We start from the raw sequence: 69359 nt of genomic DNA on the forward strand, positions 1-69359 counted from the left end.
TTCTAAGGTCCTTCTAGCTCTGACATTCTCTGTTCTAAGGTCCTTCTAGCTCTGACATTCTCTGTTCTAAGGTCCTTCTAGCTCTGACATTCACAGTTCTAAGGTCCTTCTAGCTCTGACATTCTCTGTTCTAAGGTCCTTCTAGCTCTGATATTCTCTGTTCTAAGGTCCTTCTAGCTCTGACATTCTCTGTTCTAAGGTCCTTCTAGCTCTGACATTCTCTGTTCTAAGGTCCTTCTAGCTCTGACATTCTCTGTTCTAAGGTCCTTCTAGCTCTGATATTCACAGTTCTAAGGTCCTTCTAGCTCTGACATTCTCTGTTCTAAGGTCCTTCTAGCTCTGACATTCTCTGTTCTAAGGTCCTTCTAGCTCTGACATTCTCTGTTCTAAGGTCCTTCTAGCTCTGATATTCACAGTTCTAAGGTCCTTCTAGCTCTGACATTCTCTGTTCTAAGGTCCTTCTAGCTCTGACATTCTCTGTTCTAAGGTCCTTCTAGCTCTGATATTCACAGTTCTAAGGTCCTTCTAGCTCTGACATTCTCTGTTCTAAGGTCCTTCTAGCTCTGACATTCTCTGTTCTAAGGTCCTTCTAGCTCTGACATTCACAGTTCTAAGGTCCTTCTAGCTCTGACATTCTGTTCTAAGGTCCTTCTAGCTCTGATATTCTCTGTTCTAAGGTCCTTCTAGCTCTGATATTCACAGTTCTAAGGTCCTTCTAGCTCTGATATTCTCTGTTCTAAGCCTTCTCCCGGCTCTGACATTCTGAGGGTCTCCCCGGCTCGGCCAGTGGCCCCCACCCCATTCACTCCTCGAAGGTTCTGGGCCTGCCCCTCTCGAGCTACACTGAGGGATGACAGAGAAGTAATGACTTGAATCTTCCCCAACGGGCGCCTTTCGAAAGTGAAAAATAAGTGGTCTTGAGAGGGGTTGGGGGGGGGGGGGTTCAGTCAAAACCGAGAGAGAAACAGAGAAAAGTGAGATAGCAAAAGAGAGAGAGAGAAAAAGCGAGCGGGCACAGGGTGGACGGAGACCGAGACACGGTGAGACTCGCGGCGAGTGGCAGGGACTCAGAGGAAGCAAGGGAGAAAGAAAGAAAAATCCTCCAAGTCAGACTGAGAACCGAGACTGAGAAGACGGGTGAGAAGGCTGAGCCGGAGGAAAAGGCGACCTCTGACTTCCATGAAAGAAACCCGAGCAGCCAACGGCCCCATGACTAAGCCCAGCGCAGGGAGGCCGCCCTGCCCCCTTCCCCTTCCCCTCCCCTCCCCCTTTCCCTTCCCCTCCCCCCTCTGCTCGGGCTCCTTGGGAACTTCAACTGACACTAGGTCCTCTGATCCTTCCCTCCACCTGCACTTGTGATTTGTCCTTCGTTCTCAAAGAGGTCCGTGACCTCAGGGAGGAACCGCCAAGACACACAAACGAGTTGGATTTGGGGGGATGGGAGGGGTGGCTGTGCAAAGTCCCCTGCCTCACTTTCCCCTCCAGAGCCATCTGGGTCCGGGGGCCAGATAGAGCTGCCCGGGTGCAGTGGGAGGTCTCAGTCTGCCTGAGCCCCTCTCCCCTGGCCGCCCCTCCCCTGGCCGCCCCTCCTCTGGCACCCTCTCCCCTGGCACCCTCTCCCCTGGTCGCCCCTCCTCTGGCACCCTCTCCCCTGGCAGCTCCTCCCCCAGCAGCCCCTCCCCCGGCAGCCCCTCCCCCAGCAGCCCCTGCTGAGACTCCAAGGGGAGGCTGAGACCGTGAGGATGCAGCTCAGGACTCACGCCTCTCCTCTACCCTTTCAGTTTCCCCTTTATGGCCCTTCTAGATATTATCTGTGCTTCTTGCTGTGGTTCGGTCCAACTGAACAGAACCCCATTTGGGGTTTTCTTGGCAGAGACACTGTGGAGTGGTTTTCCTTTTCCTTCTCTAATTCATTTTACAGAAAAGGAAACTGAGGCAGCCCAGAAATTAAGAAGAGAACTTGAACTCAGGTCTTCTTGACTCCAGACCTTGAGCGCCATCTAGTAGCAACAACCACGGGTTACAAATCTTTTATTGGATCCTTACAACAAACTGGAGAGGTAGGTGCGATTGTCATCCCCACCTCACAGTTGGGGAAACTGAGGCAGACAGAGAGATGAAGTGCCGGGGTCACACAGCGGGCAAGGATCTGAGGATGGACTTGAATACAAGCCTCCGTTCTGTCCTTTGTGCTGGCTGGCTGTCTCAAAGGATGTCATCCAGGAAAATCCGCCTTCATGGAGAAGGAAATGGCAGACTACTAGGAGTCTGGTAGAAAAGGAGGAGAGAGGTCATGTGTGGCCAGCTTGGAGGAGTCGGTTCCTCCCTGGGGCGGTCCACACCAGCTCCACGTCAGCATCTGATAAAACTGCAGAAAGAGTGAACTGAGGACCATAGAGAGCTTCCCACTCCCGGAAACTAGTCATCCCTTATCCCTGAAACTAATCTCATCCCTCTCCTTCCCCGAACCTCAATGTGTTCATCTGTGAAATGGACCCAATGCAGCTACACTGATCCTTTCCTCTCCCATCATAATGGATCATTGCCGTTCACTGGTGTCCAATTCTTCGTGATCCCCTGGATCATAGCACTCCAATGCTGTCTGTGGGGTTTTCTCAGAAAAGATCCTGGAGTGACATGTCATTTCCGGCTCCTAAGACAAACAGGTTAAGTGATGAGCCCTGGTTCATACAGTTAAAAGGGCTCTCTTGGAATTTAGGTGTCTCTAACTCCAGAGCCAGTGTTCTGCCCACTGAGCCACCCAGCTGCTTCTTAGCCAGATCAGAGCCAGAGTGCTCTGAATCAGAACTCCACTTGGCAAAATATAAGCTCCCACAGGACAAAATTTAACTCCCTAAGCAGAACCTCTTTGGGTTTTATCTCCCCTGTATCCTATTGCTATTTCACACACAAGGTAGCCTTTAATTAAGGGGGCTTGAATTGAATTAAATTCAGTAAAGCTGTGGTCTAAGTAATTCTTTTCAATTTGACAAATTCAAACCAACATTTATAAGGTGCCTACTATGTGCTAGGCTCTGGGGGAGGGGCGGTACAAGAAAAGACCTTAGACGTTCAGCTTTCTCATTTTGCCAATGAGGCCCTTAAGGAGATCATCTTTTGCAAGGAGTCTGACCCATGACAGCCCCATCCTGAGTGATATATGCAGCTGGCTCTATGTGACTCCATCACCCACTCCATCAATCAGCCAACATTGAGTGCCTATTATGGATCCGGTACTGTGCTAAGCACTGGGGTTATCAAAAAAGGCAAAAAGCCAGTTTCTCAAGCCTGTTTCTGGAAGTTTCTGATCTTGTGGGATGAAGAAGGACCTTTGAATTAGCTGCTGAGTGGGAAATTAATGTTTGTAAAGGGCCCTAGCTATTTGATCTTAATCTTTCTTCTTGATTTATGACGTGCTTCCTATGTACTCTAATAGATCAGTGCCAGGCCTGGAAGCAGGAAGACCTGAGTTCAAACCCAACTGTGTGATCCTGGACAAATCACCGTATTCTCTTTGTCTCAGTTTCCTCATCTGTCAAATGAGCTAGAGAGGGAAATTACAAACAGCTCTTGGATCTTTGCTGAGAAAACCCCAAACAGTCGCCAGGAGTGACTTAAATGATTAAAGTGACTGAACAACAAAAATGTTCCAGTTGCTAAATGCTGAAACTAAGCAAAAAGAGATGGAGAACCCCTGCCTTCGTGGAGCTTACATTCTAAAGGGGAGAAGGAGAGAAGATAACACCTAAAAGGAAGCTAAAAAGTTTTTTTGGGGGGGTAGTAGATGGAGTAGAGATGGAGCCTGTCAATGTGCTCCTTCTTGAAATGAACATGCTGAGAGGAACTGAATTTTCTGATAGAAAGGATAGAAAATGGTAAATTACCATTGAAAGTGAGAAGGCTTGGGGCAGCTAGGTGGCACAGTGGATAGAGCACCAGCCCTGAATTCAGGAGGACCAGAGTTCAAATCTGGTCTCAGACACTTAACACTTCCTAGCTGTGTGACCTTGGGCAAGTCACTTAACGGGGGGGGGGGGGGGGGAAGGAAGTGAGAAGGCTTCTGGGATGTTACAGAAAAAGGAAACCTAGAGCAGAACCAGGAAGGGAGTGAAATAAAAATACATCCATCCTTTTCCACTTCCTATGATAAGTTACTGCTGCTCAATAAATCTACCACAAGAAGGAAATTATAGAGATAAAAACATATTCTTACTTTGTTTAAGCACAGGCTCAGGAAATTTAAAGAAAAACAAAAACCTTGGACAAAGATCTGGATTCTAATAGGGCTTTTAAAAATTACTTTGAAGAGACAGATAAATAATATTTGACATAAAGCAATCTAGTACATCCAATAGGCCATAAAAGTTGAACAAATTTAGTTAGACAGAATCACTATCTCATACATTCCCCTGCTTCTTTGCAACTTCTCTTTTCAAGCTGCTAAAGCTTAAAACTACACCAAAATTTTTAGAATTTTTTCCTTCGATAGTATTTTATTACATACATAGTTTCTAATATTCATTTTTGTGAGATTTTGTGTTCCAAAATTTTCTTCCTCCTTTACCTTTCCCTCCCCAAAAGACAGCAAAAAAATCTAAAATAGAAAGGAAGGAAGGAAGGGAGGAAGGAAGAATGAAGGAGGGAAAGAGGAAGGGAAGAAAAAAGGGAGGGAGGGAGGAAGGAAAAAACCAAAGATAAAATAAAAACTTTGTTGTCTCATGATTTTTATATCCCAAGCACTTCTTTATATATTTCTTCCTCGCTCTACTCCTAATCCTCCCTTGCGACAAAGAAAAACTGATCAATCTAGCATCTTTATTGGTTCAATAGTTTTGATTGCTGTAACTTCAAAAAATATTTTGAGGTTTGCTGGCTAGGAGTAGGCCTTAAAAGCAAATCACTCTGGTTCTCATTGAATGGCCAATAGTGGCTCCCAGGCCAAACCCCACTTGGTCATTGTTTGGGCCCCAATTAGCTTAAAGTGGATGTAAATAGTGATTATTTCTGTTTTGGCTAAAACCCCTTTTCAAAACTGATTTTTTTTAACTAGGTAAAAGAGGTCATTCTCTGCCTCATTTGTTACCTATCCTTGATCACTGGGTGTGGCCTCTGTCAGAGGTGTGTGGGCAGCAAGCCCTAACTCAAAATGACTACTCAGAGATTTCTCAAAGTGAAGAACAGAACCTTTATTAGAAATCTCATGAGAATCGGGCAGTCCAATCACTGCCCCCCAAAGACAGGAGGCCAATTTCACAAAAATTAAGGGTGATTATATAGTCCTGAACCACAAGAATCCATGATCCCTTCTCCTTATCCAGTTAATTTTCACTACCTTGCTCAATGCTTGATCAAATGGAAGTAGCACAGGTTTGCTAAATTCTAGTCAAGCCAATATAATTGATTTACTTCAGATGTGTTTACCTAAGTTTATGGTGGTCAGTTTTGCAAGGTTTACAAATGCTCACAAAGGCTTTACAAATACTAGCTTGAGCTAGTATGAGCATTCTATTATAAGGGTTGTACAAAGAATTTCATTTTCCCAAACCCATCAGACCGTTCATAAACTCAAATTTAGGTTATAGGTTCAATCTACCTTAGTTAATAATTTTATGAGAAACCACATAATCCCTCACAATAAGGAGATTTGTTTAGAGGTAAGTAATCCATTAAGCCAGAGGAGTTAGGTGGTTTCTAGAATAATCAAAGAAACTTAGTTTACCTCAGGCTTCCTCAATCAACAGAGATAGCTAGTTTGGATATCTTGAATGTCTCCAGGCCATTAAATAATTAGTCATGTTCTTCTCTAAGCAGTTAAGAGAAGGTCCAGGAGGTTATCTGGTATTTCTGCTAGAAGAGCAAGTCTTTTGCTCTTCTTCCCAGAGCCTTAATGATTAACAGATTCTTGGTGCTGAGTCTTGAATTTCCTGCAGTTATTATTCTGAGAAGTCCTCAATTTCCCATTTTACTCAGACCTCAGCTTAAAAATGCCAAGGACTCCCGCCACATCCAGGACATCTCCAATTTACTAATCTGTATTTGGCCACTATACCCAGATAGCTCTGGAGGGGAAAGGGACTTGACTTTGCCCAGCCCTCCCCCACTTAAGTCCAGTTCATTTGCATATTGTAGTTTCCCTGATTTTATAGTCCTTTTCTGGAAAGAAGGACAAATAACATAGTGCTCATCAGATGTCTAGATTTGTTATTGGTCATTGCATTGATTCTGAGTCTGTTTGCCTTTGTTCTTACTTTGCTCTGTATCAGTTCATACAAGTATTTCTCAGATTCTCTATTCCTTTCATTTATTGTTCTTCAACACACTTCAGTCACTCTTGACTCTCCTCCCAGACTTTATGTCCCAGAAAATTTTTCACCTTCGAAGCTTGCACTAGCCCTAGACTTCACAAATTGGAAATGCGGACTTTGTCTGCTTCCATCTAGAATCTCCATTTCAAGGGAACTGTCCAAGCTACCCATGTTTTTACTCTTCTGCAGGTTGTACTGCTGACTCTCCTTCTGGATTTTCTCTACAATGGCTTTCCATAGGATATATTCTAGACTTCTTCCCAGCTCCCTTTTATGTGTTGTCTTCCTCCATTTGAATGTAAGCTCCTTGAGGGCAGAAACTATCTTTCTGATTGTATTTACAGAGCTTAACACAGTACCCAGAAAATGCTTATTGACTATATTTCTTTTAATTTTTGTATTTTTTCAATTACACATAAAAAGGATTTTTAACTTTTTTTTTTATTTTGAGTTTCAAATTCTTTCCCTTCCTCCCTTCTCTCCCTCATTGAGAAGGAAAGCAATTTAATATATATTATACATATCATATGTAATATATGTGCAGACATGCAAAACATTTTCATATTAGCTATGTTACTAAAGAAAACATATACTGAAAAAAAGTTGGTTTTAAAACTATGTTTTTGAGAAGGAAAGCAATTTGATATATATTATACACATGCAGTCATGCAAAACATATTTCTATATTAGTCATGTTGCTAAAGAAAACATATACTGAAAAAAAAGATGATTTTTAAAAATATGCTTTCATCTGCTTTTGGACTCCATCAGTTCTTTCTCTGAAGGTGGATAGAATTTTCCATCCTAAGACCTCTGGATCATTGTATTGCTGAAAATAAGCTAAGTCATTCACAGTTAATCATCCCATGATGTTTCTGTTCCTGTGTACCATGTTCTGATTCCACTCACTTCACTTTTCCTCAGTTCAAATAAGCTTATCCATATTTTTAAAAATCATTCTGTTCATCATTTCTTATAGCACAATTTCATCACAATCATATATCATAACTTATTCAGCCAATTGAAAGGCATTCCCTTCAATTCCCAATTTTTTATCATAATAAAAAGAGCTGCTAGAAATATTTTTGTATATATAGATTCTTTTCTTTTTTTTTCCTTTGGGATACAGACCTAGTAATTGTATTACTGGATCAAAGGCTATAAACAGTTTTCTAGCCCTTTTGGCATAGTTCCAAATTGCTCTCCAAAATGGTTGGATTAGTTCACAATTCCATCAACAATGCATTCGTGTCCCAATTTTTCTGTATCCCTTTTAACATTTGTTATTTTACTTTTCTGTGATATTAGCTAATCTCATAGGTGTGAGGTGGTATTTCAGAGTTGTTTTAATTTGCATTTCTCCAATCAATTATGATTTAGAGCATTTTTTCATGTACTATAGATAGCTGTGATTTCTTCTGAAAACTATCAATTCATATTCTTTGACCATTTAGAAATTGGAAAATGACTCATAAGCTAATAAATCTGACTCAGTTCTTTATATAGTTGAGAAATAAGGTCTCTATCAAAAATTAAAAAAACTTGCAATAAAAAAATTCCCCCAGTTTTCTACTTTCTTTGTAAACGTGGCTGCTTTGGATTTGCTTGTGGAAAACCTTTTTAATTTAATATGATCAAAATTATCCATTTTACTTCCCATAATGCTCTATTGCTTGTTTCATCATAAATTCTTCCCTTATCCATAGATCTGACTGGTAAACTATTCCACCCTCTTTGTCTAAATCATGTACACATTTTGACCTTATCTTGGTATGTGGTGTAAGATATTAGTCTATGTCTAGTTTTTGTGAAACTGCTTCACAATTTTCCCAGCAATTTTTGTCAGATAGTGAGTTCCTGTCCCCAAAGCTTAAATCTTTGGGTTTATCAAACACTAAATTACTATGTCATTTTCCTACTATGTATTGTATACTTAATCTATTCCACTGATCCATTACTCTTATTTCTTAGTGGGTACCAGATTGTTTTGAGGATTATCATTTTGTATAGTTTGAGACATGGTACTAGGTCATGATTTCCTTTATATTTTTCTTTGTTTATTCCTTTGATATTCTTAATCTGTTGATCTTCCAGATGAATGCTATTATTTTTTTTCTAGCTCTGTATGTTAATTTTTGGTAGCTTTACTGGTATTGCCTGAATAAGTAAATTAATTATATTAGCTTGGTTTATCCATGAGCAATTAATATTTCTCCAGTTGTTTAGAACTGACATTATTTGCTAGAAAAGTGTTTTGTAATTATGGTATTTAAAATGGAATTTTTCTCTCTACCTCTTGCTGCTAGACTTTGTTAGCAATATTTCGAAATACTGATGATTTATGTGGGTTTATCTTATATCCTGCAACTTTTTTGAAGTTGCCAATTAATCAACTAGTCTTTTAGCTGATTCTCTAGGATTTTCTAAGTAAACCACTATATTATTTCCAAAGAGTAATAGTGTTTTTTCATTGCTTCTTCTAATTCCTTTAATTTCTTTTTTCTGTTATTATAACTTTTACTTATATATGCTGTTATAAATAACAGCATTTTTGATGCAATATAGAACGCAGCAACAGAATTATGATACTGGACATCCTTGCTTTACTCCTGGTCTTTTTGGGGAGTTTTCTAGCTAATCCTCACTATAAATAATGCTTTCTGACAGTTTAAGATACTACTTATTATTTTAATTATTTTAGATATTACTTATTTTAAGGAAAGTTCAGTGTTTTTATGTTTTCCACTGGATTTTTTAAAAATAGAGTGTTGTATTTTGTCAAAAGCATTTTCTGCATCTATTGAGATAATCATAAGATTTCTGTTGGTTTTATTATGATACAGTCAATTATTCTGACAGTTTTCCTAATACTGAACCAGCACTGTGTTCTTGGCATAAATTTCACCTGATCTTAGTGTGGGATATTTATGATATATTGCTATAGTCTCTTTGCTGGTGTTTTATTTAAAATTTTTTTGCATCAGTATTCATTAGAAAAATTGGGCTATAGTTTTTTAGTCTGTTTTTGTTCTTCCTGGCTTAGATGTCAGTACCACATTTTTGTTGTAAAAGAAATTTGGTAGGATTTCTTCTTTGGCCTATTTTTCCAACTAGTTTGCACAGTATTGGAATTAAATATTCTTTAAATATTTGGTGGAATTCAATCCATTTGATCCTGGGAATTTTTTCTTTAGGAGCTCACTGCTGGCTTGTTCAATTTCTTTTTTTAAGATAGAATTATTTAAGTATTCTATTTTCTCTTCTGTCAATATGGGCAGTTTATATTTTTGTAAATATTCTTTTGAATTATCAGACTTAGCAATGTGTAATTGGGCCAAATAGCTCCTAATAATTTCTTCATCAGTGGTGTATTCACTTTTTTCATTTTTATATTAGGAATTAGGTTTCTGTCTTCAGAGCTAGCTCTAATGATCTGTAAGTTTTTGATTCTGCCAAGGTGCTATGATCTGAGAAGGGTGGTCACTTCTCTCCTGGCCTGTGGTCTGGTCTGTGAATGACCACAAGCACTTTTCTCCATCCTGGACCTGTGATCATGGCCTCTGCACCCCTGCAGCTGCAAAAGCTTCTTTTAGCTCTGCGACTGCAAAAGGTCCCCTGTAGTCATCTTCTGACTAGTTGTCCAACCCATTTGCCATCTGTAGGGTAAGAGCTCCTGAAGCTGATGCTGTGACTGATAAAATGGCTCCAAAGCCTGATGCTGTCGCCTTGGTACAGCACCACACTATTTGCTCTGGGATCCAGGTCCAATCATCACCTTTCTTAGGCAGACCTTTCCTGACTATCTCCTAAATTATCTTTGGCTGGAAATTTGTTTCAAGAGTTCTTGAGCTTCATGACTGGCGTCTTAAAATCAACTCATATGTGGCCCTGCCCAGCCCCAGGAACAGGTGTTATAATTATTGTTCCAATCATCAGTGTATCCAATTATTAGCGGACCAGAACTGAACAGGCCCTTAAGAGATCAGCCAGTTCAAGCTTCTCATTAGAGAGATAAGGAAACCAGTAGACTCAAGTGACACATGATTGGTCACTGGAAGAGCTATGATGTAAACCCATGTCAGTAACAAATTTGTGACAATTTGGGAAGAAAAATGAAAAGAACTATGGTTTGTGGACAGGATGTCCTATTACTGAGGAAGAAGAGATGATGAAATGACAGGTTACCTGATATGTGGAAAGAGCCCTGGCTCTACAATCAGAAGGCCAAGTCAAATCCTATATGTGACCATCATGTAACCTCTCTAGATCTTAATTCTTTATGTGTATGCATACAAACAACACGTACATGTGCATGCATACATGTACAATATACATAATATATACCTGTTGTCACTCTCATAAGAGGTAAATTTCAAGAAAATAAGAATTCTTTCATTTGTGGTTCTTGTGTCACTAGCACCTGACACACAATGGGCACTTTACCAAATGTTTGATACATGAGAAAAAAAAAAGGGATTGGACCTGGTGATCTCTGGGAGGTGTATCTGGAAGCCTTTTCCAGGTGATCTTATGAATATGAGGTTTTCAGAGAAATATAGGAAGATTGGTACAAATTGATTCAGAGCAAAATACACAGAATGAACAGAATGTAATAAACATAACTACAACAATGTAAGTGAAAAGGTCATGAAAAGAAAGTTAAACTCTGAATAAAGGGAAAAAATAAAGGCAAATGAAAAAAATAATCCTGTTAGTGGCAACTAAGTGTTCAAAGTGGATAGAATTTTTAACATTTGTAAAGCACAGCAGATAGGATGCTGGAAGTCAGGAAAACCTGAATTCAAATCCAGCCTCACATATTACTAGCTCTGTGACTCACTTTTGCCTCAGTTTCTGTAAAATGACCTGGAGAAGGAAATGGCAAATTACTGCTGTTTCTTTGCCAAGAAAACTCCACATAGGATCATAGTCATTGAACAATAACAAAATGGCAAGGGACCTCTATCAAAATATTGTATGCATGTTCATGTGTAGTCAGTGCACTGGATATTTTAATTGTCTTTGTTTTTCAAAGAAAAGGTCCAGCCTGGAGTACAGAAGAATTTCCCCAGAAATAACCATGATTCAGAGATAAATGGGATGAATTAAGAGAGCTTGAAAAAAAGTTAAATCCATGTTAGTCCACATTGTTTTCATTTAACTTTAATCCATTCATTCCTTTTCAGATATGGACACAGATATGTGGATTACATTTTACACAGCTCCTTTTCATTCCATCCAGAAATTTTGGTTCAGTGGCAAAATTGCTGTATTAGGAGTCAAAGGAGGTGTTTCAAACCCCAGATTTATTCCCAACTACCTATATGATCATATACAATTTCACTCACTTTCCTTATCTGCACAATGAGGCTGTTGGACCCGATGATTTCAGATTCCTTCCCAGTCTAAATCTATGATCCTGTGACCCTGGGTCTTGTAGTCAATCAACAATCACTTAGTAAATGCCTTTAGATGAGCCAGACATTGTGCCAAGTGCTGGGGATACAGTTAGAGTAAAAGTGGGTCCCTGCCTTAAAGGAGCTCATAGTCTAATGGGGAGGTGATATGTCAACGAGGGACATGTTTAAGATGAATAGGATGTAATCAACAGAGCAGAACAGACTAGCGTGAACAGAAAGTTATACCTTTTTCACAAGAATTGGACACCAGGCTAGGTTTCAGTGGGGTTTTCCAATTCCAGAGCTCTCAAAAACAATTCCTAAGAACCCCTCCTAGGCTGGGGATTAGCAGAAAGGCAGACAATTCAAGAATCCTCCATCTTCGTTCAATGACTAGTTGAGGATGGACATTTTCTTTCACAAAAGCCTACCACTAAGCTAGGGAGCTAGAAGCCAAGACTTATGTCTCACAGGCAGCAAGGTGACAACAAAGATAGAAGAGTGGACCTAGAGCCATTAAAACTTGAGTTCAAATTCTGATTTAGACATTTAAGTAGGCAAGTCAATAGCTTCTCAGCCTCAGTTTCCCCATCCGTAAAACAACACTTCAAGAAATGAACTTTTTTGTAAAATTCTTCATTTACCTTAAAGTGATAAACACTGGCTATAATTAGCTTTGTAATTTCTTCAGGGCTTCTTTACCAAGCAATGGGCCTCACAAATAGTGAGAAATGGAGGGCGAAGGGGAAGTCAGAGTTTCCCTCGAACCATCAGCCGGATGACAACTGTTGCTACTCATAAAAGATGGGGTTGCTTTTATCAGTCCTATCAATGATGGGGTCAACCACAAGGGATATCTCCGTTGGCCACTCTCCATTCCTTCCCAGAACAGGTAGCAGCATCTCATCTCACTTAATCCCAGAAGGACTCCCATTTCCCTCTAGGTTGGATGGGACTTTAGGTACGGGTCACATTCCCAGCTCTCCTTGTCTGGATTTCCCCTCAGCTGTCTTCCTGGTCACAAACTTTTTTTAATTATACAAGCCTCTTAGATCAACCACAGTTAGGGGCCAGTTTTCCCATGGGAAAAAATAAATTTCGGTGGCTGATTAATAGCATTACTTTCTTTTTCATTTTTTTTTTTTTTTCTTGTTCAAACTTTGATTTCATCCAGGATTTTCTTAGGCAGAGATACTGGAATAATTTGCCATTTGCTTTTCCAGTTCATTTTAAAGATGAGGAAACTGAGGCAAGCCAGGTGAGAGACTTCCCCAGGGTCACACAGCTAGGGAGAATCTGAAGCCTTATTTAACAACAGAAAGTTAAGTCCTCCTGACTCCAGACCCAGAACTTTATGCAAGATGGCGCCACCTAGCTGCCTCCTTTTTTATATCATCTACTAAAATCTCACCTGGATGTTATTGCCATCTCCATTTACTCTGAACCACTGGAGGAATGGGAGGTAGAAGGGAAGTTCTTTTATACCCAACTATTAAAGGCCTCTTTCCTCATTTCTTCCCAATTCTTCAGGAATGACACATCCTAGAAAGATGGCAAAATGCGCTTATTTCCTGGGGAACAGCTTAAACAAAATGGAACATTACCGTTGTAAGAAATGGTGATTATGAAGGATTCAGAGAAACATGAAGTCTTAGATGAAGCAATGCAGAATGAATGAAGTAGAACCAGGAAAACAATATCCAGGATGACCAAAATGGTCAAATTAAAAGCACAAAGGCAAACTCCAGACTGAGTGCCATATAATTGTAATGACCAAGCCTGGCCTCAGAAAAAAAAAAAAAAAAAAAAAGTTGAGAAAAGGAACTGTCCTACATATTTTATAGAGGTGGGGACTTTGGTGGTTGTTTAAAAAAAAAAAATTGCTTAGTCTGTCAGAGACAGTTGATACATTGGGTGGTTGTTCTGAACTGTTTCCCCTCTGCCCTTTTCTTCTCCTTTTTCTTCTTTCTTCATTCTCCTCCTTCACAGCAGATGAAAATTAAAAAAAAAAAAAAACCACCAATGGATGGTTTATTATTTATTGGGGAATGGCTAAACAAGTTATGGTAGGTGAACAAAATAGAACCTTATTGTCCTCTATGAAGCAATTAAAAGAGGTTTTGTAAAACTTGAAAAGACATGTGAATTAGCACAGAGAAAGTAAACAAACCCAGAATAATTTACATTATATCAACACCCCAAAGACAAAAATTTTAAAGGATTTCACAATTCTAGTCAATTCGGTGATGAGTCATGATTCCAGAGGATTTATGATTAAACTCATTACCTACCTCCGGATAGAAAGGGGATGGATTCAGGATGCAGAATGAGACATTCCTTTTTTGGACATGGCCAATGTGGGAATTTGTTTTAGTTGACTATTCATATTAGTGACATTTTATTTTTCTTTTCTATTTTTAACTGAAGTGGAAAAGTTGGGGGGAAAAAATTTCATTAGTTGAAAGTTTTTTAAAAGAATTCAAACAATGGCTTGCTGGGGAAGAGGAAAAAGGTTAGGTATTTTGGAAATAATGGTGATGTAAAAACAAAAAGCTACTAATAAAACTATTATAAAAGAAAGAAGGCTGGATCGGAGCTGGAAAAAGAGAGGAAGGGCTACTTAGGAAGGGGTTTGACATCAGTCTAAGAGGCTGGAAAGGAAGAGGGAGGTCAGGAAGCTAAATAGGCATTTGGACTAAAGCTCGGCACAGGCCTCCAGTTACAGAATGCTTCGTATTAGGGAGCCCAGGGCCCTTCTCTGACAGGTCCTCATGTCGCTTCTAAACACAGAAAATTTCTCTAGCTGTCCCACACATCACTGAATGAATGAATGGTTCTGAATTCCCGGGTCATTAGACCTAACTAGCATATATCGTGTCAAAAAATAAATCCATCTCTTATTCGCGGGACTTATTCTTGGCCCAACTGTTGTTTGGCATCCTCTATACCCTGATTTTCCCCCACAAATACTGACAGATAGTTGAGAATCTCCATATGATTCTTTCTGTCCTGTTAGGACAAGATAATCCATGTTCAGTCATGGATGACTGTCGCGTGCTCTCATGAATCTCTGTCCATGGAGTTTTTCTGACAGATACCAGAGTGGTTGGCCATTTCCTTCTTCAACTCCTTTTACAGATGAAGAAACTGAGGAAAACAAGGTGAAGTGACTTGCCTAGGGTCACACAACTACCGCTACCAAGTGTCGGATATATCTACCAAAGGAAAGTCAGGGATTATATGAGCAAAATTACAAAACACTTGCCACAAAAATAAAGTCAGATTTAAATAGTTGGAAAGACATTAAGTGCTCTTGGATGGGCTGAGCGAATATTATAAAGATGACAACACTCCCCAAACTAATCTATTTATTTAGTGCTATACCAACTCCCAATCAACTATTTTAATCACCTAGAAAAAATAACAAAATTCACATGGAAGAATAAAAGGTCGAGAATTTCAAGGGAAGTAATGAAAAAAAAAAAAATCAAATGAAGGTGGTCTAGCTGTACCTGATCTAGAACTATATTATAAAGCAACAGTCACCAAAACCATTTGGTATTGGCTAAGAAATAGACTAGTTGATCAGTGGCATAGGTTAGGTTCACAGGGCAAGATAGTGAATAAAAATAGCAATCTAGTGTTTGACAAACCCAAAGATCCTAAACTTTTGGGATAAGAATTCTTTATTTGACAAAAACTACTGAGAAAACTGGAAATTAGTATGGTAGAAACTAGGCATGGACCCACCCCTGTTCGGCTTGCCCCCAAGGCTCCTGACTAGGACTGCTCAGGTCCCAGGGGTCCGGGGCGCTCTAGGGTCATGTTGCAGAATCCAGGGTGGGTTTTTAGAAAAGATGAGGAACCACTGAAGAAAAAGGGGGGAGGAGTCTGTGTTTGGGGATGGAAGAAAGGAGTATGAAATTACCCCCTCAGTTCAATTCAATAGGCTAATGAGCAGCTCCTGGGAATGGAAAGACAAATCAGGGGCAGCTAGATGCCGCTATAGTGGATGGAGCACAGACCCTGCAGCAGAAAGACCGGAGTTCAAATCCACCCTCAGATCTGTGTTGACCCACTTAAACCCAATATTCCAAAAAAGAAAAACGAACAGTCCCTGACCCCAAGGAGCTTAAATTGTGATGGGGGTGGGGGATGTGGACAATAAAGACGCAGAGAAGTCCCTACAAAATGTAACCAAGCCCAATGGGACAGGACTCTGCTGGCTGGTGAGCCAAGAGCCCTCTGTTCTTGGCCCACATCCGCTTCGGGACTGGCCCAAGCTCCCCTTTTCTCAGTGGCCCAGCCCCTCGGCCACTGCTGGATTACAGAAGCCAAGCCCACCTCCCGCTGGCCCAGGCCCCCTCCCCAGCCTGCTACTCGAGACATTGGTTCCCTCTTGGGTGGGCTCCAAGCCCCTCTCTCTTGGTTGACGAGTCGCTTCCCTCCCAGGAGGGCTCCTTCACTGTGACTGCCATCTGTTCCCCCCACACTTTCCTTGGTTTCCATCGGGTGCTAACTTGGATAAACACTTCCCTTGCTATTCGGTGTTCATTGTGCAAGCTCCAGCAGTCGGGGCTCTCGGCTCCTCATTCCAAAGTGGGGCCACCCTAGGCTCAGCCTTGCCTTCACGGGCCCCCACACCTGCTATGGGAGAATCCCTGACTTAAGGCAGGTCCTTGTAACTTCTCTGCAGGAAGGACGGAGGCCCAGGCTCCTGAGAGAGCTCAGCTTTATTTTTAAAAAGGCACAAACAGCTGCCTCTGTCCTCATGGCAATCACTGCACACAGGACCCAGGGGTGCCTGGGCCTGAGCCCCAAGCCCATGCCCTTGTCTCCCAGCTCCTTCCCGGAGGGGCGGGGGGCCAGGGGGCAGTGGACACCACGGTGGTCTTCCCAGCGTGTAGATGCCTCTGGATAATTCCAGCCTGGAAGTCTGGCCCAAAGGAGATGAGCCCCTGCTGGAGAGGCAGCCGAGGGAATCTCGGCCTTTCCCTCCTAGGGGCCTGGGCCTTTCCCACCAACAGGAGGGGGCTGGGGATGGGATGGGACGGGCCCTCACGGCCGGGGGAAGCGCCTGCCACCCGACCAGTAGCGCTCAGAAACGTTGCTCAGCTGGAACTGTGTGGCTCGCGACATGGAGAGCAGCGGGTCAGACCAGCACCAGCTGGAAGTCCTAGATGACTAGAAGTGAGAAGTGGAGTTAGGATTGGGGGGTGGGAAGGGAAGGAACCAGCTATTGCTTCCAGGGGCTGCATGTGGGGAGCCCAAGGATGCGAGCAGCCCCCTCCTCTGAGCAACAGACCTTGGCACCCCTGCTCCCCTAGGCCCCACCCCGCTCCCCCTGCCCTTTGGGGCTCCCTGAGCTCTTCTGCCAGGGCACTTACCGAGCGGTAGTGGTCTAAGAGCTCTGTCCGCTGAGCACTGGGGTCCAAGGAGGTCCTGAGGTCCAGACTACTCAGGGCAGAGCTGCTGGACGCCGGCATGGGGATGTTGTCCCAGCCCATCAGGCAGTGCTGTGAGGGGGAGAGGAGAAAGCAATGGGTCAAAGGAGCCCCCGCAGGAAGCCTGATGAGGTCAGCAACAGCTCCTCCTCCTGCGCCCGCCGCCCAGCTCCAGTTCATCCAGCCCAGCCCCTGGCACTAGAACATGCCCAAAGGACACTTCATATGGCATTGGTGGCTGAAGAGAGGAAGGACAAGAGGGTAGGAGGGGGGCTGGGCAGCCAGTCACTCACCCGGGGCAAAGCCATGGTGTCGGAGGTGTCAAAGCTTTTGCGTCGATGGATGGGGTACTGGTGGGGAGGCAGGAAGGTTGACAAGGGGACGCTCACTCTGCAAGAAGGGAGAAGGGAGACCTCAGTTCAGTCCTTGCTCCAAAGGCCCACTGAGGTGACAAAGCCCAGAGGGGCCTCCCAGGGGGGCCTACGGGGATTCACCAGCCCAGGCCCAGCAGCCACTTTCTCCCACCCTGCACACCCTGGGCGCCCCTTAGCATCCTAAACTTTCTCCAGAGAGGTGGAAATTTATATGACCTTGGGGATACAGATGTATACAGCAGGTGTAAAAGTCAATCATCTGCTAATGAATCATACTTTCACAAGCCCCATAGTCTGGGCTGAGCCTTAGAGGTCAGGGGCCGCTTTAGAGGATGCCACGGTGGGTGCCCAAAGGGTGGCAGCATGCTCCAACTGCAGGGTGCCGCTGACTCCCTTACTTCCTTAGCGCAGATAACCAAGAGCTGACTGCTTACACCTGGGACGCCAGAGGTCACGGGCCAGAAAGAACCTCCCAGGTTAGTCCATCCCTCTCAGGGAGGAGTGAAAAGGTATCCATGGATTCACAGCAGGGGAGTAGCAGAGCCCCAGATGCCCGGCTCATGGGCACAGCCCGAGACAGGGATATGCCAGAGAAAACCCTCCTCACAATGCACGCCGCCCCAACATGCTGGGAGGACAGCAGTGGGGCAGACACCCTCCCCTCTGAAGGTCTCAAGGGATGCCCTCTGCGAAGAACACAGGAAAGGAGAAGGGGTCTCTCTAGACACTGACCTCTCTTCCATCAGTCCTAAACCTCCTAAACCTCCTAAACCATTTGAGCTGGCCCAGATCAAATCTACTGCCCTGGCAGCTAAAGGGTCCCAAAGAAGATGTGAAGGTTCATGGCCCCTTCCTGCCTGGTCCACTCCCTGCCATGCCCACCCCCCAGACACCTGATTTGGGTAGGGTGATCCAGGGTCTCCCGACCCTTCTGGCCGCGGGAGGTCTTGCACATGGGGCAGGTGGCCAGTGGATCCAGGGGAACTGTAAACAGACGCTGGTTCACTCGGTAACAATGTAAACCTGAAAGGGAATATTCAAAATCGTTCCAGTGCCCCCTTGTCCAGCTTTCAGTCCCTGCTTTTCTGCCCATTCTCGCCCCCCCCTCCCCAGCCAGGGCAGGGGCTGGCCTTCAGAGGCCCAAAAAGGGAGGAAGCAGCCGGCCAGGCCCATCTCCAATTGCTGCCCCCCTGCTGCTGGGAGACCTCAAATTCACAAAGTGTCCTGGGCCTTTCCTCATGCCTGCTGGACAAAAGACCCTTGTGATGGCCAGTCTTCCCCCTCTCCATGCCCCCAAGTCCCTCCTTTCCTCTTTCTGCCTGTGACTTGGATACTAGCTCCTCTCAGTTCACCCCCTAGAACGGAGCAATGTCTCCCATGTGTCCACCCTGGATGCTGACCACGCCATTAACCCCCCAGGCTTTAGTCCCCTTTGAGTGACACTCTGTCCCTGGACTCTCTCCCCACACTGCCTTAGGGCTCCTTCCAGCTCTGGGCTCAACAAATATAAAATGTGGGCACCAAACACAAGCTCCTGGGGGTGGGGGGAAATCAGGAAAGGCTTTGGGTTGGGGGGGGTTACCAGCCTTAGGAGGGCACGTGGGCTAGAGAACATTCCAGGCAAATAGGCAGACCTGAGCAATGGGGAAGAGGGCAGTTTGACACGTGGTAAGCAGCAGAGAGCAAGGGGGCTGTGTGTGCCAGGCAGTAGGGAGTGGGGGGCTGTGTGCGGCAGACAGCAGGACACCACACGGGGATGGGGGCCCACAGCAGGCAGCCTGGGATGATCAGCTGGCTCAGCCCAAGGGTGAAATGTGGTACCTCAGAGGAGGGAAGGCTGGCCGTTCTAGCCCACCCCAACGTGCTCACCACAAATTCACGAGACACACAATATGAATGTGGCTCCTGCTTTCTCCCAGCTCTCTGCCTGGCTCTTTTGTCCCTGCCACATCCTTGCTTGGTTTACATGCTATACTCCCATCAGAACACAAGCTTCCAGAGGCAGTTCCTTGCCATCCCCCCAAAGGGTAGGTTTGGGCCCAGCGGCAGCTCTCTGAACCTCTGAGGCGGCTGGCCCGGGCATCCTGATGACAGCCTTCCCAAAGCCTCCCCAGTCCTCGAGCTGTTTTGGACCTGGGGCTGAGACAGGAAGGGAAGGGAATACCCCTTGGCCAGGATCTTGGGCGTGACTTACACTGATGGGAATCTGGAGTTCCCTTGTTTCTAGAAGAGGGCAAGTCCAGAGGATCCAGCCTGTGGGCGAGAGAGGGGACAGGCGTGAGAAAGGCCAGGCGTCCCCTCTTCAGGCTGCCCCCGACCATGGCCCGTCCTCCCATCCTGTTCCTCTCACTCTGGGTATCTGGAAATACATTCTTCCTTATTAGCCTTCCGAAAATCCTGAAGATCAGAGTAGTAGTTTTCAGATTTATGGATGACAGGAGATGCCGTGTCCAGCAACCCTAGAGTGGGAAAGGAGACGCAGGAAGGGCAGTGAGGGTCACAGAGAGGAAGCAGACCGCAGGCCCAAAGCCCAGCACAAGCCGACGGCCAGGACCACCCCGGGCACCGGCCTTAGCGTCAGGGGCCTCGGTTTTCTCCCTCCGTAGGGATGGCCCCTAAGCCCAGCCTCTGGTCCGTGCTCAGAGGAATCTCCCCGCCCGAGCTCTGGGGCTGGGACGCAGCTGTAAGGAGACCAGAGGCTCCTTGGGATCTGGCACGGCAAGCACAAGCTTTGGAGCCAGAGGACCCGAGACTAATCCTGCCTGTGCCGCACCGAAGCGTAAGCTTCTTAAGGGCAGGGATTGCTCCATTTATGTCTAGGGGTTCCCAGCTCCTGGCACACATAGCACCTGGTACATAATGATTATGGATGGAGTTAAGCAGTAAATGCGGGACCCAATGAGGGACCTTCCTCAGTCCAGGACCTTTCCCTTTGTGTCCCTGTCCTATGGCCTGGACCCACTTTTACACCCAATCTTGGTTTTCACCCACTGGCCAAAGCTGTGTGTGTGTGTGTGTGTGTGACAGAAGACAACTCACCTGCAATCACATCATAACCTAAATAAGGCTTCGTACGCCAGCTCTCATCAGGAACCAGAAAATCTTTATGTTGGGGATAGTAGGGCAATTGTTCGCCAGGCAGGGCCGAAGAGGTGGGGACCCAGCGTAGCTGTGGCTGGATGGACTGAGAACCAAACCAGGGAGGCACCTGGGAGGACAGAGCCAGCTGTCACATCCTTCTCTTCCCTTGCTAGGCCCATGGCTGACCTGGCTCTGCAGGACACTCGAGTCCTGCCACAGGACCAGCACTCTGCAAATGTTCATGGAGTTGTCACCCCAAGTACGAACAGGGCACGGATGGGACAACCAGAGCCTTTCCCTGGAAGAAGGGGCCCACTGTGCTTACCTCGAAGTTCTGCCATTGCTGGATGGAGCTTAGGCCTCCCAGGCTTTGTGTTTCATGGAATGGCCTCTGGACCCCAAAGGTCAGGGGATCGATCGTGGGCCCCAAGTCCAAGGCCTTGGGGGAAGATGGCAAGATTGCTGAACTGAGTCTGGAACTGGGCCTCTGGAAGTCCTTAGGTTCCTGCCCCTGGGGTTGGTTGAATGGCGGGGACTTGGAGAGAGCCACACTCTGCACAGCCTTGCTGTTGCCCAGCAGGCTCTTCAGGATCGGCTCCCGGCTCCTGCCTTTGTGTTCCTGCTCAGAGGCTTCTCCGTCCCCAGTGGCGGCACTAAGGGCTGGGCGGCGGCCCAAGTGGCGCCGGGACACACTGGACGCTCCGGTCTCCTCCTCTTGGCTGCACCAGGCCTCTGGCACCTTGAGGCTGCTCCCCTACAGAGAAGGGAATTCTGCTACAGGCCCCCTCCCCCTTTCTCCCGCCTGCTGCCCCAGAGCCTCAGCTCCCCAGGAGGAAGCACCTACCTCTTGGATCTTGAGCTTTGGGAACAGCTGGGCTGCCCCCTTGGCCCAGGCCACAGACTTGCGGATCTCCTCCTGCCCCACCCGCAGCTGCCGCAGGAGCTCCAGGTTCATCTGGCGCAGCTGGCTCAGGTCCTCTGACTCTGGCATCTGGAAGGTGCTGTCCGGGGCTTCAGCAGGGGAATCGAGGGGCCTGGAGAGCGGTCCACCCGGGGAGGAAGGCGGGAGAGCGGGTTGGGGGCTCTGGGCCACCTACCGAGAGGCCCTGGTCAGTGCGCCCCCCCCCGGGCCTCGTGGATGCCCCTCCCCGAGTCAGGAACCATCCATTCCGCAAACCGCCCAGGGTGGGGGAGAAGGCCCACAGGAGGACCCAGAGGGTGGGGGAGGGGTATTTAAATGGCCAGTCCCAGGACACCCCAATTATAAGTGATAGAATTTGAACCCAGGACCTCTTTCCTTCTCACCTCACGGTAAAAAGGCCAAACTAATTAGGAGTGATGGGCTGGGGAAGGGACTAGGTTACCGCCCCTCTATTTCCAGCCCCGCCCCAGTTTGACCTCCCAGAGAGGGGGTGGAGACAATGATTGAACTCATTTCCTGGACGGAAGATTTAGAGCCCCCCCTTCCTCCCTTTCCCGCTAGGGACTCCGGGCAGAACCCCCAACTCTAAAGCGGTCTGCCCTTCCCAGCGCGGCCTCCTGGCCACAGGGACTATTTTAGCTTCTGGACCTCAGTTTCCTCATTTGTAAAAGATGGGGGGAAGGGGGAGCGGGTCAGCCTACCCCTAAGGGACCATGGGGCTCCAGTCCTGGGACCCCCCCCAGCCCTTTAGAGGGATCTTCCTACCCCTCCCCCCACTCACGCGTGGGGGCTACAGACTAAGGCCGGAGGGGTCTCAGCCTCGTGAGTGAGAGGAAGGGGGGGGTCCCCTTTCCCCTTGAGCTCCCACAGTCCAGCTCGGGCCGGCCTCTCCCGCCCGCCTCAGCCGGAACATCTTGGGTTGTTTGTTTGGTTTTGTTTTTTTTAGCAGGCCTCAGTTTCCCTGACTGTAAAATGGGGAACCCGGTCAACCGAAGTGCTCAGACGCTGGGGCAGGAGTCACGTGGAAGCCGAGGGGAGGGAGGGGCCGGTGGGGCGCACGTGGATGGGAGGCGCGTGCCACTCACCGGCCCGCGGGGGAAGAGTGTAGTCTCGTAAGCCCCACAAGCACCCTCCTCCATAATGTCTGCCCTTCCCTGCCCCCAACAAGCCCATCCCCCGCCCCCCTCCGACCGCCCGACCCCGGACCCCGCTTCCCGGGACAAAGGGGGGCAGCCGCCCACTCCGGGGTAAAACGCCGGGGGCGGGGCAGGGGCGGGGCGCGGAGCGCGACCTCGGCGTCCCATTGGCCGGACGCGAGACCCGGAGGGGCGGGGCTTCCAGCACAGAGGGGCGGGGAATAACAAAACCACCACCCCACCCCACCCCCGAACGCGACCCGGGACCGTTCGGAGGCGGGAGCAGAGGCAGAGAAGGCGGCCTTGCGCTCTCCCACTTCTCTTTCCTTCCCCCATCCCCCATTCTCCCCCCGGACTAGGGGGAGAGAAGGGGTGCACTCGGAAAAGCCAGCCAGGCCCGGTTCACCCACCTAAAGAAACTGAGGCTGGGAGGAGAACGAGATGCATGTGACTCCCAGCGAAGGGCGACCCGATTTCCTTCCCCCCAGCACACACGCCCTCCCCACCAAAGCTCCCTCCACGCCGGGCTGCCCCCTACCGAGTCTCCCCGACTAGACTGGAGGCGCTGGAGGGGCAGGGACCACGTGCTCTCAGCTGGCAGAGAATGGCTCCTTCGGGCACACAGTAGGCCTCTGATCACTAATCCCGGGGCGGTGACGTCACAGTCGATGTCACGTGACCCTGAAGCCCCTCCTCGGCTCCTGGTCCTTTCCCAATCCAGGGCTGCCTTGGAAACCGCTGATTTACCCGGGGGGCGGCTTTGGGCTCATCATCAAACAGCCTTTATTCAGCGTTGCCCCCTGTTATCCCCACCCGGCCCAGTGCAGAGACCGCAGCAGCCAGCACAGGCACTCGGGGAAGTGGCCGCCCCCTGCTCCACCCCCCGCGGGCTGGATCAAGCTCTATCAGCATGCAAAGCGTCCCGAGCATCAGACTTTTAAACGTCAAATAACGTGCGACAGCGCGTGGAGACGGGTCAAGGTCCGGCCTAGATGTCTTCGGCCCAGCTGGGCGGCCCCGCCCCCTGCCTGTCTGCCTGCCCCACTACGCACGATCCTAGCTCCGGCTTCCTCATCTCCCCGCCCGAAGGTTGCTCCTGCACCTGAGCCATCCCGCAACACCACGCATGCGTGTACTTTACCTGTGCCTACCTGCACGTGTCACCCAGGTGGAAAGACACACGTGCACATGTCCACACTAGATGTGTAGGCGCAAGTGTGTGGGGCGGGGTGGAGCAGAGAATAGGGCACCAGGCCGCGAGTCAGGAAGCCTCGTCCTGGTCTCGGCCGCTGCCTAGAAGTGGGGAACTCACTTTACCTTGTTTACCTCAGTTTGCTCATCTATAAAAGGGGCTGGAGAAGAAAGTGCAAGGGTAGGTGTGTATATGCACATGTATGTATTGTGAGTATACACACGTGCGTGTTTGTATCGTGTGTTATAATACACAAAAGATACTGTATTGCCTTGTTTGCACATGCACATTTCTTTACATGTCTACAAACATCTTCATATACACAAATACTACACGTGTATATATATGTGTGTGTGTGTGTGCATATATTGTGTAGTACACACACACAGAGGCACAGTAGATAGAGTGCTGGTCCTTGAGTCAGGAAGAACTGGGTTCAGATCCAACCATAGATCTTCATTAGTTTGGATGAGTCACTTAACCTCTCTGCCTCAGTTTCTTAAATTATAAAACAGGGATAATAATAGAGCCCCTACCTCCTAGGACCATTTTGACAAAGAAGATAATTTTTGTAAAGAACTTAGTACCTGCCAGCTATGATGAAGATGATGATGGGAGTTAAGCAAGGTGGCTGATGCTGCCACAACTGATGGTGGGAGTGTGTTCCAATATGGACAGATCAGAGAAGCAACAGTGGCTAACGAATGGCGTGAGGAAGATCTACTTGGGTTCAAGTCTGGCCTTTAACATTGTGATCCTGGGCAAAAGAAATATCTCTAAGCCTCAAGTACCTCTTCTGTAAAAAAAGGACCTCACCAGGATATTGCAAGGATCCTTACATTCAATAAGTGTTTGCTTATTAAGCACTTGCCATGAGGGTGGCCCTGCTATTGAGAAGCTTGCATTCATTCCCCTTCGAAGGCACATGGCTTAGCAAGTCCTCTTGAATTACCTGAAAACAAAATTGAGTTACTTAAGGCCTAGAGTTCCACACTTAAAAAATGAAAAAGTCAGAGTGCTGCATATGCCTGAAATCGGCATGAATTCCATCAACGAGATGTGAGGAAGGAGGAAAACCCCATCGATATAATCTGTGAAATGCAAGTCCTTGTATGTACAATTTCAGCAATTACATGGTAGTTGACAGTATAACACAACACCATTGTATCTGATCTTAGTTCTGTTGTTTTACGTTTTATCTTCATTGATATTATTCTGGTCAAGGTGGTGCAGGGGACAGAGAGCCCTGGGCCTCATTAGGAAGATCTGAATTCAAAACCAGCCTCATCTGACATGAATAAGTCACTTAACCTCTGCCTCAGCAAAATAAAAGACAATAAAATTTTATTGTGAAGATCAAGTGATAGAGTATACATACTGTTATGATTAGTTGTGTATATTGTTCTTCAGGTTCTGTTTTCTTCAACTTCATCAGTTCATACAAATCATCCCATATTTTTCTTAATTCCTCATACATCTCATTTCTTATAGCATCCTAATTTTCCCAACCCACAGGAACCCAAATCAGCACCTTGGTTTCTGATTTTTTTTTTTTTTGTTACTACAAAAAACACCACAATTAATATTTTGGTCTATATTGCACCTTTTGGTCTTTGAGGTCTGGTGGAGGATTGCTGGGTCATTATTGTAACTTTTTCAGTCGTTAGCAGTAATGGCATTGAGGATTTTTAACATAGGCATGTTTGCAGGCAGTGGATGAAACAATAGAAAGACTGAAAATAAGTGCTAAGAGGAGGGATGATGGGTATAGTTTGTTTGATGAGATACCATTGAATAAGATTGCTTGTGCAGGGAGAAGGGATTGTCTTAGTAAAGAGTAAAGCAAAGCCATTTCTCTGTATGAGACAATTATTGGACAAAAGGACAAAAGACTTTTGAGAAATAAAGAGATGAGGAACAGGGGAGAAAAGGGAGCTAATATAGAATGGCCTCAATTTTTTTTTAACTGATATTTGTATTTTTCTCTAGTTTTTTCAAAAGGAAAGTTTGGAAATTCTATATTTCATTAAAGGTGTGTTTGTTTTTCCCCCTATAGAATTAGACTTTTTTTTAAGGTTATACAAGTGCAATTATATTATGGGCCAGAACTCTGAACTTGAAACAAGGATGCTTATAAGGTACAAAGTGGAATTGATGAGACAATGGTTATCTAGTTTAGCATGGTTCAGTATGATTGATTTAATCTTACAACAAATAATGGTTTCCTAAAGATATAATAATTGGTTTATACTCAGTGTAAAGCATATAAGCATTAAACAAGCGCACTAGAAGCTTTCTGTGCCAAGGACACAGAAATTAATTTCACACAGAAATTCATTTCACCTTCAGTCAAGCACCTGGTGGCAGACCTCTTGCACTTTCCCCACTGAGATCAAGGCGGATCGGAAAGGCTCTCCAGAAAGCTGCCCAGCCCCAGGAAGGAGATAATAAAGGATTTGGACTTTAACTCCTGGCTACTCTTGTGGTGAGTACTGAACTGAAATGAAGCTGTTCCCAGAGACCCCAAGAAAACCGAACCAGAGAACATTACAAAATTATGTAAAACATTATGTATAAAAAACAAAAGAAAGTGAATATTCAGTTTGTATTCAAAAATACTAGTTCTTCTTTCTCTGGAGAGGGATGGTATGCTTTATCATTAGCAGTTAAGGACCACACCAAAGTGTGGAGGGGCAGGTCAATTCTCCAAAAGTCCCCACAGCTGTGAATCACAACACCCATGAAGGAATGGCAAATCAGCCTTTACTCTGACACATGTTGCTTATGGATTGGGAATGAAATAAATTGGAGGCAGAGGGAAGAGGAGAGAGGTCAGAGAATGCAATTTGCTTCTCAGTCTCCTTGTATCATTATAATCTTCTGACATGAAGGGATTATTCTGCTGGTCAGAAGTAGATCCTCAGCAGCCACTAGCAGGTGACTTCTGCGACAATTAACCCCTCATGATTGTGTTGCTGAGAATAACCAGGTCATTCACAGTTCATTAAACAATATTGTTACTGTATACATTGTTGCTGTTACTGTATACATTGTTTTCCTGATTGTGTTCACTTCACCATGCATCAGTTCATGTAATACTTTACAAGTTTTTCTGAAATCATCTTGTAGCACATTACAATCGTGTGCTACAGCTTATTTAGCCATTTTCCAATTAATGGATATCTCATTGATCTCAATTCTTAGCTACTACAAAAAGAGCAACTATAAATGTTTTTGTACAAATAGATCCTTTCCCCTTCCTTTTTTGGACATTTTTGGAATATGTACAAAGCAGTGGTATTGCTGGATCAAAGGGCATATACAGTTTTATATATAGACAGTTTCAAATTGCTATCAAGAATGGTTGGATCAGTTCACAACTCCATCAGTGCATTAGATTTCCATACCCCATCTAACATTTTTTTTTTTTTTGTCATATTAGTTAATCTAATAGGTATGAGGTGGTATCTCAGAATTGTTTTGATTTGGATTCTCTAATCCAGAGTGATTTAGAGAATTTTTTCATGTGACTAGAAATAGCTTTGATTTTTTTGTCTAAAAACCTATTCATATTCTTTGAGCACTTATCAATTAGGGAATGGCTTGTATTTTTTATAAATTTAACTCTGTTCTCATTATATTTGAAAAATAAGACTTGTTACAAAATTTTTCCCCAGTGTTCTGCTTTCCTTATAATTTTGGTTGCATTGGTTTTCTTTGTCCAAAACTTTTTGAGTTTTTATAATCAAAATGATCTATTTTACATTTTGTAATGTATCTTCTTGTGTCCTAAATTTTTCCCTTATTCATAAATCTGATAAACTGTTCCATGCTAATGGCATTAATCTTTATATGTAAATAATGTGCCCATTTTGACAGTATGAGATGTTGGTCTATACCTGTTTTCTGCCATACTATTTTCCAATTTTCCCAGAAGCTTTTGAAAAAAATGAGTTTTTGTTCCAAAAGTTTGGATAGTTGGGTTTGTCATATACTAGATTACTATGGTCATTTAAAATAATGTAATTTGTCCCTAATCTATTCCACTGATCCACCATTCTATTTCTTAGACAATATCAGATTATTTTGAAAATTTCTGGCACAACTAGACCTCTTTTATATTTATTTTTCAATGATTCCTTTATATACTACTTGAGCTTTTATTTTTCCAGAATAATTTTATTATTTTTTTAGCTCTATAAAAATAATTTTTTGATAGTTTGGTTGGCATTGCACTAAATAAATTTAGGCAGAATTGTAATTTTTATTATATTGGCTTGGCCTATCCATGAGTAATATTTTCCCAATTGTTTATAGAGTTGACATTATTTGTGTGAAAAGTGTTTTATAATTGTGTTCATATAGTTTCTGGGTTTGTCTTGCCAGGTAAATTCCCAAGTTTTTAAATTTTTCTATAATTATTTTAAATAGAATTTTTTTTTAATCTCTTGCTGCCGGACTCTGTTGGTAACATGTAGAAATGCTGATGACTTATGTGGATTAATGTGTTAAAGTTGTTAGCAATTTCAAGTAGTTTTTTAGTTGATTCTCTAGGATTTTCGAAATATATCTGAAAAAATAGTTTTATTTCCTCATTTCCTACTCTTGATTCCTTTGATTGCTTTTTCTTCTCTTATTACTATAGCTAACATTTCATGTGGAGTATTAAATAAGATGGTAATGGGCATCCTTGCTTCACTCCAATTGTATTGGGAAGGCTTTTCCTTATCCCCATTATAGATAATACTTGCTGATGGTTTTAAATAAAAATTATTTTTCATCTTAAGGTAAACTTCATTTAATCCCATGCTCTTTAATGTTTTTAATAGGAATGAGTGCTGTATTTTATCAATGATTTCTTCTGCATATTTCATAATCATGTGATTGCTATTGGTTTTGTTATTGATATGGTCAGTTGTACTGATGGTTTTTCTAATATTGAATCGTCCCTGTATTCTGGGTATAAATCCACTTCATCATAATGGATAATCTTTATAATAAATTGCTGTAACAATTTCTTTGTTTTTTTTATTTAAAAAAAATTGGCATCAATATTCATTAGGGAAAGTAGTCCATAATTTTCTTTATTTTGGCTCTTTCTAGCATAGGTATCAGCACCATATCAGCATCACAAAATGAATTTTGTAGGATTCTTTCTTTGCCTCTTTTTTTTTTTTTTTTTTTTTAATAGTTTATATAGCATTGGGATTAATTGTTCTTTAAATGTTTGGTAGAATTTACTTGTGAATCCAAATGACTCTAGGGATTTTTTCTTAGGCTTCTTCAATTTCTTAAAATTGGACTAAAACATTTTATTTCTTCTGTTAATGAGTAATTTATATTTTTGCACATATTCATCCATTTCATTTAGATTTTCACATTTATTGGCACATAACTGGGCAAAATTTCCTCTTCATTGATGGTGAATTCACCCCTTTCATTTTTGTTACTAGTCATTTGGTTTTCTTCTTTCCTTTTTTTTAAATGAAATTTATCAAAAGTTTATTGGTTTTTGATAAAACTAGTTTCTAGTTTTATTAGTTCAATATTTTTTTCCACTTTATTAATTTCTCTTTTGATTTTCAGTATTCCCAATTTGTTATTTAATTGGAGATATTTAATTTGTTCTTTTTCTAGTTCTTTTTTGTTGCTTATCCAATTCATTGATCTGCTTTTTCTGTTTTATTGATGTAAGCAATAGAGTTATAAAATTTCCTCTAATTCCGCTTTGGCTACATCTCATAAATTTTGGTATGTTGTCATTTTCTTTAATGAAATTGAAGATTGTTTCTGATTTGTTCTTTGACCCATTTATTTTTTAGAATGATTATTTAATTCCCAATTAATTTTTAATCTCTTTCACTGTTCATTATGGAATGTAATTTTTATTGCACTATGACCTGAAAAGGATGCATTTACAAATTCTGCCTTTCTGCATTTGGCAATGGTGTTTATGTCCCAATACATGGTCATTTTTTATGTAGGTGGCGTGTACTACTGAAAAAAAGTTATATTCCTTTCTATTCCCATTCAATTTTCTTGAGCTCTATAATGCCTAACTTTTCCAGAATTTTGTTCACCCCTTTAACTTTTTTTTTTATTAGATTTATCTAATTCTGAGAGGGGGAAAGCTGAGGTCCCCCACTAGTACGATTTTATTATGAATTTCCTCTTGTAATTCATTTAGCTTCTTCAAAAATTTAGATGCTATATCATTTGGTATATATGTTTAGTATGTCTATGTCTTAACATACCTTTCAGCAAGCTTTTAATTTTCCTTGTTTCTTTTAATTAGATCTACATTTGCCTGAGATTGTGATTGCTTCTCCTTTTCTTTGCTTTAGCTGAAACATAATAAATTCTATTCCAGACCTTATCTTTATCCAGTTTGTATTTGTTTCAAATGTTTCTTGTAAACATGCTGTAGGATTTGGGTCTTTAATCCATTCTTCTATAAACTTCTTTTTTACAGATGAGTTCATCATTCACATTTATAGTTACTTTAACTATTTCCCTCCATGATTTTTGTCCTTTTTTTTTTATCCCCTTACTTCCCATTCTTTCTCTCCTCACATTTTACTTTTGAGCACTGCCTTTCCCAATCTACCATTCATCTTATCAGCCCCCTCCTTCTTTTATTATCCCTATCCTTTTTTTATGGGATAACTGTATCAAACAACTGAGTGTGCATATTATTCTCTTTGAGCCAATGTTGATTTAAATAAAGGCTAAGCTTTGCCCACCACCCTAATCCCAACTTTCTCTCCTTTCATGTCTCTTTTATGTAGAATAATTTACCCCATTCAGTCTACCTCCCCTTCTTCCAGAATGATTTTCTTTCTCATCGCTGTTTTTTTTTTTTTTTTTTTAATTTTTGGTTTCATTCCCTCAGTGTCATCTTATTTCCACACCTTGTCGATATATATACTCTTTCTAATTGCTCATAATAAAAAGTTAAGCTATATTATCTTGCTATATCAAAAGATAAAGTTTAGCTTTACTGGATTTCTTATGTTTTCTCTTTCTTTATAGTTTTGTTTCCCTTGATTATTTGGAAGTCAAATTTTTTTATCCAGCTCTGGTCTTTTAATTAGGTAGGGAGGCTTGAAAGATCTCTTTTTCGTTAAATATCCATTCCTCCCTCCCCCCCCAAAGATTGTTCAGTTTTGCTGGATAGATAATTCTTGATTGTAATCCTAACTCCTTTGCCTTTTGATATACTACAAATTAGTAATTAAATCTTAATGCTAGGAGATGGCAGGTTAGGGTCTCAACCTACTCTATGAAAGTGGCCTCAAGGATACTAGTGAGAGGGGAGCCTACTACCTTCCTGCTTTAGGACTATTCTGATCAGGAAGTTTTTTTAAACAGGTAATTTAATTCTGCTCTTATAAATTCTACTTCTTCTTCTTGGCTCTTCCCTTGGGGTCCATGTCTCTTTAAAATGATAATTCTTCAAAAACTTTAAAATCACTTGTTTTTCCCTATTAGCCTCATCATGAAAATGTACTCTAAAGGACATATAAGAACTCAAGGGTTAAGAATTCCTAGACGTGACTACATAGCAGAATAAAATTATATTTATTCAGCAATTTAGGCTTACAAAGTGCTTTATGTACAATCTCATTTGATAGAGGCAGCTAGTGGACAGAGCACTACCTTCAGAGTTGGGAAGATTTGAATTCAAAACCTGTCTTGACACTTACCATCCGTGGAGGACTGGATAAATCCCCACCTCTCTGAGCTTAGCTTCCTCTTCTGTAAAACCAGAGGATCAGTGGCCTCAGGTTTCTTTCAGCTATAAATCAAAGATCCTCACTTTCATTTGTGAAGAAGTTATTCTGAGGGTATTATCACCCCCATTTTATAGATGAATCATTTGAGACTCAGAGGTTAAATGACTTGCCCACTTCTTGTCTGTAAAGTATTTTAAAGCTTACAAAGAGTTTTCAAAGGATAAAATATAATTTCACAAAAAAAGACAATGACCAAGAGGGGAGTCAGCTTCCACCCAGAAATCTCACAGCTTAATGAGCTTGATAATGTCTCGGACTAGGTTTTGTTTCTGATCAGTTAGAAATGAATAGGCAGTACATACAGCCGAGTGCTCATTATGGTGTGAGTACCCTGGAGAGCAGGTCGTAGAGAACATAGCTATTGGATTATTCTATGACTAATAATGATTACAGGACCACACATGATAGAGCTGAGGACTGAGAGGAACTTCGGAGATGATTTAGCCAACTCTCATTTAAGAGAGGAAGAAACTTGGGCCCAGGAAGGGTCTGTAGTGAGATGGCTTTGTAGTTTCTAATGTTGGCTCCACCACTTCTGTAATCTTGGTAACCTCAGAAAAGTCACAGTAGGTCTTCTGGGTCCGTTTCCTCATCTATAAAATGATATTGGGGGAGGGAAACCTTTAAGGCCCCTTTCTGCTCAGTCTGCGATGCTGGGATTCTAACTCCCATCCTACATATACTTTGTGTGTGAGGAAACTTACAAACAGGCCTAAACTGGGGGATCACACACACGGCATATGCTGCAACTGGGTCTGTTGTGGCAGCAACCAACCCTGTGGGTCTGTGTTCAGAGTAATCATGATAAGTAGTCCTTGAGAACTCCATTTACTTTGAAAAAAAATCGCAGACAGTAAACTCTCCGAATGATTAGCTCAGGTTTGAATTCTTCTACCTTTAAGAAATTCCGTGATTTGGGGTCACTAAAAAAATTCATGTTTGTTGATTTCCTTAAAATGTTTTTGATATCTCTTAAGGTATTGCAAGCCCCACTTAAGAATGCCTGGGTCTCTTATCAGGCATATTTTATTAAAAGGCTTTGCTTCCAATACTTAATGGTATAATCTCTGTGCTCAGCTACTCTTTTTTTTTTTTTCCCCTTTTTCTGAGGCTGGGGTTAAGTGACTTGCCCAGGGTCACACAGCTAGGAAGTGTTAAGTGTCTGAGACCAGATTTGAACACGGGTCCTCCTGAATTCAGGGCTGGTGCTCTATCCACTGTGCCACCTAGCTGCTCCCTCAGCTACCCTTTTAATCAGAGTGATTCTCAAGGTTTCAAATGACTTTAAATAGATGAAATGCAAGCTCAAAGCATTTCCCAACAGCTTTTTATTTCAGTTGTTTCCAATATTCTCAGCAATGATAGAGGGCTAATTCAGGAAAATCTATCACCTTAAATACAACAGAGAGAACTCATTATCAAGCTTAGGCCTTGGTAACCCAACAACTTACACACACACACACACACACACACACACACACAAAGAAAAAAGTTAGCAGCATTAAAATAAAGTGCAATTTGCCAATCTTCTTTTAGTAAAGGGTCTTTCTTCATTGTCACAAATTAAATTTTACCCATTTATCACATAAGAATCTCAAAATTCCCATTTTCTCCCCAGTTACATTCAAGACATTAAGAGATGTTTTCTTTTTAAAATTTAGATTAAAAAAAAAAAAAAAAAAAACCTTTCCACAAATATGACAAAATTCATTGGCAACTGTACTTTGTTACAGTGATTTTTAAATCCATCTTTGAGGCTACCTGGTCAATCCTGGCAAAACAACAAAAATATCTTCTAACCATGTTTCAATCTCAGCAAAGACCTACTATGTATCCATCCTTCTGTTTTTATGCCAATGGGATAGGGGAACAAGTAGGTACATGAATACCACTTAAGTCCCTGACCAATAGCACTATCTTGAGGGATTTTCCTTCACCCCTATTATAGCTGCAGCTCAGTCACCAACCATTGAAAACTCAGTAGTGGGATCTAAGTTACAGAGGGGTCAGTCTGCATTCAAATTGCTTTCCAACATAACTGCCTGCTTACCGGGCTGTGAGTGGAAACTAAAATACAAAATATGTGAACTACCAAGCCCAGGAAGATGAAATGGCAGCAAGATGCAGAAGCAAGGAATAAAAAGCTCCACTGTATAGCCAGCTAGGGGGAGTATGCTAAGTTCTGGGGTCCCTGCCTCCCAGGCAAGCTGCTTCCTTTGGGACCATCCTATTTCCCCATGACCAGTCAGTTGCCAGCAAAATTGCTGTCCTGTTCTCCAGGGCTTCAAGATTCTGCAAGATAGACACAGCTTTTCCCAGGCTCTTCCTGGGATAAGAGAAGAAGCCAAAGAGGGCAGGAGCTCTTCTACTGCCAATGAAAATCATCCCAAAACTTGATAGTCTTCAGTGGGCTCAAGTGGCCTAGGTGTGTCTCAGACTGAAACTAATGGGGATAGATAGTGGGAGGGTTGGATTTTTCCAAATTCTCTGTCAAAAGATTCCCAAGAGTCACTGGCACTGAATGCTGAGTGAGGAACAGCTGCAATAACATGGAACAGATTCTTTTAGACAAACAGGCGGGGGTGGGAGTTGCAGGTTGTCTGAAATTGGTGATTTCATTTCTCAGGAAGAAGATGCAAAGCAAAATATGGCAAAAGTCTAAGCTGGGTGAGGAGGAAGGCCTACTTCAGGCACAAATGAAAACTAGCTTGATAACATCATCTGAGCTGCTCTTTCACTGTGCTCACAGATGTCCTGCAGGAAGGCACCGTAATCTATGCTTGCTGCCCATGTTTCTTCTCTGTTCCCAAGCCATTTCTGCCTTATCTTCCTTCAGCAGCTTCCTTCCTTTCTTTAAACCTACTTATCTTTCACAAAGTGAGAACTCGCACAAATGCACTATAGAAACCAAGGACTTGAACCAGCCACGCAGTGGGAAGAGAATGGCAGAATCCCGCCCTTTTGAAAGTGAACACCACACACATGCACTTCATTCCTCACGTACTGACCTACTGCTGACTATTCTAAGCGATTTTCATCACCTAAGTTTCCATTTGCAGCAATTCTTCAAGTCCCAAACAGTTCTTGGTTGGCTAAGCCTCCCTGGCCCAGCTATTTCATGTGTCAAAGCACTGTCTGGAAGAATGACTCAAGTGCTGCCAAAGGGAAAGGATTAAATGTGATCAAACCAAATTAACCCAAGTGAGACCTCTTCCTAGGCTGGGGCTGGCTATGACTCCCAGCTTATTGTAGCTACTTCAAATGAACATTTGTATCTGAGAAGCAAATACAAGCACTCATGAGAGGGGCTATTCTCTACTGTTGTATTTCAGCTGAAGAAGAGCAGAGGATTGTGGGTCTACACAGGCTGGTGTGAATACCACAGGAGGGGGGAGGGAAAGTGGGGAACAGGGGTCTCTGCTTGAGCACTGAGTTTCTCCAATACTCTTAATATGGGCTTTGGCCAATTCTGAAATCAGGAGAATCATTGCAACAAGTCATTTACCAAATAATCAAAGACTGAATCAATTAGAACTTGATAAAGTTTAGAAATGACAAAATTTAAAGAAAGCTCAGTACCATCCACAGTTATCTTTACAAGAAAAATTCTTCTGTAAGCATACGGAGACAGACATTCTTCCTGCAAACCACCTCATCTCAACAGCAGGCAAAGGAAGGGTAATAAATAACTAGCGTTTAAAGGTTCAACGCCCTATCAGAAATTGGGGTGCTATCATTTATGTGGCCACTACCACAAGGATTGGCGTCCGTGTCTCGGCCTGAGGCCCCTGCCACTGTCCCGCCTCCGTCTGGGCCCCAACACCCATTCTTCACACTTCCTGGAGCTCCCAGCTTCCCATACTATCTACTCGGCTGTAAGTACTGATGGGTGAACATGTTGAGTTCGCTGTCCAGCCAACCTGCCTTATTCCTGAAGAAAAAAAAAAAAAAAAAAAAGATCATCATATAGATCCAATCTGAATTCAAAGTGCCTAATTTTCAATTCTGTTGTTTCTTTTTTCCCAAATACATTTAAACACACCTTATTGGATCCTCATAATCAACCTGTGAGAAAGGCTGGGTGGGTATTATCCCACCAAGCAAATGAAAAACTAAGATGGGACCTGCTTGGAGACACTGCTAATCAGTCAGAGAGCTACAGCTAGACCCTGGGCTTCTCATCCTGTTCCCCCTTTCCCCCTCACTGGGCCTGACCAGCTCCCCGAGGTGTGTGGCAGTTTGCCACTAAGATGACTAGCGAGTCTGGGAAGAGCCGATCGCACCAGCTGGCTTCCTTGGGGCCACCAGCAGCCCGCTCACCTGAGGAGTTTGGCTTTGCTCTGCAAAGAATCCAGAACCTCGATTTTTTTATTCAGGGCGGCAATCTCTTGTTCCAGAGTCTCCCGAGTCACATCTACTTGTTGACACAAGTGAGCAAAGGTCCCAGACAGCTCCCTAGAGAGAGAGGCCGGATCATTGGGAAGTGCAGACATTTAGGTTTGTGATGGTGAACACCCAAGGGGAAAGGCCCTGGATCCTGAGTCCCTTCAAGTCCCAAGCACATGCCACATACATCTCACAGAATTTCTGTCTATCTGTACTGCTGATTAGATTAGATTTATATCTATTTTATATAGATTAATATAGAGCTAATCTAAAAGATTCATTCCCATTTAATTTTCCAGCCATGGGAAGAGTCATCAATAAATGTTTATGCCCAGTTCTTCAAAGCCAGAGAGCTCTGAGAGAGAGAGAGCTGCTCCTGACTTTGCTCAGGTCCAGGGAAACATCAGCTCTTGATTGGTCTGACCAGAAGCCAAGCAGCCCACCTCCCTGCCTCTGGTGAGCTTTGCCCCCAAGTCACAGGAGTATATGCCCCTCTTCCCTTAGGCCCCAGGGTCAGGGGCGCTAACAGAGAGGTCCGTCCAGTCTGCTCCATTTTGGAGCAAGGCTTCTGAACCCTTGACAGGCCTTGGGAACAAAGGGGAAGCAAGAGCTACTCACTGCTGGACCTGGTGGCTGCAGTTGGAGCCAGTGTAGCTAATGATGAGCTGCAGCTTCTCACTGGCATACTCCACAAACTGGCGCTTGAAGGCTCTCTCCTTGGCTCTGGTGGTCCACGTCACACGCTCGTAGACATAGAGGAGGCCATAGAGGCCCAAAGAAAGGGCAATCAGCCTCCAGCCCACTGCCTTCCAGACCTGGAGAGAAAGAGCACAATCAGAGCCAGAAGAGGTCAGCGCTGTCTTTTTAGGGAACTCCAGTAATGGCTGGCAGACAGATACAACGTGCAAGGAGCTGAAAAGCACTGAACGGCACCTTTTGGGGAAACAAAGGCCTGGGAACACAGTGGACACTTGTTGGGTGGGGGAGGGTTAGAGAGGAGTGGGCTGTAAGAAAGGAGCGTGTGATGAACCTGGAAAAGCACAGACATGTCCAGGTGAACTGAAGTAGAAGTAGGAATACAAAACACAAGCAGCGCTCCACACCACCCCGAGGGGCCCTCGGGAGCCTGGCCCTAAGCAGAAGGATGGCTCCTCTGCAGGGACAGTTCCTCAGCTTTCCTTGGCTTGGCCACCTCCACTTCTCCTCAGACCTGCTAATGTTTGCTTTGGTTCATTTTGTTTTTTCTTCTTTAAGCAATTCATTATTCTACTGAAAAACTTGTGGGAGGGGAGGAATATGGAGAGAAAGCCAGCAGATATGACAACAGCTATCAACAAACATTTATTTTTTAAAGCGCTGAATTCGAGATCTGAGAGCTGAGTTCAAGCCCTGGCTTTGCTGTTTACTGTCTGTGTGACCTTGTGAAGTCACTTGTCTGAGACAGTGTCTTCATTTATAAAACCAAGATAATCGCCTGGAACGCCACGAGAGGAGGTCTGACGGAGTGAAGGGACTTTGTTGGCCAAGAACCATCATATAATGATCTGGCTTCACTTTTGAAGATTTATTTTTCAATGAACAAAATCAAAGATGAAGGCCCAATTCCCTTTACTGGGAAATGGAAGAAAAGCAACCTGGCTCACTGCCCTGCTCTGGGGGACCTCATTGGAGATTCCTGGAAGGCCGGCAGCAGTGCTGTGCGAGGCTCTGCGCTCTTGCTGTGCTTTATGCACAAGCCACACTCACTAAAGCTGGGCAGGGAGCAGCTCAACAGAGCACTTAAGTGCACACCACCAAGTCCTCATCATTTCCCAAGTGTCTGCAAGTCCGCATGTCAGCACGGCCTCACAACAGCCCTAAGGATGCAGGCAGGGCAGGGGCTCCAAACATGATAGGATCCTGAGAGCTAGGAGGGACCCTAGCAGTTGCCCAGTCCAACTCCTAACCCTTTCATAGATGAGGAAACCAAGGTGACAAGAGGCTAAGAAATCCAGTGGCATGCTGAAGTCTTGGCAATTTCACAGAGATCCATGCTAAGACTCCGGCTGCTGGACTCATCCTGGGCTTGATTAGTGCATAACCTGCTCCATGGAAACAGACTAAGTTCACACGGCGGCTCGCCTACTAAAAGGTGAATGCCCTCCCCAGGTGTCCTCTCCAACCACTCTTCTGGTGGGCAGTGCCCTGTAGATAACGGAAGCATGAGGAGGAAGGCCAGCCACGAGTCCCAAAGAACCCAGCACTGTGGCATGCCCCCGATCCCTGGCTCGGCCCCCCACCGGTAGCCTGTCCCTCAGTTGCTCCTCGCCCACAGCCTTGGCACGTCTAGGGGAAGAGATGCTGCGGATGCGATGCTTCTATCCTCCCCACAGAGCTCAGGGTCTCACATTCACACACACTCAATTAGAGTCTGCTGGAATTTTATTGGAACGCCTCTCCCCCGCCCAACTTCTTCCTCCACAAGCCTGGATCATGCTGAGCACCAAGTGAGGTCATGACATCTTCAGGACCTGCTTCTTAACCAGACTCCTGCTGGCCTCTCGGGCCAGTTGTAGTCTCCCTGCCCTAACTGAAAGACCAGGTGACCAAGCTTGGCTGAATTCCATGTTAAACAAGGGCTTCTGGGATCTCAAGGCAGCTTCTTCTTATTTCTAGATGGACAGAGCTCTGGGTCTGGGGCCAAAAGACCTAAATTCAAATCCAGCTCCAGACTTAAAACAAGGCCCTTCACCTCTGCTTCCATTTCCTCAAAGAGACCAAATAAAGTACCTTTGTCAAGGGCAGTTGTGGGGTCAGAAACTGCCTGGCATGGAGCAGACACTGAATGCTGGGCGCTGCCATTACTATCAGATTCACAGACCCAAAGAACAAAGGGGGACCCCAGAGACCAGGTTTAGCCTTCTCATTTTAGGGATGAGGAAGGCAATCTGAGACGGGTCCCGCGCTAGGACATGGCTGAGCCCATTGAGCTTGGCCTGACACTGAGCCCAGCTCATTAAGCTCCCGAGAAGGGCCAGACACAAGCAAAGCTCTCCCTTTTTGTCCAGGGAAGGCAAAAGTGCTGTTTGGCTGAAGACCCCTCTGAGAGCGAGAGCCCTTGTGTTCTTCCCCTTGTGCAGCCTGAGCGGTTAACGCATCTATGGATGCTGAGAGCAGAAGAGGGCAACAAGGAAAGTCAAATGTCCAACAGCGAGGACAAAGCCCAGAGCTCTCGGGCAGCCCTGCCCAGCCTTGGCCCTTGCAGATAAGAGAATGGGGTTCTTGGGTTTAGGCTATAAGCCTATCCATCACTTCAAGTCTTCTTAGAGGACAGATGGGGGGCTTGGCCAGTCAAGCAAGAACATGGTTCTGCAGGAGCCACAGTGCCGCAGCTGGCCTGAAAGCGAGCGTGTGAAATCCCACTGAGAGGATGCAATCACAACAGACACCCTGAGCCTTCAGCCCTGCTTATGGGATGGGACACAAGAAACAAAACAAAAGGAATTCAACTCTTTGAGGGTCTGCTGGGATGTCTAAGAGGTGAAATGGGCCCAGAACTCGGCTATGCGAGGTGAGAGGGCAGAGCTAGGCCCTGGGAGAGGGCCTGATGCCAGGTGCCACAGCACCAGAAGAACTGGCTGGACTGGGAGGAAAATGCAGGAACAAGAGCAGAGTCCAGGGTGGTGGGAGCCCCAAAGAAAGGTGGTCTTGCCCTCACCTAGTCACTTGTGGTAGCCATGGGTACAGAAGGAGGGAGACGAGGCCGTGCCGGCATTCCTCACAGCTGCCTCTTTTCCCACCTGGGTATCTCATCCCAGCTTGTCTACCAGACAAGGGCCTCACAGGCTCCTCTCCATCTGAGGGTCTGACTTCTGGCAGGGCCTCATTACCAGGGTTCCCCCACGATGGGGCAGTTTAGGAGCTGGGCCATGGCTCCTGGAAACGCCTCTCACTGGCCACAGCACACGCCTGGTGAGGCCGCAGCAGGGGCCCGAAAGCCCCACGTCCCGCTCCCCTACTCACCACTCCCCCGACGACGAGGATTCCCATGGAGGTTCTGGAGGTCAGGGAGGCCAGGCCGGTGACCATTGATACCATGAGCTCTTCCTGTGAGAGAGAGTTCTGAGGCAAGGGAGGCATGCTGGGGTTTGCTGGAGTTAAAGGTAAAGGACGCTGGATCTAGATGGAGAGAGAAGAAGAAAGTAATTGAGAGGAAAGAAGTAATTGACATCCAGCCCCAGGGTCCCTGCCACAGGAAATCCCTCCCAAGTCCAGAACGGGCTTCCTGACACTGATGGAGGGAGAGTGAGTCCAACCGCAAAGGCTGATGGGGCAGGAAGACTGGAGGAACATACTGGCCTGAGGCTGGCAAGCAGCAAAGTGGGCACCTGTGTATCCCAGAGTGGGAAGAGGGCTTCTCATCCACGAACTGTCAGAGTGGACACCACTGTTGGACAGAGATTCTTCTGCCTGCCTGCCTGAGGCTGAGTCAGACTTAGTGTCCACTGAGGGCTTTCTCTAAGCTCGGGGGAGTGGGGGGGATGTGTGTGTGTGCTCCTAGTCCCTTTCCCCACTGGGGAGCCTATGCCTGCTGGAAGGTCGCTCACCTGGTCATTATAGCCCATCAAGGCCCGGCGGCTATTCTTTGGTCCTAGAAACCTATTGACAAGCATGGTCCACCCAAGAGAAAAGTGGAACTCGATGTCTTCCTGAAAGTCAGCACAGAGCTTGTCACAGTTGAGGTCATAACTAAGTGAGAAGCACTGTCGTGGGACCAGCATGTCTATCTGACCCCGAAGGGCTACGGGAAGGAGAGGTCTCAAGCCATCTGGTACAAGTCAGAAACAGGAAGAAAAGAGAGTCAGAATATGCCAAATCATAAACCTCGGTATTTGATGTTATGCTAAGCAAATGGGAGCCACCATAACAATTTTAAAGAGCTCCGAAAAGAACATTTGAAATTCTATTGGTGCCACGGGCCAAATGAACATCTTAGCTAATCCAAAGGCAGACAGGATTCAACAGTACATTCTGTATTAGAATATTATCCTAATAATGTTAATACAATTATTTGAAATTTAATATCTAATAATATATTATTACTCTGATGCTATTTAAATTCACCTAATACTTCTACTACTATGAGGCTACTGAGAGGTCCAGAATGTTAAGACTTGAAATCGGGAGGTCCTGACTTCAAATTCTGCCTCAGATCTGAGGGGGTAACCTGGATAAAACACTTAATATCTCATAGCAGCAGTTAATAATAGCACTGACTTTCCTGTTTTGCTGTGATGGTCAAATTAGATAACACAGAGTGCTTTGTAAACCATAAAGAAACAGAGATATATATCTAGATATCTTGGCTATCATGATTTCTACTCAGCTTTCCTATACTTAAAGATGTCATCTTTGTCCATTTGCAGAAGTAGAGTCTACCCCCAATCATCTTCACTGTCACCTTAATAGATCATGGGTTACTGCCTTCTGCTGAAATCCTCCTTCAAATCCTCATGATGGACATACTAGGTCAGGGGAGAGCTGGGGGCTACCAGAGGTTGGCCAAAGGAGGACTGACTTTTTTTTTTGATGTAGCAACTCAAAGGCAAGGAGAAGAGTTAGAATCTGGAGGGAAGATAAGCACTGCCATCATGGGCAGAGGAAGATGCCCATGTCTACACCGCTCTTAATGTGCTCCTGGAGTGACAGATGTTTTTAACTCCAGGTTGGCTGGCTTCCCACACTCTTCTCTATGCAACGCTGCCTTTTTGTGGGGGGTGACTTTGTTGGTGGAGGCCACCAGCCTCTTGGGGTGCTGAGGTGTTAACAGAAGGGGTCAGGCAAGCTTTGCTCAGACAAAGGGAAGCCACGTTTTATGCTGTGATGTGTGGATCCCTTCCTCATGAGGAAATAGCATGGGCAGGCAGGGCTCCATAACATGCCCCCTATTGGGAGCCCCAGGGCAACCTGGCTTCCTTCCCCCCAGTCTCAAGCCCCGGGAAACACTGACCTATCATATCCTGCTGCATGGTCTTCAGGGACCCGGTGATGGCATTGGAGCAGCGGTCAGAGAGGTTGCGACCCAGCCCCTCCTCAATGTGGCGATGTAACTCCTACAAGGGAGATGAGATCCCCGTGGCACAGGTTAATGTGTGTCAAAAGCCTGACAACTTCCAGAGCACAAACACTAGCCATTGTTATTAACAATGGTGTCCCTAAGGAGGGCGTCTGGAAAAGTCATTTCTGAGAAGCTGTGTTCCCGGGAATCTGCTGCAGACACACATGACTACTTAAGAAGTCGGGGCCCCAGGGTCAGACTTAGCCTGAGGATCTGCCCGAGCAGCTGGGGCTGAGTCACCGGTCGGGGCTGAGGGCTCCCAGGGCTGGAGGTTTGGAAACTGTTTCATGACTCACATTCTTATAAACCTTGAGAACCACGGGAGAGGGGTGAAAGTCCATCTGGTACTCATCCACCAGCACCGAGAGGCGCCTGATCTCTTCAGCCATGGCATTAGATACCTACAGGAAACAAAACCCCACCAAAAACACACTGATGCCAGGAGACATCCCCAGTGCTGGACAGATGGACTGAACCCCCTCACCCCAGCCAGCTCACAATTACTCCTGAGAACTAAAAGGAGGGGTCAAGAGAACTGTACGTCCACCCCTTCTCATTGGGCAGATGGGAGGAAATGAACTGCCCCCTTGGAGCTAGAGCTCAGGCCCAGCGGGATGACAACAGTACTAGGCTTGGCGATGAGCGTGCCCCAGTTGCCGTGCCCTAAGCTTCATCCTCTCCCCCCAAGGTCTTCTACCACAGAGAGGTCAAACATGAGCTGAGACACCCCAGAGTGCTGAAAGCTCACATCAGATGAAAACAAAATTGGGAAATACAGAAAAAAAACACCGTGAAACACCCCTAACATTGCAGCTTGAAGCTGAGAGTGTACACAGCAGGCAGGGCCCCAGCTCTAATTCACAGTCAGGACTCACCTGCCTTTCTACCTCCTCAGTGATCTGCTTAATCCGAACTTTGAAGTCCTGAGTGAGGAGCTCTAACTGCTTGTCAATGAACCCCAGCCTGTCCTGTCTCTCTTCTCGCGTCTCCTGGCAGTAAACTCTGCAGAAAGAAGGTGTCAATTAGAAATGAGCCAGTCAGAGCAAAAAACGGAAATTTGGGAGTTCTGACAGTCCTATTGAGATTGTTGCCTACAATCACACAACTAGCAAGAACCTGAGGTAACATCTGAATTGGCACCTTCCTGACCTGAGGCCCAGCATTCCACCCATGGCCTCACAAGCTCTGGAGCCTCTTACTGCCCACCTGGCACTAGAGAGGGTAAGGGTCGGACAGGCAGGAACCCTAAAAGGTTTACGACCAGTATTCTCCTAAGCTTCCCCAGGGTCCATTCTTAGCTCCTACCACTGGCCAGCCACAGAACTGCTGCTCAGAACAGGGTCCCTGCCTTTTTAAAATGGGCCACCTCACAGTTGCTGAGATTAGTGGGAGTAAGTCCCAAACCCACAAGTCAATGGGAATGTCAAGAAGGCTTAATATGGTGTCATCCGAGAGCATGGAGTCAGGCTCATGGCACTCTGCCCAGCCCCAACTCTCAAAACACTGAGGGATCTTGGGCAAGTCACTAGCTCCAGGGCCCCAGACTCCTATAACATACGGCTGGCACTCGATGGGCACTGGGGCCTGTTCTACAGTGGCCTACATACTTGCTTAAAAATAGTTTAAAGGAATTTTATCCCTAAAATGCAATTATTCACTTGACAAAAATAAAAAATGACGCGATAGTTAATGTGGGAGGGGCTCCTGGTGGGCCTACGAACTGTCCAACTTGTCTAGAAAACAATTTGGAATAATGCAAGAAAAGTGAAGGAACTGTGTAGTTATTGACTCCGCCTTCCCACTAGTGGCCACATCCCCCAGCCTAACTGAAGCAGAGAGTCCTGGTGTAGATCAAAACACTTCCAGCAATCATTTCTATGGGAGGAATAACCTAGAAAGGAAGCTGTCTGTGAAGTGAGTAGTAGTTGGAGAAGTTGGGGTACAAGCATGTCATGGAACAGCATTCATGATGCACAGAACTCAAGAGATGCATGGGAGGTCTGGAGGAGAAGCAGACTGCGGTGATGGGGGGCCCCAAGGGCAGTGCAGGCCCCGTCATCCCCCCATTCTCACCGCTGCTCCTGCGCCGCCACATGTAGAGAGTCCATGATGAGGCGCGCATCCTCCACCATCTGCTTGGCTCGCACCGTGTGCTGCTCAAACTTGGTCTTCACAGCCGACTGCGAGATGCACTCCTGGGGAGAAGGGCCTGTGAGCGATGGGCTGTTAGGCAGGGGGTGGGGGAGGGTGGGATGGGGGAGGGCTCACCTCAAACCTCCGCTCAAAGTTCTGAAATTCAAACATTCTCACTTGGAATCCTTCAGCCAGAGCGCCTCCTAGGGGAGCAGGCCAGAATTAGTGGGCAAGGCTGTGGGCACCGGGCCCACATTGGTGCCCCAGCCATCCCTGAATCACTCATGCTGTGCCCAGAGAATGGGCAGGGAAAGGAAACCACTGTACCGAGAGCCCTTCTCGCCTCTGAGGGAGCACTGCTGGATTTCCTGGCATCCCCATAACTACAGAGATGAACAAGGGCGCCATTACCTCCTTCTGGCATCCCCTGCGCCTTCTGGATCCTGGCATTGACCACCTCCTTGGCAGACACGAAGAAGATGCGGTCTCCCGCCTGTGCCCGATCCACCACTCCCAGCTCATCCACCAGGAAGCTGGTACAGCGCTCCATGTGCTGCCTGCGGACCTGGAAGAGGCCCAAGGCCAAGAAAAGTGAGGCGTTTGCCGGCCGTGCCAGCCTGCCCTCCTAGGCACCATCTCTGGGCAGCTCCTGCCCCCAGAAGGTCAGGGCAGCTACAGCCTGGAAACCACCAGTCAGCCCCTTTTCTGCTATTTGTGCTTGAGAAAAAGGAAAGTAGTGGGTGAAGTTGCACCAAGCCAGAGAACAGTGACTGCTGTCTGATGGGCGCTTCCTTGAGAACCCATTCCTTGGGGCTGATCCTGTCTGGTCTCAGGGCCTTTCTCTGTAAAATGGCAGAGCTGAGCCAGATGACCAACAGGCCTTCTCAGTTCTACGTGCCATCTGCTCTGACATTTTATGATGCCGAGGGGAGATCGCGGGGGGGAAGGGAGGGGAATGGGGGAAGGAGAAGCTGTCTCAAGTCTGGGCTTCCTCTCATTTGTTGGATTCGTTCCTCCACTACCAAGGCAGTCTGAAAGCACATTTATGGTGGGGAGCACCTTCCGGGGAAATACAGGCAGCAAGCCACCCACCTCCTCCATGTACTCCGGTTCCGAGGCAGAGGCATCCCAGCGGTTGTTGAGGATGAAGATGTTGGGGCGAGAAAGGCGCTCGCTCACCTTGTGGAAGAACTGCTTCTCCTATAAACAAAGAAGGCCTATCTCAGGGGAACCTCAGCCATGGTGGGAGGAAGAGGGGGAGGACAGAGAGGGAGGAGGAAGGGGAAGAAGGAGAGGAGAAAGAAGAAAGGGGAGGGGGGAGGGAGGGATTACCGTCTGCATCAGTGTGGACTCTGAGTTGGCCACCAGTACAAACACATCGGCATCTAGGCAGAACTTGTCGATCCAGCTGTCCAGTTCCGTAGTGACATCAATCCCAGGGCTAAAGGTCACAAAAGGAAAAAAAGCATGTCATCATTACAAAGAGAGCAGAGGAGGAAATAGTTTCTTCCCCTGTGGAAAAATTAGAAGGTCCTAAAGCACCCACGCATCTGAAGCATGAGCCCACAGAGCCGAGAAAAATCAGGCTGAGCCTTGAAGGCTGCCAGGCTGCAAGTGAAAAATCTGCCTTAGCAAACGTGCACGTAAAGCCTGGCAGTTCATCGCCGCCGAGTACTAACAGTCCGGCAGCTCTGACAGGGCTGGCACGCCAGGCTGGGAAAGCCCGCCAAGTGCTATTCCATGTGACAAAGGGCGGCCCAGGCCCGGCCAGTCCGGCTCCGCAGTTGCTCTGTCTCCCTGGTCTGCTCCTCAGCCCCGGGAAGCCCCCAGCCCCAGGGTCCCCAGGCCTCGTGTTCTCGCTCACCTGTCCATCAGCACCAAGTCATCTTTCAGAAGAGAACACTTGGAATTGGGCCACATCACACTCACCAGGCTGCCAGCATTTAGGAGCTCATCCTGGTGGAGGGCATGGGCCAGCTGGTTTACTGTCTGTGGGGAGAGGGAAAGGAAGATGATGACAGCTTCGGGAGCTGCCTCCTGAGTGACCAGCCAGCCGCGGCTCAGAGGGAGACCCTAGAGCTCCAGAACCGGGGCCAGAAGGGGCTCCAGCATGTGGGAATGCCCCAACACCGGAGGCAGCGCTAACTGAAGAGGCGCCTCCTGTTTTCCAGGGCCCGTCCCCAGCCTGTCCCAGCTGCACAGGCCCGCTCCTCTGCCCCTCACTCGCCCCCCATCCTTACTGACAGCCAGCACCCAGGTCCCTTCTCATCCCCAGCTGGCCCCTCTGCACAGCATAGAATGGCCTCTGGCGCCATCCTGGATGACTCTCTCCCAGATATCCTTCTAAATGAGGATCCGGTCTGACCAGGGCCAACTACAACTGGACCATCTGCCCTCCTGGGGCTGACCCCGGGCCTCTTACTGTGCCCATGGGTCCTCCCTTCCTCACAGGGATGTCCCCTTTTCATCCCCTCCACAGTACATGCTGCAGCTGTCTGAGGAAGTGAGGTCAAGTACAGGACATTTATAGAGGCCATTCCCTCCCCTCTTCTGAAAATCAGGGTGTCAGGCCCCACTCTAACCTGCAGCACCTCCCTGAGGACCAAGTCTGCCCAAACCCCAAAGCCTTCTCCAAGCCCCGATGTGAGATACAGATCTCCTCTGACTTCTAACCAGGACCCGAGACCAGGTATAGACTGCCCTTCCTCTAACCAAGTATATCAAACAAGTCCAGGGCCACACAAGGGGGGAGGTCCGGACCCTCGGCAGTCTACCTGCCCCTTCACGCTCTGGAGAACAATGCTGAAAACAAAACATCCGTACTCAGGAGGCCTCCAGAGCCCTCAGTGCCTGCTCCGGGTTCCCCGCCCCCGGGCCCTCCTGACCAGGCCCCTGAAGCCCTCCGGGGCCCTCAGCTCTCATTACCTTGACGCTCTTCTTCTCTTCGGAGCCCTCGGTGAGCAGGAAGGCCTCGTGGCCATCTGTCCCCTCCACCCGGAGGAAACAGTTGGTGGTGTGGCCGATCCCTGAGGGCAGGACTTTGTCCCAGAGCATGGCATTGATCACGGTGCTTTTTCCATTGCTTGTCCTGGAAGAGAATCACAGCCATTAGCAGCCACCCACAAGGACACTGTCGGCTAAGTGCAGCCTGCACACAGGCAGTCCACAAAGGGACTTCTGGGTCTGGAAGGGCTCTTCTGGGCCCACAATTTCTTCTCTTTTCCAGACTCAATCATCCCAATCCTTTCTCATTTTATTAAAGGGAGAAAAGTTGGGGGGTAGGGAAGGGAAGGGAAGAAGATACTAAAAAATAAATCATCATACATCACATATTTATTTATTTTCAGTTTTTAATGTCCCTCTAAAACCATGGAGCCCCTTCCCTCTCACCCAAAGGTCACTTTTCAGGGAAGAGTGACAAAGAGGGCAGGACGAAGGGCTCTCCCATATGCTGAGAACGGTGCTTTGTAGTTTACAAACTCTCTCTTCACAACAACCCAGGGAAGCCAGTAGTATGAGCTTTACACCAACTTGGTACGTCCCAGGATACGAAGTCCTTTTAAAAATAGCTCGATCTTGCTGACTCATTCGGCTTCGGCTTCCACCTCCTCCCAACCTCTCCCTCTCCCCCTATCTCTTTTCCTCTCCCTTTTCATGGCATTTACAGGTGTCAACAACTTTCTCTTTACTCTAATGAGATCATAAGATCTTGTTTTACTGGTTTTTATGAAGGAATAGTATGTACTGCTGTTATGTGTTGGGTTCCTATTCTCCAAACCAGGGAGGTCAGCGCCCTGAGGACAGGGACTATGTCTCATTTACACTCTCTCTCTTCTTCGAGCACCTGCTGCCCTGGGCTTTGTACAAAGTAGGTGTTTAATAAAGTTTATGGATAAGTCAAATGTCCAAAAAAGTGCCATACTATTAAACCCCCATGGTGAGGGGTTGAAGAGCTAGATTCCTCATGGCCCAGCTCTCTGAGCAATGGAAGCCGAGCTGACCTTCTCCCTCGAAGTCCTCAGACCATCCCTGTGGGCTCTTAGCAGCTTTTATTTTAAAAGAGGACCTCTGGGCTCCCACGCAGGAAGAATAAGACAAGCCAGAGGCCTGGAGGATGCCACATTTGCTGCCAGTGTGGATCCTCAGATCCACAATGGACGGAGTTAAGAGGGCTGGGGACTCACCTGCCAAAAAAGGCCACCTTCATGTGCCGCCGGGCCAGGACCTCACTGATCCCCTTCACCTTGGCCAAATAGGCCTTGACCTCCAGCACCTGCTCTTCGGTGGTGACGGGATCAAGCTCCACATTTCTGTGAGTATCTGGGGGGGAAAATGAAGTTGAAGAGTCAGACATACAAGAGAGAGAGTGGCTCTGGAGTCAGAGAAGCCAGGTTCAAATTCTGCCTCTAACCTTTGTTTACCTTAGCCTGTGGTCTTCAACAATGTAATGATTCAAGACAATTCCAAAAGACTTGATGGGAAATGCCATCCACATCAGAGAAAGAACTACGAAGTTTGAATGCAGATGGAAGCAGTCTAATTTCATTTTAGTTTTTTTTTTTTTTTCCCATGGTTTTCCCCCTTTATGTTTAAGAAACATCTTTTACAACATGACTAATGTGGAAATGCGTTTAACATGATTGCACATAGATAGCCTATATCAGATTACTTGTCATCTAGGGGAGAAAGAAAAATTGGAAACTCAAAATCTCATTAAAAATGAATGTTAAGGCAGCTAGGTGGCGTAGTGGATAGAGCACCAGCCCTGAAGTCAGGAGGACCAGAGTTCAAATGTGGTCTCAGATACTTACTAGCTGTGTGACTCTGGGCAAGTCACTTAACCCCATTGCCTCAGCAAAAACAAAACAAAACAAAATGAGTGTTAAAAACTCTATGCATATTTACCAAAAAAAAAAAAAAAAAAAAAAAGGAGCTTTTGGACCAATCACCGTTCCTTGGGCCACCTGGCCACTGAGAATCTTCCTAGTTCTGGTTCTATGAAGTTTCAAGTTTGATAGGATGTTTTTATTAATAAATGACACACAGAGTCAGGTGGTCAAAACAATTCCAGAAGAAAAACCTGCATGATTCCCTGAAGCAATGAAGCATCCTTGAAAAGAGATATAAACATTCTATACCTTTATTATCTCATTAATTCTCAGAATTATAGGAGAGACAGTAAGCATAAGTCCAATTTTCTAGACAGAGAAAACAAGGCAATGGCTGATGTGGGAAAAGACCCAAGGCTTGTGGGACTCTCAGCAGACTGCAGGACCTGGGAGGTTCTAGACTCTAATCCTTCTGGCTCTGGAGGACCCCAGGGTTCAGTCACATTGTGTCTAATTGGGGCCACCTGGATAGCAACTACTGGAGGGAGGATTTAAAGCCAGGTCCCTGGATTCCAGACTTGACCTAGAGTGAGTTAGCAGAGGTTAAGGTAGGAGAGTTCAGTAATCTTGTGAGCCTCCTGGCAAACTCGGAGAGACCATAGGGACACACCCTCAATTCCTTGCCTGTTCTGAAGCCTGGACATGCTCACTGGCACTATAAAGCACACAGCCCTAACACACCCGACTCGTTGCTAAGCAGGCCACGGCAGAAACTAGAAAGCCTGGCCGTCTCCTGGCCCACATGCCCAAGGTCAGATACTTCTCCCTTTATGTGACTAGAGCAAATGGAATGTCCAAGTGACGAGCGGGAGCCCTTCTGGCTGGACATTAGCTGCTGCATTAAAAACAAACTCACAAAAGCAATGACCAACCCAACTGCACCTCCCCCACGGCTGCTATTAATCCAGGATAATCTGGGGACCATGGGGCCCGGGAGGCTCTGCTCTCCCACCAGCCCCTCCCACCGAGAACACTCCGTGCTGTCAGAGAAGACAAACAGGAAAGCCCCATCCCTGGAGGCACAATCCAAAAGCCTTCATTAAATGCCCGGTAGCTTATGTCAGCTGGGCCCAAAAATAAACAGCAGAACAGCAGGCCGAGATTCTTCGCAAATCACACAAACTTTCTCTGCCATCTTTTACAGACCAATATTCTCCCTGGGATGCTAAGTGGCTACGAATCATGGAAAAATAGGATTCAAGACTCAAAACTTCAGGAGATCCGAAGGGCAGCAGCAAGCCAGAGTGGATGAGTCAGTCCAACAATTTATGTCCACCTAGTGGCTTTTACAAGCGATATCCTTCAGGAGCCACAGAGCACTTTCAAGTTTAGGAATCCTTTTGACATATCATCTTGTTTAAGTTTCTTAGTAATCCTCTGGAGGGGGTACTATCAAGTTTTATGCCCATTTCACAGATGAGGAAATGGAAGCTCAGAGAGACGAGCCTTTTTCGAGACATGTCTAATTCAAGACAATACGTCTAACAAGGATCTGAAGTGGGACTTGAACCCACACTTTTCCTGGCTTACAGGCTCGTGCCCTGCTTGGGTTTCATGCTGAGGGGGTGACCACAATAAAGGCTTTTACCCTCTGGCTCAGCAGCCTGATCAGACTTAAGACTATGAAGCATACAAAGGAGGGGCCTCTTCCCTCAGAAGTTTCTTACTCCAGTGAAATCTGAGGCCTGGACAAAACTTTAGGCCGACCAGAGGGGAGGGGTGAGTGAGGCAGACCAGTACTATAGTAGGAGCGGAGCAGAGGACAGCTTAAGGGTTCCCAGAATTCCCAAGAATTTCAGACAAGGAAGGAAAGGCTCCTCCTGGGTTCAACAGCCCCTATGGAGCCTTCACTGCTGGCCTGTGAACTGGACTGAAGGGCCCCAGAGATGACACCGGATTCCTGCCACATGTGGGTGCCGGCCCAGAGCACCTGCCAGAGCCAAAGGAAGCTCAGAGGTCACTGCCAGCCCCGCCTTTCTCTCTTTAGGCCAGAGAGCCTGTAAATACCAATAGGCCTGGACTGCAAGCTCTCTGGTTCTAAACTTAGCTCTGTTCTAGTCTCTCATCCAAAACAATCCTAGAATGGCAAAGCTGAAAAGACTTTGGGAGACCCTGCACTCTGCCATCAGCCCCAAAAGGGGCTTCTCCCTCTGGTGACTCCTCCAGCCTTCACTGCCCATCCTGGTCTGCATCCAATTTTATCTCCTTCCCCCCATGCAAGGACCCCCTTTTTCTGGCTGCCTTCCCTCGTTAGACCAGAAGCTCCCCGAGGGCTTATATGTACACACACTTTATGCTAGTGCCTGCCCTGCAGCCCAGCCCTCTCCTTTCCCAGGGAAGGCAGCCAAAGACAGATTTAGCCACTGACCTGCCAAACGGCAGACAGACAACCATGCTCATGAGGAAAACACGACCAATTTAGAGAAACCAGGCAAGCTTAAAACTCTTTCCACTGCATACATGGGAGGAGGTGGCAGAAGCGCGAGTCTGGAGTCCAGGGACCTGGGGTCCAGGGACCCTCCCTCAAGTAGTACTACCTAGGTGGCCCCAGTAGGTAAGACATAATGTGCCTGAGCCCTGGAGTCCTCCAGAGCCAGAAGGGTAGGGGGTCTAGAATCTCCAGGGCTAGAGGGTTTAGAGTCTAGAACCTCCTATGATGATCTTCATTTACAGCAGGGGCACCAGGAGCAGCAGTCAGGGAGTGCAGAGCAGCTCAGAAGCAGTAACTGCCCCAGTTCAAATCCATCCCCAGGCCCAGAGGAAGCCTATTTAGAAATTAGCCCGCAAGCTCAAGCTCAGTCACTGGCCAAGCATAACACTGGATCTGGAGCCAGGTCTGTTCACCAGCTGTGTGACCTTCATCTTTGTCACCTGTCCAATGAAGGGGCTGGGCTTTCCTCCCCCACCAATTCTTAATGCTGAGATCCGGGGGTTCCCTGATCACTGTTTCCTATGGAATCTCAAGTGCAGTGCACAGCGACAGGCCCAGGGGCCCGTGACAGAAGCAGCACTTCCTCCCTCCTTACTTAGGACCCCGTGTGGGGATGAGCTCTCCACCGGGGACACTTTGACTCACAACGGCACCTCCTGGGGGGACTGACTAAAATGCTCAGCACTGTGTCAAACCCCACTTACCTTCTAGGAACGTCGCGCTCTCCTGAATATATGCCCCCAATTGCTCAAAAATGCCATTGATCTTCTTCTTGGCAGTGACAAAGTGCTTGAGTGGAGACGCATTCACCTCGGCCATGTGTCTTTTGTCCTTCTTGATTGAAACAATGGGGTTGCAGTGAGAGAAGATCAGGGACATTGCGCTGTGGAGAAAAGCAGCTTCTATGAGGGCAACAGGCCAGAAGTGCCCGCGCTCCTGGAAGGGCCTCAGAGGCCCACCCCTAATTTTACAGGAGAACCAGCTGGGACCCAGGATGGGAAGGGGACTGCGCAAAGTCCCCTTGGGGGCAGCAGGATCTCAGCTCCTGACCAGGGACTCCCAGGTTCAGTCTCCTTCCACTGCCCCACAGGGCACACTACGTAAAGTAGCATTGGTGAGTTTTTTCTGAATTGGAGGAAGGAGAGCTAAATAGCTACTTCCTGGATCAGACTGCTCTTTGATCTTTACATAAAGCAGAGAGTAAAATTAGCCTCCGACTGCTTGCCCCTAGCCATCACCCAAAAACACAGAACACTGTAAAAAGAACATGGGAAAGGGAAGATCAGAGGTCACAGCCAAGGCCTGAGCAAAGGACCATGGAGACGGCCAAGCTCGGGGAAGCATTGTGAGCAGATCATGGGCTCCTCCGGGAGAGGTTCAGTTACATGAGAGCGAGAAGAGCTGCCTTCCCTAAGTGCACGGAGGTGATCTGGTACCAATGAAACCAGCCCCGTCCCCTCCAGGCAGAGGGACGGTGGCCGGTGAAGGAGCTCGAGCTTGGCCGGGCCCCCACCCGGCCGTGCCTATTCAGTGTCCCAGGGACAGAGAACGCACCTCAGAGGCCGTTCTGCCCAATGTCAGAGCGTGACACAGCCAAGAAGGCCTCCAGCACGCGACACGATCAGCAGCAGGAGCAAAAACAGATCAACAGAAAGGAAGATGGGCTAAATGCAATAAGGAAACCATAATGTCGTGTGCTAGGATTCCAAAGAAACCACCAAGTACAGAATGGGGGGGTGTCTCCCTTGTTAGAACATAAGCTGCTCCAGAAGAGGGACTGTATCTGTGCCCCAAACACCTAGCAGAGTGTCTGACACATAGAAACTGCTTTGGAAATGCTTGCAGATGGATATGAAAGAGTTTTCATGCCTCAAAACTCAATGAGCATCAAAAGGGTGATGTGCCAACTGAAAAACCCAACTCAATTCCAGCCTGCCTTAAAAGAAACCTAACACCCAGAATGAGAGCTAGGTTGATCTCAGTGCACTTTAGATCCTGATCAGCCTCTATGCGAAATACTTTAGGAAATGCTGGTTCTGAACATGTGAGATCGAGGAGACCCGTGCCGGGTGAAGATGAACTGAAAGGGGAGCTTAGGGAGCTCCCTTAGGGGAGCCTAAATTACTCTGTCACCTTTCAAGGGGTCATCCCGAGGAAACAGAAGGGGACTTGCTTTCTTAGTGCTAGAAGACAGAACTAGGTCCAGTGGATGAAAAGCATATTTCACCAGAGACAGAAAGTAAGTTTCCTAGTCCAAAAGACAGGGAGCAGCCTCAGGAGATACATTTTCCCATCACCGGAGCACTTCCTGTAAAAGCTGGAAGATGCTTTGATGGGCAGGTCACGCAGGGCTTCCTGATGGATGGCCAGGGAACCTGTGAGGCCTGATCCAGCTCTAAGACTCTATGCCCCCAGAGTCTAGGAACTGCAAATGTGCTAAGTGAGCTCTCTATCCCAACAAGATCTGAGTCCAATCTACACCTGTCAAACTCCCAAAAGATACTGCCTGAATTCACAGCTTCATCCCCATGCTCCTGCATAGCTATCCTACAACAATTCACCCTCTTAAGAATCCCCAGTGCTTCGGGTTCATCTGAATGTCCCCTTCTACATAAATCCTTCCTTAATCTCTCCATTTTTCAGCCCCTTTCCCATCTTCAAATTGCTGTGTATTTACCCATGCTGTACTCTCCTGGTTGTTTAACTAAACTGCTGAAAGTGAGAACTCTCCAATTTGCCCGTTTCCAGTCATCTAAGCAATGCTTTGTACATGGTAGAGGGCAATCAGTGTTTGTTGAACTGAATCTCTTTATAAAGAAGTTCATCTTTTTATGATTCAGCTACCACAACATGGACACCCAAGGCCCAATTAGACCTAAGAATAGGGCATGAGGGGGATAGGACCCACTGATAACCACTGCAGACCCTTTTGCTTCTGATACCCAGAGGTTAATTTCCCCTTGCAAGATGCCCCTGCCTCTGCCAATCTGATGTCTGCCAGCTGTACCACTTCCCCATTCGGCTCTCAAATTTGCAGTGGATAGGGAAATACAGTATGAAGCATGCCCAAGGAGGGGTGAAGGTAACTACAGCAGTAAAAGCATCAGAGATGCTCATTAGCATCTGTAAGAAACTCTTCCAGAAGCAGAAAGAACATCTAGGAAGAGTGGATGACAAAAGTCAGCCAAAATCAATCCAGAAGAACAAAAGGAAAGACCAACGCCGTGGAAGGAAGAATTCTCCAATTTGCCTGTTTCAGTCATCTAAGTAATGCTTAGGGGCAGCAGACTGGATGACTGGCGAGGGTATGACTGATCCCACTCCACTCCCCATTGCCATATTTTGTCTAGGGGTCTCCTATGGCCATGGAGCTACTTTCCTTTCCTTAAGAAGTCACCCAGGGGAGACTGAACAAGGAGAAAACCAGTGACATTGTGCTGGACAACTGGAAACTCAATGAGGTCTTGCTCCTCCGCTTCAGGCCAAAGGCCTAATGTACAATCAGTCCCTCAGGTTGGAAGTCCTTAGCCCGCAGCAGCTCTACCAGGGCTGGGTGGACCACACCCATGCTGGAGGTAAAGTTAAGCAGGGCAGAGCCACACAAGGGAGGATCAGGCCCATATGAAGAATGACAGAGGGCTCTTCCCAAGTTTTTTTTACTACCCAAATTCCAGAGTATCATATTTTGATATTTCTTCCCAGTCTCCGCTGACCCAATACTCGGCCTGGAGTTAAATCCCTGAAGTCGGAGTCCTGTAATAAGACAACTTTCCCTACAGCAACTAAATACCTATTTGCCCAGGACAGAACAAACCACATTCCCAAGAGGATTACCTGAAAACCAGTCAGCATGTTATAATGAGGTGATTTTTAGTTTAGGTGATTATTTGTGAGACTACAGAGCTAGAAACCAGAAGCGTTATTGTAAAGCAAGTGACAGTTAAAGGCAGATGAGTTATTCAAGGAAATGAAATGAAAGCAGTTCAGTGAAAATGTAAAATTCTTAGATGTAAAAGGGATTGAGGAAAAGCTTAAACCTCCTCTAGTTTCACTCCTCAGCCCTCCGGGTGAATGCCCTCCGGGTGCTCGCCAATGCCCTCAACTTGGAAGCATCGGGATAGGGCGTGGCTTCCTGCTCCCTGGGTCATCTGCCTCAAATTCAGGAGACTTCCTCAACCCCGCTACTCTCACTGGCTCCACTTAGTTCTGCTGCTGTAGTCAGTCAAAAAACACTTAAGTACCTACTGTGTTCCAGTCACTAACAGCACACCAAGGAAGCAGCAGTCAAGCATGACAGCCTTGTGAGCTTATCATCCTCGGCCCGATTTCACTAGCTTAACTTTAATGTACCACCTAACATGTGAGGCTTGGAATCTCAAGCAAGAGCTACAAAGGCCCTTTCGCTTTTCTACAATTTATTCCAAAAAAGGAAGCCAAGAATGTGGCAGAACATACAGAATATGCAAAGTTTCCCTTCCCTAGCCAGGATGGCCACACCCTGGAACCTCCCATCTAACCCTTTAACTCTTCGGGAGTTTCCCACTTCTAAGAAGACTTTAGGCGAGTGGGGCCTTCCTCTTGGGAAGAGCAAAAAGTGGTCATAAAACTTCAAGAGGAAGAGAAAGTCTGAAAACGGCCGATAATAAGCTGGGTTTGGAGTCAGAAAGACCTGAATTCGAATTCTGCCACTGGAACCTAATTGTGTGGATCTGGGTAAATCATTTAATCTCCCCGTGCATCAGGCCAGTTTCTGGGGAACATCTGGCCACGGAGGGCTCGGATCTGTCCGTAATGCTAAGGAATCCCATGGAACAGGGAGGCCCCATTGTTACCTAATTAGATAAAAAAGTTCTGTCTGAAGCCGCTGCGACTTCACTGGAAGATGGCTTCATGATCAGAACCGTTAATGCCCTGCTGCCCAACCCAACAAGCCCCAGTCCACGTTCCAGCGGCCACCAGTAGGATCTATTTGCAGGTCCTGCCAGGCTGCTCCCGCCTGCGTGAGATGGAAGTCGGTCACGTGTCGGGGCTGGGGAGGAGAATGTGCCTTTGGGATGGGATGCAAAGCCTGGATTCACACCGTTTTCTTACCCAATTTTATGCAGAGCAACTTCTAGCAGGAAAAGGGAAAAAAAGGATCCACAGGCCCGTCCACCAATGTAACTGATACAGAGAAGGAGAAGCTGAGAAATTAAAACGGAAAAAAATGAAGAGAATGGAGATGGGGGAGAGCGTCTCCGGCCAGAGTCAGGGAAGAGCAGCAGGAGAAGAAGAAGAGCCGCACGCTGCGGAGAAGGGGGGCACAGCTGCCAGAGCCTGACACCAGGCGGCCTTCCCTTTTTTCAGCACACTGAGTGTCCGCTCGGAGCCCGACCAGGCTCTGACCGCAGGGAGGGCTCCGCGCTCCGCCCCGGCCGCCCCCCCTCCAGCCCGAGAACCGGGACTTACTTTTCCAGAGGTGGGATGTGTTCACAAGGCTGACATCATCGACTCCGCTGGCCTGGAAGAGAAGGGAGGGATCCCGGCGCTTCCCTCACAGGTCGGCGGCCCCGCCACTGCAGAAGGAAAGGGGGAGCTGTCACGGGGGCGGGGCGGGAGGAGAGCCAGGGCAGGGACCAACCCCGGGGCACTCAGCACACCCAGGCACGTGTGCATGCCGTGTGCCCGAGAAAGGGGGGGGGCTGGAGCATAGAGAAGGGGGGTTGGCCCAGAGGGGGGCTGGAGCATAGAGAAGGGGGGTTGGCCCAGAGGGGGGCTGGAGCATGGAGAAGGGAGGGCTGGAGCATAGAGGGGGGTTGGCCCAGAGCGGGGCTGTAGCATGGAGAAGGGGGGCTGGAGCATAGAGGGGGGTTGGCCCGGAGCGGGGCTGTAGCATGGAGAAGGGGGGCTGGAGCATGGAGAAGGGGGGCTGGAGCATAGAGAAGGGGGGGCTGGAGCATGGAGAAGGGGGGCTGGCCCGGAGGAGGGCTGGCCCGGAGGGGGGCTGGAGCATGGAGAAGGGGGGCTGGCCCGGAGGGGGGCTGGAGCATGGAGAAGGGGGGCTGGCCCGGAGGGGGGCTGGAGCATGGAGAAGGGGGGCTGGCCCGGAGGGGAGGGGCACTGGGATGGGCGGCTGGCACGAAGGGGGAGCCTGGCGTGGCCAGCAGAGGAGGGGTGCAAGTACGGAGGGGAAGGGTTCTGGAGCTGGACGAAGCGCCATGGGGAGGGGGTCTGGCACAGGAGAGCCTGGCCCGGGGAGGGGGGGGAGCTCACACGGGGAAGGGCCTGGCAGGGTTGGGAGAGGGCCTGGCCCGGGGGCAGAAGCTGTCACGGGGGCGAACGGAAGGTGAGGAGGGTCCAGCCCTAGGGAAGCCGCAGGCGTGGAGGGGGCGCAGGTCTGGAAGGGGGAGGGGCGTGAGGCCGGGGTTGGGGGATACGAGCGGAGGCCCGGGGGCTCACCTCGGCTCTCCGCCCACCTGCCAGCGCCGGCCAATCCCCGCGGCCTGCCCCCGGAGCGCCGCCGCCGCGGCCACCCGCGCTCACTCACCTTCACCTTCTCTGAGCCGCCGCCACCGCCATGATGCGCCGTGACATCATCAGACCGCGTCAGGCCGTGGAGGGGAGGGGCGCGGCGTCCGCTCCCCACCCCCACCACACGCTTCTTCCCTTCCCTCTCTCGAGTCGGATGCAGGAAGTGACCGGAAGCTCTCCACGAGCACCGAAAAGGTCCAGAGTGACCCCAGCGCGCGCGGGGCGCAGCTTCTCGTCCAAACCCTGCGGCTCCGCTTGGGCGCTGGCGTGTGACGTCACCGGCGTGTGCCGCTGTGCACCCTGGGAGTCGTAGTTCTAAACGGGAGTAGGGCGTCCCTCCCTGAGGGGCGGGGCCCGAGCTGGGCGCTAAATGTCAAGGGCGCGGCAGCTGGGGGGGAGGCGCGCGGCCGCTGCGCGCCCACCCTGGGAGGGAGAGGTCGGGTCAGTCTCCGCCCCCTCCGAAGAGCACAGCACCATTATGCCACTGTGCAGGGCGGAGGGCCCCCTCCACCCCGACTCTGTCGACCCCTGCGGGGCGACTGACCCCCGGCGCCCGGGGCGGCCGTTTAAAATGGGGACAGAGATCGGCAGCAAAGCCCCGGCTCCTTCGACATTGTATAACATGTAGAATCAGTCGTTATATAACACGTGCAATGGGACTCCGGGACTTGCCTCAGGAGGAGCCAGCTGCCCCAAATAGGACATAAAAGGGGACGCAGCGGAGAAGGACGCCGGGGTCTCCGCGTGTCCTCAGGACGTTGCCCGGGGGCCGCCCGACGCTGTCCTCCCCAAAGTCCCGTAGGTTCCGGCGGACCAGACGCTCAGAGACTGAATTACTAAATCCCAGAGCGTCCGTCCCTGCCCCAAAGTCTCAGCACTGGGTGGGGGGGGAGGGGAGTAAGGGTTAGAGTATGACACAAAGGCGCGGGGCTTCCGGCTGTGAGATGCAGGAGCAGGGAGTGATGGGGCTTGAGGTCCCTTTAAGCACCCTTTGAATATCCGGGCCCAGCCCCCACCGGATCTGAGCTGATTTGGACTTCCCAGCCCCCACTATCTGCTCAGGCTTCCCCACCCCCACAAACAGCTTCTTCCTTAGCTAAAAACCGGCCAGGAGCCAGGGGCTCCACCCACCTTCAAGATCACCAGGAGCCCCCATTCTAAAAGGGGCAGCCCAGGAGTCTTTGCAGGGGTCCCAAACGGGCAGCCTTCCGCGGCCCTCACGGGCCTCCCTGGCCCTGGTGCCTTCCTACCTTTTACCCTTACTTCCAAGCCCCACAATAAACCTCCTTTATCAGTCTAGGTTTTCTGGCCTGTAAATTCCATTTCCGGACTCCCGCTGTTCCCCTTCCCTAACTCTCCGGCTGCAGATTCTAATCCTCCCTCTCTCCCCCAAGCCTGGGAGGGACTGGGGGGGCTGCTCCATAAATGGCCGTGACCAGGATTATGAGGAGGGGAAAGGGGCTGTAGCCGAGGGGCCACAGTGAGCGGAGGTCACAGAGCCAGGTTTTGGTGACCTGGGAAAGCGCCCCAATGACCAGAGCTTTCTGGAAGTGGCGCACCTGCCTCGGAGGTCCTCAGCGGGGGACTCAGCGGGCTGAGACTGAGGGCTACAATTGGCGCAACTAGATGAAATTAGGGTCAGTTGAGGTCTAGCGGCAGGTTCTGGGCACAGGGTCAAGCAGGTCCCTGCACCCCCTTTGGGTTCGGGGCAAGGACACGGAGTTAAGTGAGGTCTAGTGCCGCGAGAGTCCCTTGTAAAGGAATTTACAGACCCGGAAACCTAGAGGATTATTTTGGGGTTTGGAAGGTTTGGTGAAGGTAGAGGTAAGAGGGCGCCAGAACCAGTGTTCCAGTGGGCAGAGATGCCAGGCGTAAGGCTGCCATTTTGGAACCTCTGCAAAGAGAGGCTCCAGCTCGGCTCTTTTGTAAGGAGAGATTTCACTAAAGGGGCCCAGGGATGGAGCCCCAAGCTGGCTCCCCGATGGTTTCACGGGGGCTAGAATTTGCTAGGTGGGGGTTGGGAAACCTGAGCAGATCATTGGAATGGGGGCTGGGACAGCCCAAGCTGGCTCCGTCCAAGGGGGGATATCTCCTATTGGAATTCCAAGAGGTGCTTGTGACCAGGATTTGGGAATCAAAGGGCCCAGCTTCTTGAACTGATAATGCATCCGGAGAGGCTGGGAATCAGAAAGGAAAAATTGCCTCATTTTCCTCCCTCCCATGGAGATGATATAATACTCTGGAAGTGCCGAGTGCAGGGCCCGGTCCTTGGCAGACACGCCACAAATGCTATTTTTGTTACGTTTTACAGACGTGGATCGACAGCTTCCCAGAACTAAAGTTGTACATGACCTTGGGGGCCATCTAGTCACCCCCCCCAACTTTACAGATAAGGAAGCTAACAGATGGTGCTGTGTATTAGCTGAATTTAATCATTCGGTCAGCGCAGTAACATCCTGTCTCTGAGGGCCGAGGATGGTTTGGGGGCGGCTGCGTTCCCTGGGGGATTAAAGGCTTCCCTGAAAGTCCCGGACTCCCCCCACAGTGACCACTGCTTTTTTAACCAGCTACCTAAGTTCCTCTCAAAAGTAACACCCCAACACACGCTCTCAGATCTCGGTTGGTTTTGTTAAGTTTTAATGTCAAAAATTCTTGTTTCAAACTGTCCAAAGAGTGGGTGTGTGTGAATACCAGCCCTGGTCCCCAGGGCTGACCAGCCAATGCAGGGACTGATCTGGAACATAAATAGGCCTCGCCTGTCTCCTCGAGTGCCCAGGCCCCTCCTCAGACGGGGAAGCAGGAAGGCTGAGGAGGGGCTGATGGGCCTGGGGGCGGGGAGGTGTCCGAGGTTCAGTCTGCTTCCTCACCAGCCTTAGCCCGGCACCGGGGCCTACTTCTTTTGTTTTACTTTTGGCAAGGTGACAGTCGGGGTTAAGTGACTTGCCCAGGATCACACAGATATCAACTTTCAAGTGTCTGAAGCTGGATTTGACTCGGGTGCTCCATCCATTGTACCCCCCAGCTGCCCCCCACTTCTTGGAGTCTGCAAGCTCCACAGGTGCCCCGCAGGAAGTGGGGGACACTCGGATCCCAAGGAGCAGGAGGAAAGCAGAAGGAAGGGCCGTCTTTAAGGCCAAGGGTGTCTCCCGGAGCCAGCAGGCCGCAGCCTTGTGAGAAATAAGGTGAGCACCATCTCTGGAGCAATCCGTTCCGATTCCCACCCTGGGCTCTCAAAGAGGGACAAGAAGCCCCCTGAGCTCGGCTGAAGGCAGCCAAGGATCAGTCCTGGAGGCTCAGAAAAGGGGAAAGGTCCACGGGACGAAGCCTGGCCTCCTAAGGGTCGACAAAGGAGACGGCGATGTATCGCGTTCCTCTGGTGGTCGGGAGGCCCTCGTGGTAATGGGTGAGTCGGCCCGGGTGCATGAGGGTCCACCCTTTTCGGGGGGCTCTGATGGAACAGTTGTAGCGGATGAACCGGCAGCCTCCTCCCTGGGATACACAAGACGGGGATCAATGGGGAAAGGAGCCCCCCCATCTCAAGTCTCCCACCCAGAATGCTCTGCCCTGACCATCCCTCACCAGCCCAGCGCTCCCTCCCGAGAACCCACAGCGTTTGCTTATAGCTTCACATACTCCCCAGGGTGACTAGTTACAGCAAGAGACCGCTCCAGAGATCCTCGGAAGCACGGGGACTCAGACCTTTTGTCCTGGACTCCGAGCTCCGCTCCCAACCCATGGGCTTCCCTGATTTTCCAGCTCTCCCCTCCCCCCAACCCCTGCCTTTACCCATCTCCCTCTAGAAAGTCCTAGTGGGGCTTTTTCGGGGGGGATTTTGACCTGCCATTCCACTGAAATGGAGAACCCCCATTGGGGGCAGCTGGACAGCTCCCCTGTGATTTAGTCTTAAGAGAATTACCCAGGGCACCAAGAGATTAAGGAGTAGTTGTTACTGAATGACACACAATTTTAGACAGCATTTTAAGGCGTGCAAAGAGCTCCATGTGTGGTCATGGATTTGGGGCTCACAGCCACCCCGGGAGGAGGTGCTGCTAGCACACCCATTGTGCAGGTAAGGCACAGAGTCCTACAGGTAAGGGTCTTTGGAAGGATTTAAACGTGGGTCTTCCTGGCTTCCCCTCCTGGGCCCCAGCTGCCCACAGGACGGCCCCAGCTGCCCACAGGACCGCCCAGCTGGCAGGGGCCACGGATAGGACTTGCTGCCCCAAGGTTGGCCCCCTTTCCTCCCCCTAAGGCTACCATCTCAGCCCTTCTCTGGCACAGCTTTCCCAGGATCTCCTGCATCCAAAGCCCCTCTCGGCTGGACCTCCCAGCAGGGGCGCTCACCTCATAATCCACACCCACTCTATTGAGGGCGATATTGATGGTGAAGGTGGAGGCATCATGGTGCGGCATTAGGGAGGGCTGTTCGTCCGGCTTGTAGCGGACCACGAAGGCCAGGTCAAACTGGGCCTGGAGGGAGGGAGAGGACAGAAAGCAGTGATCGCTGACACAGTCCCCAGAACCCTGGGTTATGTGACTTTGGGAGGTGGGGTGAGCACGTCTTATTTCTGGTAGCTGACATTTCTGGTGGGGGCTCTGTAGGAGGGAGGGGAGAGAGCAGAGACAGGGGGTCTTCTCTGCAGCACCTGTACAAATCCTTGCAATAATCAATAAGTCAACCAACGTGCCTGGTATTCTCAAGACACTGGGGAAAAATCTAAACAGTCCCTCCCTTCAAGGAGGAACCTTTTATCTAGGAAGATCAATAACTGATGATCTTTCAGGAGTCCCGCGTGCTGGTGCCTAGTCCCATGAGTTGGGGATGCTCAAAATCCCAGCATTCAGGAAAAAAAGGAAATAAAATAAAAATTCAGGGAGAAAATAGCTCTCAGACAAATACCAAAAATGCGCATGTCTCCCAAAATAAGCCCTCAAGACTGTGACTTTGGAGACAGAAATGGCCTGCAGAAAGCCCACACAAAACCACCATTTCTCAAAGGAAGCTCAGAGTAAGGTTAGAGCTGGGGGAAAGGATGGATCCACTTTCTCCTAAATGGACCCTGGGAGCTGCTGCCAACAAGGGTCTGGCAGCCCCGTGCTGGCCCTCTGCATGGGCCTCAGGAGAACCTGGAGGGGAATGGCTGCAGACAGAGCTTCAGCTCCTCAGCCTCCTTGGAAGGACAGACCTGACCAGGTGACAGCCTGCCCCTCCAGGGCCTTTGCAGCAATTGTTCCTGTAGAGTAACAGTGATAGATGGTGCAGTGGGAGGATCTGAGTTCAAATCCAGCCTCTGAAACTTAATGCTTCTTTGCTGTATGACCCAGGGCAAGTCATCTAACTCTAATTGCCTTGTAAAACAAAAACAAAATTTTAAAAAATATATTCTTTGCCATATGGAAAAAGGGAAGAAGACAGAAACTAATTCCCTTGCAAAACAAAGACAAATTTAAAACATATCTTCTTTGCCATAGGAAACAAGGAAAGAAAGAGACTGAGGAAAATTTAGGTAATGCTTAAAACAAACCAAAAAAAAATAACCAATTGCTGAACTGAATTGCACAGAGGTTGGCTTGCTTAATACTGCCCAGTATTGCTGACTTCCTGCCGTGAGACAGCATGCTTCTAATTAAGTTTGGCCCTTTTCCACTTCACCTCTTCACACAGGTACCAGGCAGGTAGCACGGCAGTATCATTCTCCTTAGGAGGCTGTCATGCTCTCCTTCCTTCCATACTTTGGACATTGCCTCAGCCTTGCAAATAAGTAGTAGCCCAAGAGATGCGGTTGTGCAAATGGAATATTCCATTCAAGCCAATTCAATTCACAGGAAGATGAAGAGCTGGGCCTCTGATGTCATTCAGACTATTCCCCTCCTTTAGAGATTCAGCAAATTTATTAAAAATTTTTATATGCTGTGTTTATAATTTTTAAAAATCTTTGATTAAATCAATCCCTTATGAGATCTGGGGGGAAATGGGATGAAAAAATCCTCCCCTTTTCAAATTCAAGGTATCTGTTTAAAGAACTCATTTGGCACTTAGCACTGGTGGCTTTGTAAGGTCCCAAGGCCTTGATTAGCTACTGATGTTATTTGTTCTTGTTTTAGACTATTTATGTCTTGTCTTGATCATACTGTAAATCTCCCGGAGTATAGGTCTTCTGCATCCTGTTACTCCGTGGGATAATGTGTCCAGAACTAGTCACATCACAGGTGTACTTAGTAAAGAAAGAAATGAGTGAAGATGTTAATGAAGCTTCCCTCTTCTCAAGCAGAGAGGTGGTGGGCTCCAGATAAAGAATGCTACATGGACCATCAGGAATAGTGTCTGTTCCTGGCTGATTTTCTTTGGCTAGTTTTCTTTGCTACAAGGTCAACCTGCCATCTAGGAGAGGGAGGGGAAGGAAGGGAAAAATTGGAACAAAAGATTTTGCAATTGTCAATGCTGAAAAATTACCTATGCATATACCTTGTAAATAAAAAGCTGTAAGAAAAAAAGAAAACGATTGGTTGAGAAAGGTATTAAGAAAACTTTTAGGGAAAATGATATATTAGTTATCTGGTTGAGAAGATGCTCAAATTGATTTTAGAGCTACTTCAAGGGCATAGGGCTTTTCAACTAACTGTTCTCAAACTCACTGCTGAGCCAGCATCCTCACCCTGAAGGGGAAACTCAGGCGCCTTTGTTGTTACCCAGAGGCCCCTAGAAGTACTTGGTCTGTGCAGTCAGTAGACTAGTGAGAAGAGCTGACTTGCTTCCTGGAAGAAGGGAACATCAGGGGCCACTTCTCTTCTTATTGTTTGGCCTGGGCCCCACTTGGCAGACAATACCTGCCCTTTCCCCAGGTCCCTCCCTTGGGAGTTCTCCCTTGGACGAGCAAGCTAGCTTCCCAAGCCCCGGAGGGGGCGGTTCTTCTTGGCTTTCTTACCCTGGTGTAGTATCCTGGGTAGAGCTTCTCAGTCATGGGAGCAATGTATTCCACCAGGAACTTGTGCCATTCCCTCTCGAACTTTATCTGATTCATGTGGATGTCAATCGTTGGGACGTTTTCATAGCCACCCTGAATTCGGGTGTCCTGGAACCCAATTCCCAGAGGATACCAGTTAGTCTGACTGAAACAGAGCCGCTGCCCCTTGTACTTTGAGAGTGGAGCATGAGATACCCCCACTGCCCCTTGTACTTTGCTCAATAAAAAAACTATTTTCTCCTCTGCAAAATAAATGCAAGACTCTAAGACATTGAGGTGGTGCAGTGGTTAGAGTGCCAAAAGTGAGTCAGGAGGACCTGAGTTCAAATCTGCCCTCAGACACTCTTGGGCAAGTCACTTAATCCCAATTGCCTCAGCAAAAACAAAAAACAAAAAAAAAAAAACAACAAAAACCAACAACAACAACAAAAAACCCTCAAAAACATCATAATTCTGTGAGGTAAATGGCATTATCCATCCCCATTTTATAGATGAGGAAATTGAGGATAGGAGAAATTAAGCGACTTGCTTAGAATCACATAGCTAGGAAGAGAATGAAAGTGGATTTGAATTCAATCTATCCTGATTCCAAGTTCCAGTGTTCTGTCCACTATGCCACATAGCTGCCTCTAAACCTAGTTGGCTATTTGAGCTTTTGGTTTCATTGAATTGTGACTGGTGGGGAATTGGCTGGATTGTGTCGTCATGGATGAAGAGACCTCACTGTGTTACATTTCTTCCTGTGTGGTTCCTCCTTGGAGAGGAAAGTCACTTGGGAGGCATACTGGGGACTTCCATAATGAAACATTCTCTCCAGGGAGGCCATCAATAAAAAGAAAGTCCCCATACACTGCACCAAAATATTTACAGCAGCACTTTTAACTGGAAACAAAGTGAAGGCCCAGCACTTAGACAGTGACTAAGCCAATTAGTGGAACACAAATGTAATGGAATATTCATCAGAGTGTTCTAAGAAATGCAGGACGTGATGAATACAGAGAATTGTGGAAAGCTTAGAAAACAATAGACACACTGCCTGCAGAAATATAAATGGAAAGAACCACATCCTAAAAGAAATCAAAAGTAAATGTTGCAAAATTATCAAGAATGAGTCTGGTTTGAAAGAACAGAGATTAGAGCATGCAAGTGTTTTTCTTTTCTTCCTTCTTTCTTTACTTTCTTCCTTCCCTCCTTCCTTTCCTCTTCCTTCCTTCCCTTCCTCTCTCCCTCCCTTCCTTTACTCTTTCCTTCCTTTCCTCTTTCCCTCCTTCCTTCTTTTCTTCCTTTCCTCCTTCCTTTCTCTGTCTTAAAAATATTGTATGTTTTTTAAAATACGAAGACTTTTTGTCTTAAAAGTTCTATTTTGTCTTTAAAATACTATTACTATTTGTACCATATATAGGATTCTAGAGAAGAATAGAGAGAGGGATGCTAGGAAGAAGAACTATGGTGATGTTAAAAAGAAAAGAGTAATTAAAATCATTTTTGTGGTGGTGGTGGTGGTTGTTTTTAAAAGGTCTATCCTCAGAGCCCCGAGGACTCAGTTTTGCTTTTTTTTGCTTGAGTGTCTATGTTTGTGGTAGGGTTCCACCATACCTAACTATAAATAGCGAGGTGGTGGCCGTGGACGGAGCCTTGAATCTGAAATCAAATCCTGCTTTGGACACTCACTACCTGAATGTCTCCAAGCACATCTCTTCATCCCTCTCAGGGATCTGTTTCTTGATCTATTAAATGGGGGTAATAACAGCATTTACTTCCCAGGGTTTTTTAAGGAGCCAATGAGAGCAAGTGAAAGGGCTCTGGATACCTTAAATTGCTATAGAAATGCTAGTTATCATTACTAATTATTATACTCCAATTGTTTCTTGGATTGAAAATCTTTCAGAATGGAAATAACCAGGTTTCTGAGTAGGATCAGACATGTAGAAACGGAAGGGAATTGAGGCCAACAGAAGTTAAGTGACTTATTCAAATTTATACAAATACTAAATGGCAAAGATTGAACTTGAACTCAGATCCTCAGACTTCAAAGTGAAGGATATTTAAATCTGTTTAAAATGAAATCTAAATCTTTTTGGGGGGGGTGCAATGGCTCCTTCTGGTAATATCCGGTGAAGTCTATTGACCCCTTATCAAAATAATGTTTATAAATGAACACATGGATTACAAAGGAAATCATTTTTGAAATTCACTTTTCAAAATTAAAATAAGTTCACCAACCCCAGATTAAGAACCCCTGGCCTTAATCACAAATATTTCTTTTGCCATTGCTTAGCTGTTTCTCTTCTCACACGTTCCTCTAAATCATATTCATGATCTTTTCAATATAGCAATTTTGTTTGGAAAAAACAAAATACGATGATCAGATTAGGTCTGTTTCTTGGATAGGTGACCCAGTGAATGGAGTGCCAGGCCAATTAGGAAGACTCATCTTCCTGAGTTCAAATCTTATTAGCTATGTGAGTCATTCACCCTGTTTGCCTCAGTTTCCCCATCTGTAAAATGAACTGGAGAAGGAAATATTAAACCACTCTAATATCTCTACTAAGAAACTCCAAATGGGGTAACAGAGTCAAATGTCATTTCAGACATTTCTCATCTCTGATGAGTCACATTCCTTCCCAGTACGAGCATTCTATGTGCTGAGGCTCCTTTCAGTCCAATAGGAACACATAGAGTGATTTAAGCAATGGTGTCAGTCATTAGCAGACTGGAAAAGAAATGCAGGTGTCTAGATTGTGAGCCTTTCACCCCAAAGTGAGGAAACTACACTTCTGAAAACCCAGAGCAGCCATCTATATTTAAAGAAGGCTAGTGGGAAGGAAAGAAGGATATATTTGAAAATGAAGTAAAAAAAAGCAAAATGAGCAAATGAAAGTAAAAAACATCAATAGAATTTTTAAAGAAGGCTGTTCCCAGAGCCAGGGAAAATGGGCCCAACTTGCTATGGAAACAAGAAGGCTAGAAACTGAGGCTAGAGACCTAGCCCATCCCATCCCTTCCTGCCAGGGCCATCACTTTTGCTCTATTCTATCAATGGTCCCAGACATCCGCCCTCAGCTCAGCCCCTGCGCCTGCTCTCTTGGGATCTGTGCTGGCTCAGGGACCTGAAATGGAGAAGAAGTCCCCCTCACCTTGTTGTCACCAGCCGACCACTGGCCAAAGTGTTCCATCTCCTCCACCAGCTCATCGCAGGCTGTCTCCGTGAAGATGGGAAACCAGTACACATCCGGACAGGGCTAAGGGAGACAGGACCCCCAACCACAATCATTTACTAAGCATCTTTGGGGGCAGAACCCTAGGCTGGGCTGTTGGGGATACATGGAGTTTAGTTCAGATGCTGGCTCTGGGAACTCACAGTCCAGTAATGGAAAGGGTACACAAGGCTCTATGCAGGTCATGTAATCTGGGTGCTTTAGAGAAGGCTGGGGGAGAGTCCAGGAAGGGTTACTAGGTGGGGGGGAAGGGAAGGGAGAGGGGCATCTGACACATGCACTAGGCAGGAGAGCCAGGGATTCTAGGCACAGGAGATGGGGCGTGAAGGCAGAACCCGGAGCATGTGTGAAGGCAAGGGGGTTGGGGGATAGCATGACCGGAGGTGAATTAACAGGACTGGAGGATGCGGGCAGATTGTGAAAGGACTTCAGTGTGAGGCAGAAAAATCTGAATTTTACACAGAAAGATTGAGGGAACCATTGAGGATTTTCGGGCAGGGGGAGGTCATATGAATAAATCCTAAAGTTAGGGATGAGTGTGGGCAGAGCCTGAAAACTGGGGAAGAGAGGGAGAAAGGGACAAAAAATAGAAAGACAGGAAAGAGGGAGAGATAAATATAGAGAAGTAGAGAAGGAAAGGGAGGGAGAAATGGAGGGAGGAATAGGAGAAGGAGGAGGGAAAAAGAAAGAGGAAGGAACAGGAGAAGAGTGAGATGGGGAAAGAGAGAAAGAGAGAGAGAGACAAAGGAAGGGAGGGAGAGAGGGAGGAGGAGGAAGAAGAGGAGGAGAGAAGGAGGAAGAGGAGCATAAGAGAAGGAGGAGGAGGAGGAAGAGAAGCAGGAGGAAGAGAAGAGGAGGAGGGAAAAAGAAAGAGGAAGGGACAGGAGAGAGAGATATGGAGGGAAAGAGAAAGGAAGACAGAAACGGGAAGAGAGGAAGGGAGAGAGGGAGGAGGGGGAGAAAAGGAGAAGAATAAGCAGCAGGAGAAAGATAAGAGGAGGAGGAAAAGGAGAAGGAGGAGGGAAAAAGAAAGAGCAAAGGGACAGGAGAGAGATGGAGGGAAAGAGAGAAAGGGAGAGAG

At 47.2% G+C, this 69359-nt stretch overlaps 3 protein-coding genes across 11 annotated transcripts in view; all 3 read right to left on the reverse strand.

Annotated features, from left to right (window-relative positions):
* Positions 1 to 16419: 16419 nt before the first annotated feature.
* On the reverse strand, positions 16420 to 23564 carry MIIP (migration and invasion inhibitory protein). Of its 6 annotated transcripts, none has more exons than XM_074306243.1 (10): positions 23200 to 23564; positions 21448 to 21637; positions 20929 to 21357; positions 20562 to 20730; positions 19873 to 19981; positions 19717 to 19775; positions 18416 to 18545; positions 17442 to 17538; positions 17092 to 17220; positions 16420 to 16888 (listed from the first exon to the last, which is right to left on the reverse strand). In XM_074306243.1, the coding sequence occupies exons 2-10, from the start codon at positions 21592 to 21594 to the stop codon at positions 16763 to 16765; spliced, it is 1395 nt and encodes a 464-aa protein (XP_074162344.1). In that variant the 5' UTR covers positions 21595 to 21637; positions 23200 to 23564; the 3' UTR covers positions 16420 to 16762. The 6 variants fall into 6 exon arrangements, with proteins under 6 accessions (XP_074162344.1, XP_074162345.1, XP_074162343.1 ...); XM_074306244.1 differs by having other exon boundaries at positions 21448 to 21696; positions 23200 to 23411; XM_074306242.1 differs by lacking the exon at positions 23200 to 23564 and adding an exon at positions 22611 to 22821.
* A 9398-nt stretch (positions 23565 to 32962) lies between these two features.
* On the reverse strand, positions 32963 to 58702 carry MFN2 (mitofusin 2). 4 transcript variants are annotated; one of them, XM_074306246.1, is made up of 20 exons: positions 58112 to 58702; positions 57034 to 57140; positions 56677 to 56768; positions 52290 to 52468; positions 48450 to 48585; positions 47191 to 47353; positions 46130 to 46254; positions 45598 to 45706; positions 45358 to 45465; positions 44677 to 44830; positions 44401 to 44468; positions 44206 to 44327; positions 43008 to 43134; positions 42429 to 42533; positions 42025 to 42127; positions 40622 to 40842; positions 40038 to 40193; positions 36654 to 36850; positions 35970 to 36104; positions 32963 to 35580 (listed from the first exon to the last, which is right to left on the reverse strand). In XM_074306246.1, the coding sequence occupies exons 4-20, from the start codon at positions 52462 to 52464 to the stop codon at positions 35511 to 35513; spliced, it is 2274 nt and encodes a 757-aa protein (XP_074162347.1). In that variant the 5' UTR covers positions 52465 to 52468; positions 56677 to 56768; positions 57034 to 57140; positions 58112 to 58702; the 3' UTR covers positions 32963 to 35510. The 4 variants fall into 4 exon arrangements, with proteins under 4 accessions (XP_074162347.1, XP_074162349.1, XP_074162346.1 ...); XM_074306248.1 differs by having other exon boundaries at positions 58024 to 58129; XM_074306245.1 differs by lacking the exon at positions 56677 to 56768 and having other exon boundaries at positions 58112 to 58695.
* Positions 58703 to 60711: 2009 nt separating this feature from the next.
* PLOD1 (procollagen-lysine,2-oxoglutarate 5-dioxygenase 1) overlaps positions 60712 to 69359 on the reverse strand; it is a 51594-nt gene continuing 42946 nt past the window's right edge. The window contains exons 16-19 of the mRNA XM_074306249.1: positions 68198 to 68302; positions 65022 to 65168; positions 62440 to 62565; positions 60712 to 61584 (exon numbers count right to left, since the gene is read on the reverse strand). Coding sequence (XP_074162350.1) covers positions 61429 to 61584; positions 62440 to 62565; positions 65022 to 65168; positions 68198 to 68302 — 534 coding nt within the window. The 3' untranslated portion in view covers positions 60712 to 61428. The remainder of the gene's footprint in view (positions 61585 to 62439; positions 62566 to 65021; positions 65169 to 68197; positions 68303 to 69359) is intronic.

The sequence above is a fragment of the Sminthopsis crassicaudata genome, chromosome 3, assembly GCF_048593235.1.
Source record: "Sminthopsis crassicaudata isolate SCR6 chromosome 3, ASM4859323v1, whole genome shotgun sequence".
Classification (NCBI taxonomy): Eukaryota; Metazoa; Chordata; class Mammalia; order Dasyuromorphia; family Dasyuridae; genus Sminthopsis; species Sminthopsis crassicaudata.

Excerpts from the sequence above, each read along its gene's own strand:
- MIIP (XM_074306239.1), bottom strand. The coding sequence starts at position 22,664 with ATGGAGGAGGGTGCTTGTGGGGCTTACGAGACTACACTCTTCCCCCGC. Across the intron at positions 20,731-20,928 it reads AGCAATGGCAGAACTTCGAG|GTGCCTCCCTGGTTTGGTTC; the intron begins GTAAGCACAGTG and ends CTGTCCTCCCAG. Across the intron at positions 17,273-17,403 it reads AGCCCCCCTCCTACCCTCTT|GCTTCCTGCGGGGGCTCCTT; the intron begins GTCCTTCCTCTC and ends TGACCTCATCAG.
- MFN2 (XM_074306246.1), bottom strand. The coding sequence starts at position 52,464 with ATGTCCCTGATCTTCTCTCACTGCAACCCCATTGTTTCAATCAAGAAG. Across the intron at positions 47,354-48,449 it reads AAGGTGGCCTTTTTTGGCAG|GACAAGCAATGGAAAAAGCA; the intron begins GTGAGTCCCCAG and ends ATTCTCTTCCAG. Across the intron at positions 45,707-46,129 it reads GACTTGGTGCTGATGGACAG|CCCTGGGATTGATGTCACTA; the intron begins GTGAGCGAGAAC and ends TGTGACCTTTAG.